At 34.0% G+C, this 70,322-nt stretch overlaps 9 protein-coding genes and 2 long non-coding RNA genes across 17 annotated transcripts; 7 read left to right on the plus strand and 4 right to left on the minus strand.

The window, feature by feature from the left end:
• Positions 1 to 13,044: 13,044 nt before the first annotated feature.
• On the plus strand, positions 13,045 to 18,841 carry LOC132063486 (pentatricopeptide repeat-containing protein At5g27460). Its single transcript, XM_059456043.1, is given in 5 exon segments — positions 13,045 to 13,513; positions 13,608 to 13,818; positions 15,220 to 15,338; positions 15,340 to 16,685; positions 17,927 to 18,841. Coding segments are annotated over 4 exon segments (1,497 nt in total). The 5' UTR covers positions 13,045 to 13,469; the 3' UTR covers positions 16,463 to 16,685; positions 17,927 to 18,841.
• LOC132063489 (glutathione transferase GST 23-like) lies at positions 17,936 to 19,004 on the minus strand. Its single transcript, XM_059456047.1, has 2 exons — positions 18,619 to 19,004; positions 17,936 to 18,526 (listed from the first exon to the last, which is right to left on the minus strand). Exons 1-2 carry the CDS (start codon positions 18,931 to 18,933, stop codon positions 18,164 to 18,166), a joined length of 678 nt encoding a protein of 225 aa, XP_059312030.1. The 5' UTR covers positions 18,934 to 19,004; the 3' UTR covers positions 17,936 to 18,163.
• A 913-nt stretch (positions 19,005 to 19,917) lies between these two features.
• On the minus strand, positions 19,918 to 26,314 carry LOC132063488 (phosphoribosylaminoimidazole-succinocarboxamide synthase, chloroplastic). The gene is made up of 12 exons (XM_059456046.1): positions 25,959 to 26,314; positions 24,823 to 24,924; positions 24,569 to 24,698; positions 23,480 to 23,572; positions 23,275 to 23,363; positions 22,746 to 22,826; positions 21,208 to 21,297; positions 21,033 to 21,122; positions 20,787 to 20,837; positions 20,638 to 20,684; positions 20,407 to 20,464; positions 19,918 to 20,340 (listed from the first exon to the last, which is right to left on the minus strand). The coding sequence occupies exons 1-12, from the start codon at positions 26,265 to 26,267 to the stop codon at positions 20,281 to 20,283; spliced, it is 1,200 nt and encodes a 399-aa protein (XP_059312029.1). The 5' UTR covers positions 26,268 to 26,314; the 3' UTR covers positions 19,918 to 20,280.
• Positions 26,315 to 40,162: 13,848 nt separating this feature from the next.
• On the plus strand, positions 40,163 to 44,819 carry LOC132063487 (serine/threonine-protein kinase PEPKR2). Its single transcript, XM_059456045.1, has 3 exons — positions 40,163 to 41,280; positions 43,495 to 43,791; positions 44,101 to 44,819. The coding sequence occupies exons 1-3, from the start codon at positions 40,500 to 40,502 to the stop codon at positions 44,460 to 44,462; spliced, it is 1,440 nt and encodes a 479-aa protein (XP_059312028.1). The 5' UTR covers positions 40,163 to 40,499; the 3' UTR covers positions 44,463 to 44,819.
• Positions 44,820 to 52,568: 7,749 nt separating this feature from the next.
• LOC132063484 (pentatricopeptide repeat-containing protein At3g03580) lies at positions 52,569 to 56,442 on the plus strand. Of its 5 annotated transcripts, none has more exons than XM_059456039.1 (3): positions 52,569 to 55,489; positions 55,563 to 55,627; positions 55,838 to 56,442. In XM_059456039.1, the coding sequence occupies exon 1, from the start codon at positions 52,722 to 52,724 to the stop codon at positions 55,395 to 55,397; it is 2,676 nt and encodes an 891-aa protein (XP_059312022.1). In that variant the 5' UTR covers positions 52,569 to 52,721; the 3' UTR covers positions 55,398 to 55,489; positions 55,563 to 55,627; positions 55,838 to 56,442. The 5 variants fall into 5 exon arrangements, with proteins under 5 accessions (XP_059312022.1, XP_059312023.1, XP_059312024.1 ...); XM_059456040.1 differs by having other exon boundaries at positions 55,855 to 56,442; XM_059456041.1 differs by having other exon boundaries at positions 55,569 to 55,627.
• A 144-nt stretch (positions 56,443 to 56,586) lies between these two features.
• On the minus strand, positions 56,587 to 57,686 carry LOC132063491 (glutathione transferase GST 23-like). Its single transcript, XM_059456049.1, has 2 exons — positions 57,375 to 57,686; positions 56,587 to 57,175 (listed from the first exon to the last, which is right to left on the minus strand). Exons 1-2 carry the CDS (start codon positions 57,684 to 57,686, stop codon positions 56,834 to 56,836), a joined length of 654 nt encoding a protein of 217 aa, XP_059312032.1. The 3' UTR covers positions 56,587 to 56,833.
• On the plus strand, positions 56,894 to 58,818 carry LOC132063492 (uncharacterized). The gene is made up of 4 exons (XR_009416385.1): positions 56,894 to 57,034; positions 57,173 to 57,226; positions 57,359 to 57,707; positions 57,813 to 58,818. It is a non-coding gene; the product is annotated as an uncharacterized LOC132063492 (long non-coding RNA).
• A 1,251-nt stretch (positions 58,819 to 60,069) lies between these two features.
• LOC132063490 (glutathione transferase GST 23-like) lies at positions 60,070 to 61,074 on the minus strand. The gene is made up of 2 exons (XM_059456048.1): positions 60,763 to 61,074; positions 60,070 to 60,570 (listed from the first exon to the last, which is right to left on the minus strand). The coding sequence occupies exons 1-2, from the start codon at positions 61,072 to 61,074 to the stop codon at positions 60,211 to 60,213; spliced, it is 672 nt and encodes a 223-aa protein (XP_059312031.1). The 3' UTR covers positions 60,070 to 60,210.
• LOC132063493 (uncharacterized) lies at positions 60,477 to 61,232 on the plus strand. The gene is made up of 3 exons (XR_009416386.1): positions 60,477 to 60,615; positions 60,747 to 61,095; positions 61,206 to 61,232. It is a non-coding gene; the product is annotated as an uncharacterized LOC132063493 (long non-coding RNA).
• An 852-nt stretch (positions 61,233 to 62,084) lies between these two features.
• LOC132063496 (pentatricopeptide repeat-containing protein At4g02750-like) lies at positions 62,085 to 66,936 on the plus strand. Of its 3 annotated transcripts, none has more exons than XM_059456051.1 (4): positions 62,085 to 64,578; positions 64,667 to 64,803; positions 64,899 to 64,975; positions 66,801 to 66,935. In XM_059456051.1, the coding sequence occupies exon 1, from the start codon at positions 62,421 to 62,423 to the stop codon at positions 64,440 to 64,442; it is 2,022 nt and encodes a 673-aa protein (XP_059312034.1). In that variant the 5' UTR covers positions 62,085 to 62,420; the 3' UTR covers positions 64,443 to 64,578; positions 64,667 to 64,803; positions 64,899 to 64,975; positions 66,801 to 66,935. The 3 variants fall into 3 exon arrangements, with proteins under 3 accessions (XP_059312034.1, XP_059312036.1, XP_059312035.1); XM_059456053.1 differs by having other exon boundaries at positions 64,690 to 64,803; XM_059456052.1 differs by lacking the exon at positions 64,899 to 64,975 and having other exon boundaries at positions 66,801 to 66,936.
• LOC132063502 (uncharacterized) lies at positions 65,332 to 67,708 on the plus strand. The gene has a single exon (XM_059456058.1). It carries the CDS (start codon positions 66,665 to 66,667, stop codon positions 67,118 to 67,120), a length of 456 nt encoding a protein of 151 aa, XP_059312041.1. The 5' UTR covers positions 65,332 to 66,664; the 3' UTR covers positions 67,121 to 67,708.
• The last annotated feature ends 2,614 nt before the right edge of the window (positions 67,709 to 70,322 follow it).

The following is a 70,322-nucleotide window of genomic DNA, read 5'->3' on the forward strand; positions in this document are numbered from 1 at the left end:
CTTTTAACTATATACTTCTATGTGTATAATTCTTTTCTAAGCACGCACAGGATAAACTTGCAAATGACGAGGTGCAAGAGGCATGGAAAGAACTAATCAGATGTGTAATGTAGAGCCCTAGTACTATGCGCATCAAGTTATTGTGGGGACTCGATAAAAAACCATTCAGTCCTTTTGTAAAAAGATTTACAACTCTAACAATAAAGAAGTAGTAGTGAAAGCAGCGGAAGTGTTCCTTGTGGGAGAATAAGCTGAGGAATGTAAAATGGAATCCATAAGTTTATCCAAAAGGGTAAAACTTTAGAGGAATATGTATATATATATATATATATATATGTGTGTGTGTGTGTGTGTATTGCGCTGCACACACTCTTAACTGTACACTGCTATGTGTATAATTCTTTTCTAAGCACGTATGATTACATTTTCATCTTTATTTTCTACTCCAATTTTTATGTACTTTTGATTCTCAAGAAGTAATTGATAAAGATGATGAAAACTTGAAGGGTCTAAAGACTAACTATGATGATGAATTTTATCCAGCTGTAGTAACTGCCTTAAAAGAGTTGAAGGAGCATAATTCCAATGATGGGTACCCAACTGAACCTTAATCGTGGAATGATAAGGAAAGAAGAATTGCATCAGTGGCAGAAGGAGTTGAGTACATATTGAGACTTTTGAAGAGGCATAAGACTAATATCAAATGCTGAAAAGTAGACCAGAGAAGTAATTATGAACCATAATCAGAGATATCACATTTGCAAACCTAGTACCCACAAAATGAAAAACATTGCCAATCCCAAATCAGAAGTAAATTGCATATATTCGTTATAAAATCGGTTCAAAGTAGAAAAAAAACATCATACTAAGCTTTGATGAAGATGCATACAAGATGCACGCCTTATGCAAACATAAATATGATACTCATCGGAGTCAAATTTTATTCCAACCAATATCATATCTTTGCGTGCATGGCACGTGCATCTTCAAAGCAAATTGTGTTTCAAGGGAAAAGTAATAAACCACAATCATGGGTTGTTTCAATGGAATATAAATCAAGTTTTATGGCATTATTGTTACAACCCAACAATTGATGACACGTATCCATATTTACTTTCAAAAAACTGTCAAGGTAGCTAGTGCACCTATGGTACGAGTTATGTTGATGATACACACTTGTTTGATGATGTAGCTAAGAAAATGTTTACTTTCTGTATCCCCACAACCAATTTGAATCTTTCTTATAACAATTTCACCAAAATATTTATGACATTGAAGAGTTCGCTAAAAAGGCACTGATCACTGAGAAGTTCGGTGTCACTAAAATTTTATTCCAACCACTATCATATTTTTGCGTGCATGACACGTGCATCTTCAAAGCAAATTGTATTTCGAGAAATAAGTAATAAACCATAATCATGGCTTGTTTCAATGGAATATCAGTTGGTGATAAAAAAAAAACTGGACTTAGTTGTTAATTCCTCAACCATTTTCCAAGAGGGAAATATTGCCATCGACTTAAGAACTACAGTGACCAATCTTCCTACACCATTCTACAACAAGCTCAAAACAACGTTTATACAAGCCATCGATGTGGAACCGTTGGTTGACAACTCCACTAACGTGCAAGATATCTGTTACAAAGATTTGAATTCCACTGATGTTCCTTTTGTAAAAATGTGTTTTATTGCAAAGAAATCTTCATTTATCGATGGATAATGTTTCCATGGCCTAGTCACGCTGGACTTCGGTGCCTAGCATTTTGACCTACAAAAGATCAACCTTTCTTCGGGAATGTGGCCCAAACTAACTTCCTAGTCGGTTACCATTTGAAAAAAATGATTGTATCTTTCAAGGCCATCAATTGCACCAAGTTGGCCTGATTTGGTTTTCAAAATTTAGCTACTTTGTGTCTATATTATGAAACTATAATATATGTGGTGATGTAGCTACGGAAATGTTTACTTTCTACTCTGCAGAGGAGGTTTGGTTTTCGTCTATTATTTTTGGATGTGCTTACAGATCCAAAACTATAGTTACTGACCCAAGAATAACTGGCATAATGGGGCTTGGCGTTTCTCTGGTGTCATTAATCTCACAAATTAGTCCTACATTAATTTGGACTAAAATTTTCCTACTACTTTGTACCTTTGGCACAATTAGATGTCCCTAGCACACTTAGCTTTGGTGACAATGCTTGGGGGACTGGGGCACTATTCACCCCGCTGCTTGTTAAGCTTACGGAAGTTTCTTACTTCCTAACCCTCTTGGAAATATTAGTTGGTGATAAAAAAACTAGACTTAGTTGTTAATTCCTCTACAATTTTTGAAGAGGGAAATATTATCATTGACCCAGGAACTACCATGACCGTCCTTCCTAGACCATTCTACAACAAACTCAAAACAGGGGTTAAAGAAGCCATCGATGTGGAACCGTCGAAGTGGAAAAAAAACAAGATGCTAAGCTTCGATGCTGATGCATAAAAGATGCACATCCTATGCAAACATAAATATGATACTCATCGGAGTCAAACTTTATTTCAACTAGTATCATATTTTTGCGTGCATGACATTGCATCTTCAAAGCAAATTGTATTTCAAGAGAGATGTAATGGACCACAATCATGGGTTGTTCCAATGGAAAGGGTTAACTTATGGATCAAGTTTTGACAAGCCAACAATGTTTCAGTACTTTGTTCAAAATATAAAAAATTACAAGTACGCCTCAATGAAAGATTCAAAAAAAAAACTCATTATTACATCTTTCAATTGAAGCCTTGTCCATGAAGATAGATTTTTTTCACCATTGTTGCCACATGAAGATTGAGGCATCTTAAAAGCAAAGAATTTTGTGTTGCAAGAGATAAGAAATGAACCATAATAAGAGATTACATTCGTAAACCTAGTACCCAGAACATGAAAATCATTCCTTAATCACAAAATTTAGGGAAAAACTAAACTTTGATGACGACGCATGAAAGATGCACGTGCTATACAAAACACAAAATAATACTTATCAGAATCAATTAACCCCGGTGAGTATCATATTTATGTGTGCATGACACGTGCATCTTCAAAGAAGGAAAATTCTTTCTTGCAAGAGAAAGTAAAAATACATTTAGAATATTACATTTAATTTTCGAATCTAGTAACCAGAAATAGGAATTATTATAAACTACTAAAAAACAAGGAATTAGTGACGGACAAATTTCCATAGCTAAACAACAAAAATTCCATGCTAATCCCATTTAGCTACAGGTTAGCGACGGATTATAAAAAAATTCAATTAGCTAGGCGCTATTTAGTGACGGATTAGCTGGGGATTATCGAAAAATTAAATTCCATTGCTAATCGCCTGTTCTTGTTGTAGTAATTTCCCCAATCCAAAAAAGTAGGAATTCATAACAACATATATTTTTATTGTACAGTTGGTTCAGAGTGAAAAAAGGAAAAAAAGTAATTAGTAGTAGCTGAAATAACAAAAGAGACGGGGGGTAGGATATGGGGATGTTTAAAATTACTTAACATGTGATGTTTTATTGGAAATTCTTGACAAATAAACCCTAGCTAAACCGGATCGAATAGGAGATAGGCCGAGATATGATTGAAAACCTTCAATCTTCAGCAATAATAACATTTAAGAGTCGTGAAACCTACTAGGGTGTTAATTAGGCAACATGTAACATGCATGTAGATGTATAGATTTGATATAATTGTCACGCTTCGCATGGTTATTAATATCATCAATTATAAAAAGAAATCTAAAATTGAGATATAAGAGATGATCTTTTTCATATATATGCATGCAAAATTTAATTCTATACGTAGATTAAATCACAAAAAAGTTCAGTTATCATTAATAGAGCTATAAAAATGTGAGCTTTCTCAATAACAATAGTAACCTATAATATATATGTATATACATCACTCACGAATCAATTACCCTATTACCTAGCATTTTTTTGGCAATATTTTTTAAATTAAAAAAAAATCGACTAATTATGCAATCCCCTTGAATTTCTGAGCATTAAGCTAAATATGAAATCCCCTTGAATTTCTATGCAATGCTCCACTAAACTTCTGCTCGAGCAAAATATGGCGTTAAGAGTGTATGTATATACGTCAAATTTTTCTCTTATTTTGGTAATACCAGCTTCTCTCCAATTAAGGTCAAAAAATCTATCGGTTTCAACATGACATAAATCAATATTTATTTAATTATAATTGCAAAAAATTGAATTATCATTGTAATAAAATAATAAGAAAATAACTCTAGAGAACAAAATAGGAAAACTGATAATACCTTTTATATACCTATCCTCCATAAAAATCTATGTTGTTTAGTTCCGGCGAATTATTAATTCCCTTGTACTGTATCTCTCTGATAGTTTTACTTGAATTTATCCATGTTATTTATGTTACTATACGTTTATAACCACTTGCAAATTAAAGAAAATGAAGATCAATGGGAGGAAATTATTATGAACAATGAAAGTTAATAATTTCTAAAAACATTTAAATGGTTGAGGAAAAAAGAGGAAGCTAAACGTTGCATAATTATTATGAGCATTTAACCAGGAGGAATAATCTAACATGGGGGAGCTGAAGAGTTTCCACCTCCCTTTGATTAACATGGAATATGTAAAGGATGGAAAGAGAAAAGTATCAAAATAATAAATATCTATGGAATTTTTAGAATAAAGTGAGTTAATTTTTTTTATTTTTTTTTTAAAAAGCCAAAAAAAAGAAGGTGCAAAGTAGTTTTTTTATATCAATATTCATACTTCACAAAAACACTAATAAAAGAAGAGAAACAAATTAGTATTACTGGAGTTTTATGGGATAAAAGAATGAACTTCGCAATGTGAAACAAAAAGGTAAAAAAATTCTAAACATTGTTACTGATCTTCTCTGAAACTCAAATGAAAGAACTAATTTGTCTAAATTTTAAAAATTAAATAAACACTAATTACCTACCATCTAATCTACAATTTTATTTTCTCTTTTCCTTGTACCAAGATGATTCAATGTACACAATAAGAAATCACATAATCAATCCAATCGATCAATTTATGTTGATATCCTTGATACCGTCTTTAACCAGAATCTGATTGTTAAATAAGGTTCATTCTAACTAACCAGAAAATTATGAGTAGCTGATTAATTAAACCAGAATACATCTAGAACAAATTTAGTAAGGTTCATTCTAACTAACCAGAAAATTATGAGTAGCTGATTAATTAAACCAGAATACATCTAGTAGCTGATTAATTAAACCAGAATACATCTAGAACAAATTTAGTAAGGTTCATTCTAACTAACCAGAAAATTATGAGTAGCTGATTAATTAAACCAGAATACATCTAGAACAGATTTAGGGTGCCACAGAAGATGTCATAATAAGTCTAAATAGTTAGCATGAATGCATGATACTAAGAGATATAATAGATCTAAAAAATTAATTGATTTACAGTAAATTATTGACTATGTATATATATATAATTTTCAACATTATACCTGGATTATTGACGGTTTGAGAGTTTTGCTTGGAATGATAGTATTTGCGGGTTCCGTGCTGAACAATATAACAACTTTGATTTGTGCAAGAAAATATGTCAATGAAATTATCCAGTAAAGATAATTTAAAATTACCCGATGGAATGTAATGTCATGAGTTTATCAACAGTTGCTTAGTTGCGCAACCTTTCAGATCCTTTTTTCTTCTTCATTATTTCTGTATCACCAGTCACCACTAATGAAGATACATGAAATACATATATAGTTGGGGAGAAGAAAAGGAAAAATGAAAAGGATGAAATTACAATAAAAAGGAAAGTAAAAAATAAAAAAATGCCACATAACAATACATGGTCGAAAATAAAAAATCAAGAAGTATCAAGAAATGGATACATTGTAAATATGGGAGGAACTAATTAAATTCAAGTAGATTGTATATTTGCAGAATTCATTTGCCAAATCTTGACTGTGGTAGTAATGCTAACACCTGTAGCCTTGTCGAATAAGTAGAGCTTAGCATCTTCATATATTGCTTTTGTTGGATATACTGTTGATGTGATAGCTGCCCTTCCACCTTGTGCAATGCTTTCCACGATTGAATGATCCACCAGTGTTCTTAGAGTAAGCTTCTCTCCTTGTAAGAATGGAACTGTATATAATTGTTTGTGAACATCTGTTTGTGTCTAAGCCTCTAGGATTGGGGAGGAGAACGAACTTACTTTATAAGTGCTTGGATACCTCTCCTTTAGACGCGTTTTAAAACCGTGAGGGCGAAGGCTCCAAAGCGGACAAATTTCTACAAGCGGTGGCTGGGCTATTACGGTCGGTATCGGAAAAATAGTTGGGCCGGTGGTGGGGCAAACCTCGGCGAGGAAAAATATGGATTAAGTCCCGAGGGGGGTAAGTAAAAGCTTGCCTTAGGCGAATCCCACATCGGTTTGGCGAATCCCATATCGGTTGGGGAGGAAACGAAGAGTGCTTTATAAGTTCTTGGATACCTCTCCCTTATAGATATCATTTTAAAACCGATGAGGGGCAAAGGCTCCAAAGCGGACAATTTCTACAAGCGGTGGCTGAAAGTGCGGAAGTTAAGGTTAGTATAGAGCGGTGCGGGCCGGTGGTGGGGCAAACCCGCCGAGGACGCTACTCCCCAAGATAAGGTGAGTTATTTTGCCTTGGCGAACTCCCACATCGGTTAATTAATCTCAAGAGTAAGAAGGATTAAAGAAAAGTGCTAATTATAAGTTCTTGGATACCTCTCCCTTATTATGCGTTTTAAAGCCATGAGGGCGAAGGCTCCAAAGCGGACAATTTCACAACGATTGGCATCATAGTTAAGGCTTGCCATAGCAAGATCCCACATCGAAACATAAATGCTAGGTACACACGTCGGTTGGGGAGGAGAACAAGAAATTGCTTTATAAAATTGGATACCTCACCAAGAAAGTTCGCGTTTTAAAACCGTGAGGGCGAAGATTCAAAGCGGACAATTTAACCCGCAAACGGTGGCACAGGAGCAAAACCAATACGCCTGAAATCGGGTATTTATGGCCGGTGGTGGGGCAAACCTCGGCGATAATAGTCCCCGATTTTGAGTGTAAGGCTGCCTTGGGGGAATCCCAAGTCCAAAAATGACAAATCCACACTCGCTCGGTTGGGGAGGAGAACGAAGACTCTCTTCTTTATAAATGTGGATACCTCTCCCTTTATGACGCGTTTAAAACCGTGAGGGGCAAAGGCTCCGACAAAGAACAATTTCTACAAGCGTGGCTCTGGGACTCATTTTCACTTGGTTTCTTAACCAAATCTGGAATGTATCAATCATAATGCCGGGCCTATAAAATGCAAACCTAAAGACATTAGTTGTCATGAATAATCCGGCTTGCCTCAAAACATAATCAACACATCGGTTGATTAGAACGAAGAGTGCTTTATAAGTGGAAAATACAAATCCTCATAGACGCGTTTTAAAATCGTTTTTCCGAATACCAAAGCGGACAATTTCTACAAACGGTGGCAAAAATGATCTATTATGCTTTCTCCGTATCGAGCCTATACTATCCGAGCCGATGGTTAGGCAAACCCGGTAGGTCGGGAAAACCTCGGCGAGAGCCCGAGTTCCTAACGGTTGAGTATAAGGCTTGCCTTAGGCTAATTAAAATACGAGGCCAATTAGGGAGGAGAACGCAAGAAATTTTATAAATAAAAAAAAAATACCTCTCAAAATATAGACGTGTTAAAATCGCGAGGGGCGAAGGCTCCACTAACTAAAATAGACAATTTCTACAAGCGGTGGCCTGGGCTGTTACAATAACCCTTCCCTCATAACACATCATTAAATTTGAAATACGAAAGTAAAGCCGAAATAACCGAGTCACAATATGTATATATAAGTAACGGAGGTGCGGAAGTAAGGAGATACTACAAACCTAAGGGTCTGGTCTGAACCCGTACAAGAGCTACTATCAATAATACAAAGCTTGAATACTAGAACTAGTTTCATCAATACATGGTACTAATTATCTCAAGAGTAAGGAAAAGGTAAGATAATTAAGAGAAGTCTCCGAGTAAGCGATTAGGAACATGGCTCACCGTGGAGTCTCGATCTAGAAGCCTCGAGTCACTCAAATTTAGGACGAAATCGGAGCCACCAGTAAACTCTGCACTCAAGAAAAAGTGCAACATGTGAAGTATGAGTACAAACACACGTACTCGTAGGTATTATGGGCCGACAACGTTTAGTTCACGCATATACATAGACAGAAATTAATAAATAGAAAAGATAAAAATTCGGTACAAACACACAACAACGACAATCAGGAAAGTCACGCCATAATGGAAGCCACAATGGATCTCAACAACTCAAGTCATAAGCCTAGTGAAGCCTCTAATCCGCAAGTCCGTCAAGTCATTAATAAGCCCTCACAACAACAATAATTCAGTATGTCAACAACCACAAATCAAAATAATGAACCATATGATGATGTGGAATGAATGTAATAATATGCTATGCAATGTCCCCCAGGCCTCCTCTCCTGGGGGTCCCGCGAAGTCCATGTACCACACTCGCTCTGGTATATACCTCGAATCACGAGCACTCTCTTTCGCTCCGGTATGTAACCTCGGATCACGACCACTCTCATCCGCTCCGTTATGTAACATCGGATCACGAGCACTCTCTCACTTTTTGTACGCTCTAAACAAGACCTCCGTACACTTACTTCAGAACCCATAAGGTGGGATGAGTTTTTGCCTCGTACAAGTTTTTAATTCAAGACCGAGGGAAGTCGGAGGCTCCACTCTCTCAATTATCATCATTTCACTGCAATCACGACAAGCCAATAACACATGAAATATGGAATGTATGCTATGCATAATTCAACCTCATCAATAACATAAATATAAGCTATAATAATTGTCATGAATGCAAATCATAATCCGAGTTATCAGTACCACCCTTCCACATTTCATAAGATAAGTGAGATATCAAGAAACAGAGAGAGACATATCAAATATATGGAAATAAAAAATATGGCGACGAGCCCACATAACAGCTGACAATACCAACCTAGTCGGAATACAACTCCATACCATGCCTGAAGGTCTATCATGCTTTTTCTATCAATCACTATTATACATATACAATTCGCTAATCGAAGTCTAGACATGAGTAAACAGTAACCTACCTCGAAGCCGAGCAGGTTCCACGAACTAGTCCGCTAGAGCCTTCCCCTTTCGAAGAGCTTCCGAACGATCAAAGTCTACCAATTTATTATTCTACATTAGATTACGAAGCTAATGACACCCATAATGCCATAAAACCAATAGAAATAAAATAAAAAAAATGGCCTTTAAAGGGGGGCCCTAGGGCCCACAAGGGTAAAATAGGAAATTCATAGGAAAATTAAGCTACCCGAGGTCTAAGGAGTCCAAATACCCATTTCCCTCACAAACTAGTCTCAAAATAGCATTAACTACCTCATTCCGTCGAAACTCCCAATTTATAAGAAACCCTCAAATTTCCATGATCATAATACTAAGTAAAAGAGAAATTCAAGCTTAGCAACAAGTTACTCCAATGATTAAAATATTATAAACAAGGGAATTTCCTAACAAAACATGCTTTAACAAGAAAGATGGTTCAAATTCAACCTAGGGTTAATCATCCCCAAACTCCCAACTTAAACATGGCTTTCTAACATGATATTCCATTTTAATGATAACATAAACAAATAAAAAGGGTAGAAGACTTACCCAAAGGAAGATTTCACAAAAGCCTCCCAAAAACCGCCCCTAAAACCCTTTAAGTCTCCAATTTAGTGAATGGAAAGAATGGTTCAAATTTAGGGATTTAAGATTCGATTTCGAGCATCTCGCATTGCGGATCTCCTCCATCATGCGGTCTCGCATATGCGAAGAAGTGTCCGCGAGATGCGGACTCATTAAACAACGTAACATTTCGCATCGCACCAAGGGGCACCCGCGTAGGCGAGCTTGCGGATGCGGCCCCGACCCGCGTAGGGCACACACGTAAACCGAATTTTTTTATTTTTCACCAACTCCAACTCGAAACCCAACACTCATCTGAGACCTCCCGGATATAAACTATACATGCAACCACTATAAAAACACACTACGAACGCATCCACGCCCTCGAAAATCCCAAATGAGGTCACCTTGACCGGGTCAACCTCAAAACCAAGTTTGCAACCTAATGACCAAAATGCCCCCAAATGCCTCGGGAACCGAACCAAATATCCTACCAAGTTAAAATCGATCCTCTGAAACCAAAGGAACCAATGAAAATCTCAAAAAGACTCGATAACCCAAAAGTCAACTATTGGCCAATTCTTTTTCACTTATTTAACTTAAGGGCTTCTAAAATCCTCAAATTCCATCAAGACTATCCCAACTACCTCGAGAACCGTGCCAATAATCCCCGCGAGTCAAAATCACTCTAACGAAGCTAGGGGAACGGTCAACGAGGGTAAAAGGGTCAAAAGAGCCTAAACGACCAAACAGGTTGTTACAAGGACGGAGGGAGTATGAAGGTTGGTAAAAAAGGTGAGGAGGGTCTATTTAGACCTGTGGGACACATATCAAATTTCAGTGCAAATTTCCTTTTTGTAGGCAGAATTTGGCTAAGGTAATAATTCAGTTGTGAGTCTTTCAAATTCGAGATTCCTTGTAAATATCCGAGAAACAAGAAAAGGTTGGGACTTGTCCTGTAAATGCTTGTGTTTTGTTCATTGTTTATGTTTTAAATTAAGAATAGTCATGGTAGAAATTTTCTGTGTATTGCTTGGATCATCAATGATCATATTTATACAAGTATTTTGTACAAGAAATTAAATCTAAATACAGAAATATAAAAATACTCAGTTGTACACTTGTATTGATCCTACTCATTCTATGCAAAAATATTCTATTTGTGTAACTTAATTTATTCCTTTCTATGTTGAGCATGTGCAAGTCACATGCTCTCTTCACAACTGTCAACTTGTGACTATCGGAGGGTCCAGGTTGTATCTATCATGGAATTTGATGGATGGCTAGATCGATGCCACCTTTCTTATTGAATTAAGTCCTTTATCTGTGGAAAACATGGAAGATATCGAAGTACTTCCACTTTCCCTTTCTTTTGTATGAGAAACCCTAAAATTCAAGTTCCTCATCTTCAATTCTTGCTTCTTCCTTGAGCTGATAGAAGCAGCCATTGTTGATGAAGAAGAAGCTATGACAGGCTTCTCATCTATTCCAACAATTTAATTATCTGAAATAATTCTAAGGGACAAATGAGTGTGTGTGCAAGTAGGTTGAAGTCGGTTGTGTTGTGCGACTACCGTGCAATGGCGATTTCGCATGTTAAAATATTTCAATATAAACATAACAATGTATCTTTAACTGGCTAAAAATTACTATTGTTATGTTTTAGATTAGGTTCACATTTTTACATTGTCGATTAACGAATTCATTAATTAATTTGCCCTTTTCATTGGCTAAGGTCCCGCGTAAAATGAATAGATTCCACATGTTAAAATGTTTCAATCTAAATATATCATTTTATCTTTAACTGACTAGAAATTACATTTTGTTATGTTTTTTATCGGGTTCACTTCTAACCTTGTCGATTAACAAACTCATTTGCCCTTTTCATTGGCTGGCTCCGGCGTAAAATGAATAGATTTTTGTGTTAAAATGTTTCAATCTAAATATACCATTTTATCATTAACTGCTAGAAATTACTCTTTGTTATGTTTTAGTTTGGGTTCACTTTTAACCTTGTCAGTTAACAAATTCATTTCCCCTTTTCATTGGTGAAGCTCCCGCGTAAATTGAATAGATTCCAGGTGTTAAAATGTTTCAATGTAAATATACCATTTTATCTTTAACTTGCTAGAAATTACTCTTTGTAATTTTTTAGTCTGGGTTCACTTCTAACCTTGTCAATTAACAAATTCATTTGCCCTTTCTATTCATTGAGCTCCCGCATAAAATAAATAGATTTCCGTGTTAAAATGTTTCAGTCTAATATCATTTTATCTTTAACTGGCTAGAAATTACTCTTTGTTATGTTTTAGTTTGGGTTCACTTCTAACCTTGTCAATTAACAAATTCATTTGCCCTTTTCATTGGCTGAGCTCCTGCGAAATATACCATTTATCTTTCCTGGCTAAAAATTACTCTTTGTTATATTTTAGATTGAGTACACTTTTGACCTTGTCGATTAACGAATTCATTTGTCTTTTTCATTGACTGAGCTCCCGTGTAAAATGAATAGATTCCACGTATTAAAATGTTTCAATCTAAATACCATTTTATCTTTAACCGGCTCGAAATTATTCTTTGTTATGCTTTACACTAGGCTCACTTCTAAGTTCTAACCTTGTCAATTGACAAATCCATATTTCAATTGATTTATGTATCGGAATTCATTCGCCCCTCGGTTGGAAATTAATAATTGGCTTTATCTATAAGAAAATTGAATTTTTTTGCCATTCTCATTAAATGAGCTCCCGTGTAAAATAAATAGATTCCATGTGTTAAAATATTTCAATCTCTCTCTCTCTCTATCTTTAATTGTGGTTAGAAATTACTCATTGTTGTATTTCAGATTGGAACTTGGGGCTGAAAAAAAAATAATGGAACTTTTTTCTAACGGCGAGTTAAGATAATTTAGACTTAATATGTAACAGAAACAAAATCACTCCAAGTTTTAGGAACAACCAAATCAAAATTCATAATTGCACCTAAGTTGAAAGTTGGTTTGGATCGTGTTTACTACTCTGTTTGAAAATGTCTATTAACAATACATATTGTTACGATTATAGTAATAAAAGAAATAAAGTTAATTAAGTTGTAAAAGACACATGATATTTTGTATTAGAAGCATTTATCTCAATCAAACACTCGTTCTATCGCACTATTATATTTTTTTTTATGTGAAAAAACTTTTTCAGGGTGGGTGTCCACTAACGACATTCATGGCTCAGCCACGATAAGGCAATTCCAGAAGGAATTGGTGGTTGGGCACTAGATATCTATCTGACGCCATCCATCTCCAAATAGTAAATGTGATGCTGAGTTCAGATGTCCGCTCATCTGACAAGTTGGCAGCAAACACTTCCTCCTAATGAATTGACCACAAAGATGGCTGTCAGCTACATCATTACTCAAATCCCTTAATCCTTAATGGAAATCTTTACCAGTTTTGAAATTATATTGAATTGTGTAACAAAATTATCTAAAAGTTAAAATGTGTGTATATGTACTTTTATTTACTTTTTTTATACCTTCACTAACACATTTAATGAAAGGGTTAAATGGGACAAGATTTTAGACATTGGGACTAAACTGGACCTTAAACACAAACATTCCCCAAAAACCCAAACGAACAAACACCAAAGCAAAAGAACACTCTCAGAAGCAAAAGCAGTATTAGCTCTGAAAAAATGGTATTGAAGGCAGTTGGGCTTAATATTTCAAGATTTCAAAGGTATGAAACACCCTTTTCTCTCTTTATTCCATATCTCTGTTGTTGTTTATACTTTCACTCTTATCACTTAAAAATCATTTACATGTTTTGGCAGTTCTTGGACATGGAGATATGTGTTATTAAGATCACACTCTACCAACAAAACGACACCGTTTAATAGCAGTTACCCCAGTTGGGGTGATCTTAAAAAACGAATTTTGAAGGTTCAGAATTGGGTGGATGAAGGCCGTACAGTTTCTATAAACGAGCTCAGGGTCATTATCAGGCAGCTCATTAAACGACGTCGTTTTGGGCCTGCTCTGGAGGTATTGTATTCACTCATCAGTTTTTTTGTTTTTAATTGAAGAAAATTATGGAGTTTTTTTTATCTTTAGGTGCTTGATTGTGTGGTTTAGTAGGGTTACTTGGGTTTATAATGTCAACATTATTAGTGTAGTTTTGTTGGGTTTTTGGAATGCTGGTGGAAGTGTCTTTTTTTGGTTAGAAAATTAAGAATTTATTCTTTTGTGGATGTGTGTGGTTACTTGATTATTATGGTTATTTTGTCCCTGATAGTAGCATTATAGTAATTATTTTCTTCGATTTTTTGTTTTTATTTTGAAAGCTAATACAAATATCTTCCATTGAATTTTGGGTGCTTGATTATATGTTGTAATAAGGTTATTTAAGTCAACAAAATGAGTCAATTGAGATGTTGGTAACTCCAATGCTTGGGTTGAACAAAAAAGGCTCAATCTTTCACTACTCAGGACTTGGGAGTAAGGGAAAGCAAATGTGATCTAACCAAGACGCCCAAGAATTCCATTCTGTAGGGAGGGAGGACCTATTGTATAAGCCAATAATCAGTCGTAGGTGGGTGAGAAAACTGATTTGCTGTGTATTGTCGAATAGAACGCTTAACCCGGCCCCCAACTACGGGGGAAGTCGCACTTTAACAAGCCTTGACTAGGCTTCACATCGATCGTTTTGTCCACTGAACTCATCAATCAACCTTGTTCTTGATCTCACTATGGACTCCAACTCTATCTATTAATGAAGACGCTTTATCTAATGAAGCAGGAAAATGACTACAAAAGCAATCGAACGGACAAGGCTCTGTAAGAGAGAAATATCTTCTTTTGTTGTAAATTTGATGGGACAAAAAGTTGGGTGCTTGTTGCTGGTGGGAGGTAGCAGGTATCTCATGGATTTAGTTGAGGTGCGCGCAAGCTGGGTGCTTGGTTATGTGGTTTATAGCTTTATACTACTATTTTTCTTCTTCTTATGAAGGTAAATTATAATTGATGTGAGGGAACCCCTTAATTCCAGGTGTGAGATAAACTGGAGAATCTACGAGAAGAAATGAGTTTCTCGAAAGAGCATACCAAAAATAACCTTCCGCTAATCTGTAAAAAGAATTTTCTATTTGTTTCCTCAAAATTTTGAAATGTCCGTACATTTATATACTGCTAATATCAGCTTATACAGTTGATAGAGGCATACTGGTGAGGATTTGGCATTATCTTTTAATTATGTCAGCTTTATAATAACTGAGAAATAGGTTAACTAAGGATTTTTACTCAAAACTGGTGGAAATTTTACACAAGGACTATGGAACCTTTTCTTCTGAAATATCTTTTCTCCCTTTGATCTGAGTGTGCATGTAATGAAGAAAGATAAATTAAAACAATATTTTATATCTTTTTTTCTTTCTTTTTTATTTGCAGATACTTAACTGGATGGAAACTCAACATAGTTGTCAGATGTCACCTTATGATTATGCCCGGAGACAGGAATTAACTGTTAAAGAACACGGTAGAATAGAAGCTGAAAGATATTTTGAGAGTTTCAAGCACTGTTTCACTGAAAGCTGCTTCCCTCCCTCTTCTTCGTTGTTATGTTGAAGAAAGGTCCACTGAGAAGGCTGAAGCTTTCATGCTAAAGATGAACAAGTTGGGACTTGTTCTGAGCCCTCATCCGTTTAATGAGATGATGAAGCTTTATAAGGCCACATCTCAGTACCAGAAAGTACCATCTGTCATTCTGCAAATGAAACAAAACCGAATAACCTTAAATGTCCTCTCCTATAATCTCTGGATGGACGCATGTGGGGAGCTCTCTGGGGTTGAATCAGCAGAGATGGTATACAAAGAGATGCTGAGTGACCAAAATGTAGAAGTGGGATGGAGCTCTTTATCTACATTAGCGAATATTTATAAAAAAGCAGGACTGACAGACAAGGCAATTTTGGCCCTCAAAACTGCTGAAAAGAAAATATCTAACAGTAGTCACTATCCTTACTTCTTTCTCATTACGCAGTATGCTTCTTTGAATAACAAAGTTGGAGTACTTCAGGTATGGGAAGCTTCTAAAGCAGTAAACTCCACAATAACTTGTGCCAATTACATGTGTATCTTGTCGTCTTTGGTCAAGCTTGGTGACATGAGAGAAGCCGAGAGAATTTTTGCGGAATGGGAGTCTCAATGCAGGACATATGACATTAGGGTCTCCAACATACTTCTCGGTGGATACATGAGAAATGGATCTGTGGAAAAAGCTGAATCATTACATTTCCGCACATTGGAGAAAGGTGGTTGTCCCAATTCTAAAACCTGGGAGATACTGATGGAGGGCTGGATAAGAAGTCAACAAATGGATAAAGCTATTTATGCCTTGAAAAGTGGTCTTGCTGCTCTAAAACATTATGAATTGAGTCCATCACCAAGTATTGCTGTTGCAATTTCAGAATATTTTGAAGAAACTAGAAATTTTGAGAAGGCTATGGAGTTTCTTAAAACTCTAAGACATTTTGGTAGTGCTAATTTGCAAGTGTACAAGTCATTGCTTAGAATGCAAACGTCAAGAGAAGAAAGTCTGCTGTACATCCTTGAAATGATGCAGAAGGATGGAATTGACGTGGATGATGAGACCTCTGCCGTCTATTCAGGCGTTTTACGTTGTGAGAACTGAACACATATATTGGTACTTTAATTGTTCTTAAAAGCTCGACTTTTAAACCTGGGCAAAAGATAGGTTAGTACATCGAGCATGTTGCCTTGTAAGAGAACATGCCATTTATTTATTTTTTTTCTTCGGTTTGTCACTTGGTGCTAGCTCTGGGTCTGCGGCTTAAAATATGGAGAGCACAGGGGATGTGAATGTGATAGATTGAGACTGCATCCTGTAGCAGTTGGTAAGTTTCTGTTTGATTAAACTACTTTCTTTTCTCATGATTCCCTTTGCACTTGGAAGTTGCAATATCAGTAACTCGGTAAAAGATTATGACTTCTGCATTTTCAATTATCTAGCCAGAGTGTAGATTTATTCTACTAACTGTTGTTGTTTTTATAATACTTGAATTTTTGGGCATTTGATATTCACGTATAAAGTTCCATAAATGATAGCTGGATATCTTACAGATCACAAACGAGCCAGCAAGGACCTTCTAAGTGTGAAAAATTAATTTCCTCTTGAAGTCTTTATCATGATCGATGATTTTCCTGCTTATGCATAGTTCAGGTTTAAGATTATGATGCAACTTTATCAAACATATCGTGCTTAATTTACTTTGTGCATCATCTGAGCTTCTATGTCCACTGTAAGATATAAGCTTTGATCGACATCTCACCTTTCCTGGATATTTCTGTTTCAACAAGTATTTTCTCTAGAATCCTTTTCAACTTTGAAATCCGTTCTTATTATTTACACTTTTAGCATGATTCATAGTCTTGCAAGCTTTTCTTGTGGCTCTGTTCAATCTCTCACTTTCATGTGAAGAATACCAGAGTTTTATCATTTGCAACAGGATGATGAAGCTTCAGTAAAAGCATGTTTTTTACATTTTCTGTTGCACTAGTGAACTTCATGCACATCGTAGACCTATTATGATATTTCTTTCAATTTGAGGCTTTTCTGGTGAACTGGCCAAAGAAAATGGCTCCTAATTATATATATATATATATATATATATATATATATATATATATTTTTATCATTGTATGTTCTTAATGCCTTCCAAACTAATATGAAGTTGTATCATGATAGAGATGATATGGATCAGTTACCTGGTTTGGAGTGGGATAATATACTGGTTCTTTGACTTGCAACATCTCTACGTGTGTGTAACAAACTTGCTTTCTCTCTGGCTCTTTTATTGATTATATTCAAATATATGTATGGCAGTAGTATGGGTGATTTTGAACAAATAGCTGTATGATCATTTATGGATGCGAGCTGAATGTCAATTTTAATGTGTATAGCCTTACTAATGGATGAGGGTTGCTTCCTCGTTAATGGTCGATTAAATTATAGTTCAAGGTCTCGGGTCCTTTGTAGCTAATTATGATCAATGTATCAGTGCTGGGTTTCTTTTAACTTTCACAGCCCTTTTTCCACCTCGCTTTGAACTAAAACGAAATTTGCTTTTACTTGCAGAAAGTTGAAGGAGCTCAAATGCTGCGTGCAATGCTCCCTGACAATTTGACTAGTTGAAGTTTCTTTAATTTTACAGAAAATGACTATGATATCATGGTCCTAGACACTTATGCTCTTATTTCCCTACAAATTGTATTTGATAGGCAAATCTTACATGTCATACAAACTCATGGAAAAGATTACATGTCATATAATCATACAAGTAAAATCTTCCTCCATGGGAACAGATTTTAGATTTCAAGGTGATGCTGAAGCAACCAACATCTTGTAAAATCCTTTGTTATGCTCTAACAATTTGTCCTTGGGTGGTGTACACTCTTTCAGAATGGGAGCAGCTTCAAGGACATTCTGAAACCATGAAACAAGTGAAGGCATTTCCTCTGCATCAATAAGTTTGATATTCACAATCTCCTCAACAATCTGAGCCCAGCAAATGATCCAAGCACATGCAACATCCATGAAGCCTATTTTCGTGTCTCCAAAAAAGCGTTTCCTGCCTAGTTCGTCCTCTAAAATTTTCAAGTTTTCACGAGCTTCTTTTGCTGTCTTCTTCTGCTCCTCTCCGACCTTGGAGAAAGTACCAAATATTCCTGGCACACACTGTAAAGAAAAAAAGAGCATGAACAATCCCAGCGAGTTGCTGCAAGATGATAAACAAGTAACAGGAATGGATTCTTTCATATGGTTATTACCTTTTCATCAACAAATTTTGCCCAAAACCGTGATTTGGCTCTTTCATAAGGATCTTCAGGGAGGAGGGGATTGTGCTTCCATGTCTCTTCAATGTATTCAAGTATGACTAGTGATTCTGCAATGGGTTTACCATTATGAACCAAAACTGGAATCTTTTTATGAACTGGATTATACTGTAAGAGTAGGGAACTTTTGTTTGAGAGATCTTCTTCTTGGTAGTCATATTCAATCCCTTTAATTTTCAGTGCCCAATGAACCCTGAGAGTAAAAGGGCTTGCCCAGTATCCAAGCAATTTCACTTCCTCACCTGCCATTGCTGGTTCTTGTTTTGTAGGCTAAATATCTCTTGTTATATAGAGGTACAATTCTTACTGCGACATGTTGGGATATTACAAGTCTTGAGGTAGTTAAGTGTGAAATAATGAATTGATTTTGACAATTACATGTTTACTACTTTTCTTAAAAGGTACTTCCGTGTCAAGGTAAACCAGCAAGATGATTGATTCTTTTGACTTCTTCTTTTCCCGCCGATTCTTTTGACTTTTCAATGGAGAAATTAATAGTCCTTTCTGTTAATTAATCTCATTGGAAAATGACAACTTCCGCAATCATATTCACATAGTTTTGTGATTATTTCATCTGGCACAAGTTCTCTTAATTTTATCTCCAGTAAGGTCCACGAAAATACATTAGTGTTTTCCAAGAATAAGAAATCCTCTTTCTTACTTTACTCTCTAGTAATAGATGTTTTGGCATTAGCATAAATGAAAGATATAAGTTTGACAAAATTAACGAATGAATAAATTTTAAGGCTGCTTTCTACATAATTTTCTAGTCAAGCGAAACAAGTCAAAATGACTGATCAAAAAAAAAAAAAAGTGAAAAAGGTAAACACAGGTAATCAAACATTATAAAGGACAATGTTCAATGATTGTCTAAATGTTCTCTTAATGATTTTGATTTTTCCATTAACATGAGTAACTTGGTGTTAAAATAAACTGACATGCTAAGAGCAACCATCAAAATTAAACTATTGAAAAGCATTTTTCGAAAGCATTTATCAGTCATAGGTCACACTTGAATAAATACTATCGTCTGTCAACTATTCATAACTTAAAACTCCGGGATAATTGAATTCAGAACTCTATTAAGTTCTTGGCAATTTAAACCAATTTCCGCCATTTGTAGGATTCCTTTATTTACTAGAAGCATAGGACTTAAGCACTCTTCTCAGTGATGATTTCCTTTTTCTACCTTTTGGGATTGAGGAGATGGATTTCATTTCATGCAAAACAAGCTTATACAAATGAACGATATCCACTAAATAAGGTCATTAACATACAGTTGTTTAGACAATCACTCATAGAAGTGCTCAGATATAAATTAGCGAGCAGATATTCGCTCGCACCACATAACTGCGTGAGCTTGCTCACTTTTCCGATCATAAGCCTGAGTAGAGCAAGAGGGTTACAAATAAAACTAGTCACTTTATGGACCCCAACTTACTCAGGGTTGATGCATAATTGCTGATATGTGAGTTACATAGCATTACAACATTGACTAACTTCCTGTCAAGCTTAAAATACAATTCATCAGAGATCACCGCAGAAAATATTTATTCCACCTCAAAAAACTTATACAAGATGCTCTCCTACTTGATGTTACTGCAATGATGATAAAGCCTGTGAAACATTTCTCGAGATTCGATCATGGACTGGCTCCTGCAGGAAGAACAAGTTTCAGTAACTGCTGTAGTCATCCAATAATGGTTCCCTACATAGCTTTACCTTTGTCCCAGGCATCTCGAATCTTGAATTTGTTATTGTCTCGAATAAGAAAATATACCTGTTTAATGAAGTGGATATCAGCACTAATAATGGAAAAAGTGAACAAAGACAATCGTAGGCAACTTAGATGTAAGTAGATCACAATCAAGTGAAGTTTCAAGGCGTTGTTAGTTAAAAATGAGTGGAGGCTTTGCCTCGACAATGGTAACATGGGAAGACATGGACACATACCGCCAAGCTAATTCAGAAACAAGTTCTTCTGGAGCGTCAGGCAAGACCTAAGCAGGAAAATTGATTTCTTTGATTAATGCAGTTCGAAAATGAGTTATCTAATTACAAGGAAGTGAGCGGAAATAAAATGCCTATTTCCTACAGATTACCTCATCCTCGTATGGGTTGCAATGATTTTTGAACCACAGCCTCAAAAATTCCTAGGCAAATATTAGTAGTGGTAAGTGTCAACGTATTGCAAGAGACAACATACTCAACACTGTATAATCTAAGATAACCGGAAACATCAAAGAAGAAAATAATTTTTTTTCTTTGCTAATCAAGTAGAGTTTAATGCTTGAGCATGTATGTAAGGCCTGAGGGATACAGATTAAGCTTTATATAATGTAAGAAACCTTGTCGATGTTTTCAGGCTCAAGACCATTCTGAAAGCGCTCCTGGTAAGAATGAGCAATCCAGTATCTGCTTGAGTCGGGCGTATGCACCTAAAAGGAGGAGGCAGAAGATGAGGTCTGTAGTGAGAAAAAGTAGAATCACTGTCAAAGAGAAACAAGGCTATCTAATGCTTACCTCATCAATCAGATAAATCTGACCATCAGGTCCCTTCCCAAATTCATATTTGGTGTCCACCAATATCAGACCATGATCCAGTGCTACGCGCTGCAATATGAAAGTTTTTTTGATAAGTACACACTGCAATATGAAAGTTAGTGAAGACAAGTTTAAAACCATGGAAAAGACTCAAGGCTATAAGCCACTGACAGTTAGATTTGTGCTCCAACTAAAAAGGTTAACAAACACTTTGATTTTAGAGAACAGTTGTCCAAAAGCATCTGCGTTCCTCTCTGTCCACGGCTAAGACAGAATATACATCAAAAACTTTAGCCGTTAGTCTTTTAAAAGATTTGAGACGCAGGACAGGGTATTTTTTCCTATCATGGAGGCATTAGCCCAACAAACATTTTTAAGTTTTAATAGTTTTTTTTTTTTTAAAGGACTAATATTTTAAAATAGATTAAGATATAAAACTTACAGAATACGCAATATACGTATGACAATTGACTTAACTATCTAGCATAATAATAACAATGAATGTACATACCTTATGTACATATAATGTATTCTAACTCGCCAAGTAGTTAATTATAGAGCAACAACAATTATATAAATTTAAGTTAAGTACTTAAAGAAAATGATCTGGGATCAAAGTACTGTATGGGCATTCTTGGGGAGTAAAAGATGGATAGCATAAAGGAGTAAAGCATTCATGTGGCAAATGCTCCTCCTATTGAGGCACTAACCCATGATATTTAAAGGCCAACTCGCTGAGTGGATCACAACTTTGCGTTTAAAAGATTGGCCATTATTACTTTGAATAACTTCCACACCGAAGTGTATAACCTTCAAGATTCATCACTGAATCTAGTTGTTGAGATCAGTATGATGACACTTGCTAAAACAAGCACAAGATACAGAAATTTTCTACAGCAAGCAACACTTCCAGCAACTACTCATTAAGGGCATGCTGTTCATGGAAGAGCAAATTGAAAATATGAACACCATGTATTTCCGAGGAAGGATTGAAAACTACTTCACCTCTTGACTATAAGTCAGCAACTCATATGTAGGTAAAAAGATCTGAGAACTGGAACGAAATTTAGAGACAAACAGAAGGAATTTTTCACCAATAAATCGCTATAACTGACAACACGCACTCATTAAGGCCACATATCTTAGTGCAAGTTTGCTATTAGCAGAAGTGTCTACACATATTTGCTCAAGGATAGCAACGTGTCATACTTTATATAACTAATTAAATTCATCATTTGGGGAGCAATAACTTTTTTTGTCTATACAGAATACCTCTCTTGACTTATCCACACTTATCAATGAACAAGGAATAAAAGACTATTGCACAGCATTAATTAAAGCAATTTGTTAAAAAACATCATGAAGAGCTTGAAATTTAGAAATAGCGGTGATATTGAAGTGAGAGCAGGACATTATTGGTTCAGTCAGCAGATTTGAGTTAAAGAGACCGGCATTAGCAGCTAATGGAAGAAAGGCATGATAAGAATCAATCAAAATAACAGGATAAGACTGATTACCTGGCCAAACTCAAATAAGCTCATTGCCTTCCTACTCACTTCATCATAATCAGCTTGAGTCATAAGACCACGTTGAACTATCTGCAGTATATTTATTGCAGATAAGCTTCATTCTCAGCTTAAACCAACATTGATTCAATACTACAACATATGTCTAAAGCCCCAGCCTTTGGCATGCAAATACTCGAAAAGCTAAAAAACTTGACTCTAATACCAGGAAGTAGACCAACCAGACCATACATTGTTACAAACAGCATCAAAATACCCAGATGCAAAACAGAAAGACGGCAATGTGACCTTCCAAGAGCAGGACCATTAGCACCTTTAGCGACTTTTCATATTTCACATAACTATATCTTACACTACCTTTTTTTTTTTTTTTTTTTTTTTGGGTTGAACTATATCGTACACTATTTCCCATCAACATGTAAGAAATTAGCGTATTCTGTTGCAGTGTTGCAAATAGAAAGAAAAGATAGACTGCTAGGAAAGTAAGAAGAAAAAGAAAAACAAGAAGAAAGATACAGACCTCATCTGGTGTTACAGGAACATCATGATCTGCTGCTTTAGTTGTCGGAGTAAGTATATTTTCTGTAAGCTTTTGATTTTTCATCAAGCCTGTAAAACACATTCATCTTCTTTACTCTAAGAACAAAAATCTAGGGGAAAAAATAAAAAGAGAAAGACAAAAGCTAAATAAAAACAGTGGCATTCATGCATTATACAAACCACACCATCTGGAAGGCTGTTGCCACAATAATTCCGAACCCCTTTATTGTAGACTGTCCAGAGTGATGTATCAGTGCTTCCAGTAACATATCCTCTTACTAGAAAAGGAAGATATCGTTAATATCTTAAGTCATGGCTTTATTGATTTATAATAAGTAACAAAATACTCACCAACAAACATAAACTACAATGAGAACTAGATTCAAGTATGACCGAGTAACTTCATGCAAAAAGCTTTTAGAAGTTTCTTTCTTTTTATTTGATAAGTAAAGTTTTTAAATTATAATAATGGCATTAAAAGACTCTTGAAAACTTAGAAGCATAAATAACAGACACTTATTAGGAGGTTTTCAGCTTACACCCTTTATGACACCCATTATGAATTTCAATTGCATAATTACAAAGACACACTATTGGTTAGCTCCCTTCATCCCCAAAAGAGAGGGAGCATTAAGGATGCTTCAAAGTGACATCTAAAAAGACTTTCATTTGCATAATTGCAAGGACTTGCCTTCAAATGGCCCCCTTCCTCCCAAAAAAGAGAAAGGAAACGCTGGGGATGCTATGATAGCCATAGTAGTGACTAGTGACTCATATTTGTTCCAAAGGAAGATTCAAACATATAGATAGACTCTTTCAGCATTTCCCTCACAGTAAGAAGTCGCATGATAGTCCACAATTTATGCGCTTTAAGTTATGTTAAATTTTCCCTTTTATTTTATCTTGTTTTTCTTTTCTCCGTCCTTTTTTTCCCTGGTGGGTTGGGTGGATAGGATCAGTAACCATGTTGAACTTTTTTTTCGATTGGTTAACCATGTTAAACTTGTAAAGTTGATAAATGAGAATTTTGACTAAATATATAAGCACCATAGACCAAGACGAGCCCCAGATTAAGAATAACATCCAGCTAACTTCTATTGTTTCTAAACATGCAGGTGGTGGAATATAACCAAAACTGATAATTTGGCTTACTTCAACAATTACCTCACTATATACATATATAAAAGAACCTAACACACACACATATAGCTCATTATATGTCGGTCAAGAAGTGATACAATTCTGAAGATTACCACTACAAAGTAGAAACTCACCAACAAATTCAACAGGAAAAACCAAACATTTCCTCGCAATAGTTACATTTCTATCAGGCACCGATACCACTGCATTAGGGGTAATATGTTGAGTTTTATTAAACCACCATAAACTTGTCTCATTAAGGACCTGTATACCCGCAATGCAACTAGGTTAAAGCTTGAAGACAGTGATCATGTTATACTTATTACTAATTGAATACATACTATCAATGTATTCTTTGTATAATTTCGGGAATAATAAATAACTTTACCTGGCCTTTGAAGGGGATGGAAGCAAGAATTCTGTCAAATGCACTTTGCCTATCTGTTGTCACCAATACAAGATAATCCCCTCCATCATATATATCTCTAACCTTCAGAACACATGGAATTTGTCATATATACATTCGACAACAAATCATATTTCAAAACTATGCATATAAATTTTGGATAAAGTTATCAACTTTCCATCAAGAAAAATAAAATCCCTTTATCAAAACTAAGCATTTAAACTTTTGGACAAAGTTCAAGCATCCCACATATATATCTGTCACTAGGGGTGTTCATGGTTCGGTTTGGGTCGGTTATTGGTTAAAACCATAACCAAACCAATTTAGTCGGTTTTTAAATGTCTAAAACCATAACCAAACCAAGTAAAATAATAACACACACTTGGTTATTGTCGGTTTGATTCGGTTTGGTTCGGTTTGGTTCGGTTTTTCAATTTATTACTAGCCGTGACAATTCAAATATTCTCTCTCTACATTCTTCAAATTTCTTATTGAAGGCTCTTTTTTCTGCTGGTTTGACACAAGTAGATGAACTTTGTTGGGTATATTCTTGAAAGACATCTTTGATGGCAATGTAAAATGAAAAGAGATAGTAGGATTTTAGTAGTTTTTTACCCTTATGCTTACGACTTATTAGAGTTGAGCCATTGTTTTTCAACTTGGACATATTCTTTTAAGACATGGGCCTTAAAAATAAGTAGACCAAAATTAAATTAATAATTAAAAGGTATAAAATATCTTTAATTATTTATGAAAAGTTAATATTATACATATAAATAATTATAAATTTTATGTATATAATTATCGGTTTGGGGTTATTTATTCGGTTATTTTTTACTATAACCATAACCAAACCAAATATTATCGGTTTTTTTTATCAAATTTAAAACCAAACCAAACCAAATGTCGGTTTTTTTTATTCGGCATTTAAAAATTTTCGATTTGGTTTTGGTTTTAACCAAAACTGTGAACAGCCCTATCTGTCACACTCACTAGCTAAAAGAGAAAAAAAAAAGTAAACCAAAACACCAAATACAGAATTACAAAAAAGCTTATGTATGCACTAAAAAAAAATTAAAACAAAAAAGAGAACACAAGTCTTATTATGTATGTATTACCTTGCCTCTAATTTTGGACTTGAGTGCAGGTACAGTTAAATCAAGATGAGTTTCAGATAAGCAATTAGATATAGAACTTTTGATAGAGCTCATTACTTCTTCCTTGTGGTCATTATTGGTTAAGGCTACAAGGGGTACTGGATTTTGCTGCTGGTTTGACATAGTAGATGAAGTGATGGTTGGGTATTTCTTGAATTTTGTAATCTTTGAGGATGTTGTTTGTGAGATTGAAAATCTTGGTTGGTTGATAGATTGAAGGTTTGTGTTTAGGGTTTTTGGAGGGTTTAAGGTTGGCAAACGATGAGCCATTGTTTTCCGATTCTTTCTCCTTTTTGAGTTTTGTGAAGGTCTAAAAAGAGTTTACTTTGTGAGCTACGGCATATTTATAAAGAAACGGGACTGGGAAAGAAGAGAAGAAATAAGACAACCATTGAACTATTTATTGGGGTTATTTCGTTGGGATAATTATCTCATTATAATTCAGTATGAAATATACAATATTAGTTTTTTTTAATTTTTAAATTACAATCAAACCTCTCTATAATGGCAGCAGCATTTATCCGAGAATTTCATGACTGCTATAGTGAGATATTGTTATATATGTATACTAGCATTTTATGTTTATATCTCATTCAGTTGTTATAAATAAAAGTGCGCAAATAATTATTATTCTGTACTTTTTATGTTACATATAAACGAATACAATATACTTGTTAAGTTTTAAATCTCAATTGATTTTCATATTTCAATAATTAAAAATCAAAAAGAGTAATAAATTACTAATAAATCCATAACTAATTGTACCATACCGATAAAGAATTAAACATATGTGTTTAAAATTAATTTAGAATTTAAATATTTCAAATATTTCAAATTTGATGTAATAATTCTACAATTGTAGGTTGTTTCGTAAATTACAGTCTCTATTTTGTCCAAACTTTCAATAAAAGCGAAGTCAATAGCTTTACCTTGAAGGCTGTTTAAGAGCTTAACAACTGACTTTTCTATCTCAACCCAAGTAACAATTGACTCTTAACAAGAGTTTTTTTATTTTTATACATAATTTATTTCTTCTAAAATATTATTACATAATATTTGAGTGACTGTTATAGCGAAAATTTTACAAAAAACTCACTAAAATGAATGATATTATTTTATAAATCAGAATCAACTGTTATAAGAAATATAAATATCAGGAAAAACGGACCAAAAATCTAGATTATAGTGAAATTTTATTATAAAGAGGTTTGACTGTAGTAATTTTGGAATTGTTTATATTGTAATAATTATGGTATTAATTTTTATACTATATTTTATGTCGGAAATAATGTTGGGATTATTAATTTAGGAACAAAGCAACAAAATGATATATTTTTCCCTTCTTCTAAAGTTTGTCCGTTAGGGCTTGTTTGATCGGGGAACAAGTTATCTCGATATTAATCATCCCGTGATTAGTTATCCAGACATTGTTATTCCACCCTCATTATGGAATAAATAACACTATAATTTCAAGATAACTAATCCCGAATTAATTATCTTGGGACTTTATCTCAACGAAACGTGAGATACGACGGTACTAATATTTTATTTCAGGAATATTTTTGCTTATCCATCGAACCAAACGACCCCTTAAAATTTTATAGTAAAAAGCAAGGTCAAATTGAAAATAGAAATTTATCTCAATTTTTCCAACTTAATCAAACTGCATTCTATAATACCTCACAGTTCAAGTTTTAGTCCAATAAACCAAACATCATCAATAAAGGTATCTAAATAATTTCATTATTATTTAATCTCAATATTATTATTCCATCATTGTAATTCCGGATAACTAAGTGGATAAAATAAAAAGTTTTACTCTTCTTTCTTCTTTAGAAAAAATTATATATCATGAGAGTATTATATAGCACCAAGAATTCTTAATAACGTTGAATTTATTTCTTTCTAGCAAAACTTTTACACTGATTATAAAGCCAATTGTTTGTTAGGTATCACACAATTTTAATTTAAAGAAAATTACACTAGCTCCAGGGTACAAATTTAGTTTCATTTGGAAGACAGATGAAATTAATAATATGTTAAACGAGAATTTTTTTATATAGGTCTTATTGAACAAGATTTTTATCCAGTCATAAGTCTTCAAAGATGACAAAGGAGTAACGCATAAGCCAGATGTGTAATTGGAAGCAAACTTTTATTTAATTTTAAACTAAACACGTGTTTTAATTTATATATGGCCAAATACATAGGTGGCCCCCTAAATTTTCCATTTTGGCACTTCAACTGAGAGTTGTTCCATTAAGTACAAGATATAAAGTCTTTTTACCTTAGCAAAATGGTGATATATATCTATGATGGAGAACTAAGTGGGCGTTTGGCCATAAAAATTATTCACTTTTTTCCGGAAATTTTTTTCACTTTTTTTTTACTTTTAGCTTTTGGCCATAAAAATTATTCACTTTTTTCCGGAGTTGCATTCCGGAATACCAAAAACAAGTTTTACTTGTTTTTCAAAAAAAATTCACTTTTTTACACTACATTTCACCAAAAACTACAATTTCAAAAACTATGGCCAAACACAACTTCAACTCCAACTCCAACTTCAAAAATTCCAAAAAAAGTGAAAAAGTTTTTGGTATTTATGGCCAAACGGCACCTAAGTTGTTGAATAAATTTTCACTTCCATTGCCGAACTCTGTGCCACTCTTTTCAGATTTAGGTGAACATGAAAGGAATAAAGAAATGGTGAGTTTTCCCCTTAAAAGGATTGTTTTTTATTTTTAATCCAGATTGACATTACGTGGAGGTAAAAAAAAAAAAAGGTGGCAGCTTTTATTTGTTTGCTTTTACAGAAAGGAAGCACTTGTGACTAGGAGCGTGAGTTTTCTTGTAGATGGTGTATTTTGTGTTTAATTGGTACACTTTTGTTGAAGTTGAAGCGTTTAATTGGAACAATTTTCAGTGTCAAAATAGAAAATCAAGACAAGTTTAGGAGGCTACATATGTATTTGGCCTTTATATACTGTGTATTCATTTTAGATACAATGTATGGAAAAGTCGATGATAAATACATATGTATGTTTTTGTTATTTTTTTCCATCTATAATGCACTGTTATAAAGCACCCCTTTAATCAGAATCGTCTCTTAGTTTGTTCACTGTTTTTTCACCGTTTACTTGAAAAATAATTGTTTGGGTTCTCTGATTTTTTTTTTTTTTAGGAAGTTGTGCAGTTGCTGCAAAGAAACGAGATATGCTAAATCCTTTTTTCACTAATGTGTTTGTATCAATTGAACCATGCCACGTGCCACATGTAATAATTTGCAGAAGGTGGAGACACCAGAGAGATGTCATGTTGCATTAAAATTTACAACTAACAAAAAAGCCAAGTTAATTAAGAAATGCTAATTAAATCTCATCGTGTTTGAGATAAGATCAAGGACTCCATCACTGTAATACTTACTGATACAAGAAGCATAATCAGGAGGATTAATCCGACGAAATAATAACAAGTGGTAAAGGCCCGGATTAGTGTAAGATAACTGTAAGGAATGATGAAGAAGTTAACATTAAGAAGCACTATCATTGGTGTCTGTGACAATTGCTAATGGTACAATTTGTTACCCCAAAAAACTGAAATTGGATCCCAATCAAAGTAATTAGTTCTAGATTCTTGTGTTTAGTTAGTGTAGTCTCAGATAGGCAGGTGCAATTAGTTTTGTGAAGTGGCAATTATAATATGTGTACTGAGCTGGCCTTTTAATCTGATAATAGATTTACTCATTTGTGACTGAAAATTTTGTTTCTTTCATTTTCCTTCCTTCTTCATATTTGAATATTTTGTATTCAGAAAAAGGCCAAAAATAACCTAACGTATGAAAAATAGCTCACATATACTCTCATTCCATCTTTTTGTCTAAAAATACTTCTAATATTTATTTTTGGCTCAAAAATATCCTTATGATTAACAACCTAAACATGACGTTTTGTTGCAAGTTAAAATAGTCACGTGGCCTATTATAATTACCCACACATATTACCTAATTTAAAAATTAAACTCACTCATTTCTTTCAAGGGAGGAAAGGGACAAAGAGATTTGGTGGAAGAAGGTAACACGGGGGATGGGTTTGGAGAAGAAGATGTGAGCGGAAATGTGTGTAATTTTTCCTTTGTTTTGGGATTAGTTTTGACTAAAATCCACGTGGCGTTGCTTCATTAGTTGTTTTTGCCACGTCATCGCGCATGGGGTTCACGCCTATAATATTTTCTACCAGCCAGCATTGAAGGGTTCAATAAGCACATTTTGAACCTATTTGAGGTGCTTAATAGGTATCAATTTTAGTTGAGGTGCCTAAACGAAAATTTGTGATAACTTTAAAGGATTTTCAATGTATTTGGCCTAAAGTTTAAATAAAAATAGAGGAACAAGTCAATTTGTCCAAGAACTACTTGAAATGGAATACTTTTGTCTTTCTTTTCGTTTTTGACCCAAAAATACATTTAAAAAATTTCCCTTCTCAATAACAGTTATTCCAACTCAGATGAAAAATGAATAATTTTATTTTTGAACTATTTGAAATGATATAATTTTGTCCTCTATGAACAGGTCAGTCAATACCATGCCCATTGTTTTGCTGAACGATGAGCCATTGTTTTTCAACCTCTTTTTTGCTTTCTCCTATAAGAGTTTTGTGAAGGTCTAAAAAGAGTTTTATAGCCTCTTTGACCAAGTTTATTTTTCCCCAAAAGTAATTATTTTTTCAATAAGTGCTTATTTGAAAAAAAGTGAGGTGCTTGGCCAAGCTTTTGGGAGAAAATAAGTGCTTTTGGGGAGTAGCGGCAGCTTTTTAAAAGCCTACAAAAATAAATTTTTGCCCAAAAGCTTTTAGAAAAAAAATAGCTTTTTTCTTTGCACTTTTTTAAAAAGTACTTTTGAGAAAATACAAATAGAAATACTTTTTAAAAGTTTGGTCAAACACTAATGATCTCAAAAGTGTTTTTTTAATTAATTGGCCAAACACAAACGTTACTTTTAAGCTAAAAGTGTTTTTTTGAAAAGTACTTTTAAAAAAAAGTACTTTTTAAAATAAGCTGATTTTAGAAGCTTGGCTAAACAGGCTATTAAACCTTGTGAGCTACAATATACGAAAAAGAAAGGAGACCGGAAAAGAAGAGAAGAAATAAGACGACCATTGAACTATTTATTGGGGTTATCTCGTTGGGATAATTATCTCATTATAATTCGGCATGAAATATACAATATTAGTTTTTTTTTTTTATATAATTTTGGAATTGTTTATATTGTAATAAGTATCATATTTATTTTTATACTATATTTTATGTCGGAAATAATGTTAGGATTACTAATCTAGGAATAAAAAAGCAAAATGATATATTTTCCCTTCTTCTAAAAATTTGTCTGTTAGGGCTCGTTTGGTGGGGGAACAAGTTATCTCGAATAATCATCCTGTGATTAGTTATGCAGACATTGTTATCGCACACTCATTATGGGATAAAATTGTTAGTAAAAATCGAGAACAATTAGATCAATAACAAGTAAAATTGGAAAACAAATTATAAAACCACTGTTGCGTCCTGGCAAGCCACTGCCTTGAAAGCGATTTTCGGACCGACTCCGGTACAAATCGTTTAGCCCGGCACACTTCTCAAGGTTCCACAACAACTCCCCAACACCTGCACTGGTGGATGGAAGTATGGAGCTTGCACAAAATATTGCCTTTTTCTGTGTATCTCACCAAAGGCAGACCTCAAAATACATAGGTATAGAAAATGACCGTTCAGATAAAAGAAAATAAATCAGCCAACGGTTACGACCATAATGTGCAAATCTGAATAATCAATTCCCTAGGATGAATCTGGACACATTAAGGTAAGGATTTTGCCTACTGAGCCCAATTCTCAGTCCGAGGCCATCTCTTCTTCTAGCACATTTACTAACCCAACAATCCACAATTCAATATAAGGAGGAAAGAGGCCCATCTCTTGTTCTAGCACATTTACTAACCCAACAATCCACAATTCAATATAAGGAGGAAAGAAAGACTTTCCTCCAATTCCCTAGGATGAATCTGGACACATTAAGGTAAGGATTTTGCCTACTGAGCCCAATTCTCATGTGCGCGAGGCCCATCTCTTGTTCTAACACATTTACTAACCCAACAATCCACAATTCAATATAAGGAGGAAAGAAAGACTTTCCTCCACCTATGTGGGACATTTGCACTTTATAGAGGAGAAAAGATGAGTAAGGAAAAGAAAAACCATAGAGAAACTTTGGCTTTGCATTATCAACAAAGAATTGACTAGAATAACAATACATAACTCTCACAAAAAATAACACTATAATTCCGGGATAACTAATCCCTAATTAATTATTTTGGGATTTTATCTCAACCAAACGTGGGATACGACGATACTAATATTTTATTTCAGGACTATTTTTGCTTATCCATCGTACCAAACAAACCCCTTAAATTTTTCTCGTAAAAAGCAAGGTCAAATTGAAAATAGAAATTATCTTAACTTTTCCAACTTAATCAAACTGTATTCTATAATACCTCATAGTTCAAGTTTTAGTCTAATAAACCAAACATCATCAATAAATTGAAAATAGAAATTATCTCAACTTTTCCAACTTAATCAAACTGTATTCTATAATACCTCATAGTTAAAGTTTTAGTCTAATAAACCAAATATCATCAATAAAGTTATCTAAATAATCTCATTATTTTTTAATCTCAATAGTATTATTCCGTCATTGTAATTCCGGATAACTAATTGTTGGGATATATACCATTAACCATGTGTTTGGATATAGTATTTATTATAGAACAATTATTTATTCGTTGTTTAATAAAGAGTTAAATAGATCATGTACTAGTATGTGTGTCCTTTACTTATATAATAGATGATTTAGTATATAGAGTTTAGCTCATAAGGGAAGATTAAATCATCGGTTCTTATAAGTATAAAATTTATGTTCACAATCTAAGATGAAAATTGGACAAAGCCATCGGTATGATTGTAGCACAAGATTAATATAATGTATCTTCATTATGGGAACGGTAGTTCCGTCTTCTTGTGCTAGTACATTTTGTATGTATTGAACGGACCAAGTAGAGATAAGTGTTTGTGTACTGAATATATAAAACAAACTCTCTAGTTCATTAAATGTACTTATACTCTTAATCTTGATATAATTATTATGATCAATGTGATTTTTTCATTATTTTGATTTATTAAAAGGTATAACTCAATTGCGGGTTTATGTATTCCTGGTAAATTGGATAATGGCAAATTACATTTGTGAAATAATAATCAATTGATAGAATTCATGTCTCAACTTTGAGATTGATGATACCCCTTTATGGATGCTCATAAGTCTCATGTGAAAACCCTATAGGTGGATTTTGTTTCCGTCACATGATGTGAGTTAAGCAGAAATATAACGGATTCAATTAGTCAATGAATTAAATTGTCAGTAATTTAATTTAATTGATTGGTATCTATAATCTTAACATGGGAGTTAAATAAGTTTTAATATATGATTTCGAAATTGAACTGAGGAGTGCAGTTACGATTTTTTAGTGGAATAATTCGTAATTTATTATGGTAGGATTAATTCAGAATTTTTGAATTAATTCCATAATAGGAAGCCTCGTTAATTAAATTATGTGGTCCCTGCTGTGCCCGAACAATAAAGAATTAAATGGAATATTATTTCTTTGTGGAAAATAAAGACCCAACGGGTTTTGAAAAAGGGTGAAAATCCTAAACCTGTAGTTATAAAATAGGGATCTTATTCCATAAGGAGGAAAAGGGGTTTTATAAGTTTCTACAATTTTTCCATAGAAATTTGCCCACACGAATTTCATAAATTCTGGTATTATTCGGGTTACACAGGAGAAGACTGTGGAACTGAAGGATGACGATCTCGTGGATGGTGTGTGTTCGTGGTTGAAGATTTAATTCTTGGTCACGGTCACGCTTCAAGAGATAAGTATCAATTTTATATTTGATTAATATCTTGATTATGCGTTGTCTGTATTACGTGCAAGTTCGATCCTGGCTATTTGCTTCCGCTGCGTATGCCTGTATTCCATCACTAAGTGGATAAAATAATTTTTTTTACTCTTTTTCCTTCTTTAGAAAAAAATATATATCATGAGAGTATTATATAGCACCAAGAATTCTTAATAACGTTGAATTTATTTCTTTCTAGCAAAACTTTTACACTGATTATAAAGCTAATTGTTTGTTAAGTATCACACAATTTAATTTACATATATTAAAAACATGAATACTTTTCGCTAAATGTTGAATGACGAAAATATCCCCTAAATGTTGATCGACTTTTATGCCCTTTAAAATTAAATCATTCATTCTTGAATTAACTTGATATTGGATAAAATTGGTATTTTATGATTTTCAAATCAACTCAAATTCTATTTTTTTAGATTCTTTTTCATGGAAGGACTCTAAAATTGACTAGGATAGGATTCTCTATGCAAACATAAATATGATACTCATCAGAGTCAAAGTTTATTCCAACCAATATCATACTTTTTCGTGCATGGCACGTGCATCTTCAAAGCAAATTGTATTCCAAGAAAGAAGTAATGAACCACAATCATGGGTTGTTTCAATGGAATGTAAGTCAAGTTTTACTGCGTTATTTTCACAACCCAACAATTGATGACACGTGTCCATATTTACTACCGAAATAATTGTTAGGGTAGCCAGCGCACCTATGGGATGAGTTATGTTGACGATACTCATTTGATGATGTAGCTATGACAATATTTACTTTCTACTTTGCACAAGAAGAGGAAGTTTGCTTTCCGTCTATTATTTTTGGAGGTGCTTACAGATCCAAAACAATAGTTACTAACCCAAGGATAACTGACATAATGGGGCTTAGTTTCTCCGGCGTCATTAATTTCACAAATTAGTCCTGCATTATTTGGACTAAAAATTTTCTACTGCTTTGTGCCTTTGGCACAGTTAGATGTCTCAAGCACACTTACCTTTGGTGACAAAGCTTGGGGAACTGGGGCACTATTCACCCCGCTGCTTGTTAAGCTTAAAAAAGTTTCTTACTTTCTAACCCTCTTTAAAATATCAGTCAGTGATTAAAAAAACTGAACTTAGTTGTTCATTCCTCAACTATTTTCCAAGAGGGAAATATTACCATCGACTCAAGAACTACCGTGACCAATCTTCCTACACCATTCTACAACAAACTCAAAACAACGTTTATACAAGCTATAGATGTGGAACCGTTGGTTGATAACTCAAATAACGTGCAAGATCTCTGTTACAAGGATTTGAACTCCACTGATGTTTCTCTTGTAACAATGCATTTTATTGTAGCAAATCTTCATTTATCGATTGATAATCTAATGTTTCCAAGGCCGGGTCAAGCTGGACTTCGGTGCCTAGCATTTTGACCTACAGAAGATCAACCTTTCTTCAGGAATGTGGCCCAAACTAACTTCCTAGTCGGTTATGATTTGGAAAAAATGATCGTATATTTTAAGGCCATCGATTGCACCAAGTTGGCCTGATTTAGTTCCCAAAATTTAGCTACTTTCTGTCCATATTATGAAACAGTGTTGTACGTGGACTTCAGTCCAAATCTATTTGTGGAATGGACAAAATATCTACTCTTTTATAATCTCTTTAATTGTATTTGCTCATTCAATTTTTAAGTGTTCATGGTCATCATTTAATAACAAAAAAAAATTAACAAAATAAATAACATAATTAATTTTATCTGAAGCACATTTAAGTTTAATGATTTTGGAACTTAGTAAATTATGTATATTTTCCTAAAGGCGCAAGCTAGTGTAGCCCCATAACCAATTGGAATCTTTCTTAGAGCAATTTCGCCAGAGATATTTATGACATTAAAGAGTTTGCTAAAAAGACACTAATCACTAAGAACTTCAGTGTCACTAGAATTTGAAGGAAGACCAGTATCAAAATTTTGCGTGCACGACACATGCATCTTCAAAGAAAATTTTGTTTCAAGAAAGAAATAACCACAATCATGGGGTGTTTTAATGGAATGTAAGTCAAGTTACAGCGTTATTGTCACAACCCAACAATTGATGACACGTTTCCATATTGACTTCCGAAATAATTGTCAGGGTAGCTAGTGTACCTATGGTATGAGTTATGTGACGTTACGTACTCGTTTGATGATGTAGCTATGGAAATGTATACTTTCTGTAGCCCCATAATCAATTTGAATCTTTCTTATAGCAATTTCACCAGAGATATTTATGACATTGAAGAGTTCGCTAAAAAGGCACTAATCACTGAGAAGTTCAGTTGTCTCTAAAATTTTATTCCAACCAGTATCATATTTTTGGGTGCATGACACGTGCATCTTGAAAGCAAATTGTGTTTCAAGAAAGAGGTAATAAACCACAGTCATGGATTGTTTCTATGGAATATCAGTTGGTGATAAAAAAAAAATGGACTTAGTTGTTAATTACTCAACTATTTTCCAAGAGGGAAATATTGCTATCGACTCAGGAACTACTGTGACCAATCTTCCTATGCCATTCTACAACAAACTCAAAACAACGTTTATACAAGCCATTGATGTGGAATCGTTGGTTGCCAACTCTACTAACGTGCAAGATCTTTGTTACAAGGATTTGAACTCCATTGATGTTCCTCTTGTAACAATGCATTTTATTACAGCAGATCTTCATTTATCGATGGATAATCTAATGTTTACAAGGCCGGGTCAAGCTGGACTTTGGTGCCTAGCATTTCAACCTACAGAAGATTAATCTTTCTTCAGGAATGTGGCCCAAACTAACTTCCTAATCGGTTACGATTTGGAAAAAATGATTGTATCTTTCAAGGGCATCGATTGCACCAAGTTGGCCTGATTTAGCTCCCAAAATTTAGCTACTTTCTGTCCATATTATGAAATTGCATTGTATGTGGACTCCAGTCCAGATCTATTTATGGAACAGAAAAAGTACCTACTCGTTTATAATCTCTTTAATTCAATTTGCTCATTCCATTTTTAAGTGTTTACGGTCATCATTTAATAACAAACAAAATTAACAAAATAAATAACATAATTAATTTTATCTGGAGCACATTTAAGTTCAATGATTTCAGAACTTAGTATATTATGTGTATTTTCCTAAAGGCGCCGGCTAGTTGTAGCCCCATAACCAATTTGAATCTTTCTTATAGCAATTTCGCCAGAGATATTTATGACATTAAAGAGTTTGCTAAAAAATCACTGATCATTGAGAAGTTCAGTGTCACTAGAATTTGAAGGAAGACCATTATCACATTTTTGCGTGCACGACACGTGCATCTTCAAAACAAATTGTTTTTCAATAAAGAAGTAATAAACTACAATCATGCGGTGTTTCAATGGAATGTAAGTCAAGTTTACGGCATTATTGTCACAACCCAACAATTGATGACACTTGTCCATTGTGACTTCCAATAATTGTCAGGGTAGCGGTGTACCTATGGTTTGAGTTATGTTGACGATACATACTCGTTTGATGATATAGCTACAGAAAAGTTTACTTTTTTTAGCCCCATAACCAATTTGGATCTTTCTTATAGCAATTTCACCAGAGATATTTATGACATTGAAGAGTTCGTTAAAAAGGCACTGATCACTGAGAAGTTCAGTGTCACTGGAATTTTATTCCAACCAGTATCATATTTTTGCGTGCATGACACGTGCATTTTCAAAGCAAATTGTGTTTCAAGACGGAAGTAATAAACCACAATCAAGGGTTGTTTCAATGGAATGTAAGTCAAGTTTATGACGTTATTGTCACAACACAATAATTGATGACACGTGTCCATATTTACTTTCGAAATAATTGTCAGGCTAGCCAGTGCACCTATGCTATGAGTTATGTTGGCAAAATAATAATAATTTTGCAAGACAGAATTTCATAATAAATTTTGGTTATTCGGGCAAAAGTTATGCCTCTGTAGTATCCCAGCAGAGTAAAACAAAATCCGTAAGGCAAGGTTTCATAGCAAACTATGCCTATTCGGGGTAAAGTTATATCTTAAGGCATAATTATGTAGAAATTAAGTTATCGTACACAACTATGCTAGTATCTACATAGAAGTTATGCCTCAAGGCATAGTTTCTATACAAAAGTTATGCCTCAAGGCATAACTTAAAACTATAGACTTTTGCCTTAAGGCATAACTAAGTTCTACCTTAAGCCATAACTAAATTCTGCCTTATAAGTCAGAGCTTTCGCGAAACCTTGCCTTATAATTTTTTTTGACTGAGCTGGGGTTCGAACCCAGAACTTGGGGATATTTTTTGGCACTTTTTTAAACGAAGGACAAAAATTAAAGACCAACAATTTGAGGGGCAAAATTTAAAGACTAACCTTTGAAGGGTCCTCCCTACATGAACCAACATCTCATTTTTTCTTGTTTTGCATTTTGAAAAAAATAATAATATAAAAGAGGACGTATTTTCCTTTTACAATATTAGATTAAATTCTTTATAATTGTAAAAGAATTCCTGTTAAATTTTTCTTTGTACATTTGGGGTTAGAGTTATATTTTGACGCATCAGACTACACTATTTAAATTCATTTTGACATGTTAATTTGATGAATTATTTCAAAATTTATCTGTTGGACCAAATTGACAAACGAATTGTAATTCATTCAATTGCACTTAGATATATTAGACGGAATACAGAAACATGGTTGATTTGGCCACCCCAGATTATTTCAGAAAAAAAAAAACTTTTAATTCATTTCTTAATTTGCAAGTTTCCTACGTTAGGTTCTAGATGGTTATTCTCCTTTCCATTCTTCTTTTTCAGATTTTGGTCTATGAATAATTGTTTTTCCTTCTCTTTTTAGCTTTTTTAATTTCTTCATCACCTTCCTTTTCCCTTTGCTCTCTCGGCTATCCCTTTAACAAGTAACATAAAATATAAGTAGAAGTAAATAATAACCTTCATTAGTATGTGATTTAAGGTATGATTGACACGTCTTTTATCTTTTCAGCTGATCTAAGCTTAGAATGTGAATCATTAGGGCTTCAAGTTCAAAGGTTTTGTTTTTTTAAATATCAATGACTAATGATTTTATAATGACCAGATTAGGTGGCTTAATACACTTAATTAAGTTGATGATTCTATTAATTAGCGAATATAAGCTAAAACTCATTTTCAACATACCCATATTATCGTGCTTTTGAGTTTTGACCCTTTCTTTTCTTTTCATAGGCATGAATTATGATAATAGAACGGATAATTATGACAAACAAGACGATTTAAATATTCTAAAAAACTAAAATCAAGTGAAATAATTTAAACTAATTGTACACTATGCCCAAAAAAAAGTTTTCCAAAAACTTGTTGAGTTACTAATTAGATAGTTCTAAACTTAGTATCTTCCTCCGATAAAGGAAGCATATCCACAACAAATTCTAGTACAATACTTTTTAATATGATTCTTGATTCCATAAACCTTGTTGCAAAATAATTTTAAAAGAAAACATATACAGAAAAAAGTGTAGAAGCTTTTATTCTCAAAAAAATAATACAATTAAGTTAGGAGTACTATTTATAAGAGAAGAAATCTTTGTTCTTAAGAAAAGGGGCTAAAGTTTAGAAAAAGAATTCAAGCTATGCTATAATACTTTCATCATAAGAAACTTCCCTTTATTATATCCTAACTAAACAACATCTACAAATATATTATTATCGTAACAAATCATACTTTCCAATATTTTATTATCAAATATTAAAAATGACGTTATAAACTCGCTGTTGTAACAAAAATAATACTTTTCTCAAAACGTTAACTCTTATCTATGTTTTGATACATTGTTAATAAAAACAATAAAACTTCAACATAATAAAATGAAAACATTTAATTATGACAGTAATATTATCAATATCTAATTACTACTAATTCTGTGATCATCTTTTAGTTAATAGATAAGACATACTCTATAGTCTCTATACGCTTAATAAAGACGCTAAATCGGTCAAAATCAAAATTATTAGAGGTATTAAATTAAATATCGGTTACTACACTTCATTAATTTTAAATTAATTACTACTCCATTTTTTTTATCAAGAAAATTATTAAAAATTATGCTGTTTATTAAGCTCTTATAAATAGGCCTCAAAATTATTTTCTTTTCTCTCTCCTCGTGTCGTTTTGCAAACACTCTCAAGAACCTCTTTCACCCCTTTAACCAAAGCAAACCTAATTAATCAAATTGATCCCAAAATGCAGATTTCTTTGATTTCTGCTTAACTTAAAATAATTATACAAGTTTCTGACCCTTTATCATACCCATTGATCCCTCAATTTTTCTTACATTTTCTTGATTTTTCTGTCGTACAAGGTTTGTTTGCTTAATTCTGTGTTTTATTTTTTTAGGTTGAAAGATTATCTGAGTTAACTGTATAGGGTATAGGTGAATTGGGTTTAGATTAGTTTTGATTAATTTGGCTTATACTGTGATTAATTGATGAGGAATAAGAGAAAAGGATGTGAGATTTTGTGCCCTAACCAGAGAGAAAAATGGAATTCGACCCATGATTTGGGATCTTCGATATCGAATTTAAAAACCCATTTTTCATTGGAGGAATGTTGTACAAGGTTGAAAAAAAGATGTAAAGAAGATGATGAAAATGGGTTGTTGTGTTGTGAGGTTATTGTTGGTTCTTGTACTAGTAGAAAAAATAGGCTTGCTGCAACTGCCCCGCCGAGTGGTAGTTCTTCGATTAGTTTATGTGGTAGAGGTTTGAAGAGGAAGATAGGATGTATAGATGCAGCTACTCAAATGGGTAGGAAGAATAAGATTGAAGATGATTATGTAATGGGGGAAGCTTTAGGGAAAGGTAAATTTGGGTCGGTTTTTATGTGTAGGAGTAAGGTTACCGGGGTTGAATTCGCGTGTAAGACGTTGCCTAAAGGGGAAGAGACAGTGCATAAGGAAGTAGAGATAATGCAGCATTTGTCGGGGCATCCTGGTGTGGTGACATTGCATTCGGTGTATGAGGACGCGGAAAGTTTTCATTTGGTGATGGAGTTGTGTCCTGGTGGGAGATTGATTGACGAGATGACGAAGGAAGGGAGGTATTCGGAGCATAAGGCTGCTAATATATTTAAGGATTTGATGTTGGTGATCCAATATTGCCATGATATGGGAGTTGTACATAGGGATATTAAGCCCGAGAATATCCTTTTAACTGCTTCCGGGAAGATAAAGCTTGCTGATTTCGGCTTGGCCATGAGGATTGCTAAAGGTAAGCACTTGCACTGGAACCCATTTATATGTGTTACACTTACTTCTTTTTGTGTTACTTATTGCACTGTCATGTTTACCAGGTGTTGGAAGTTTGCTTCATTTTTATGGGAACTTTTGCTCGTATAGTCTTAGTGGCAGTGCTTCTGCCTAGCATTTGGTTTCATATCTCTTCCAACTGTTATTTGTTTCTAATAGTGTATGTTCTAGTTTTTTTCTCAATTATGAGTTCTGTAGTTGGTATAGTCTTGTACTGGTTTGTTGTTCTGATGCTGAATCTTGGGATATTTCTTGTGATCATTTTTTCTTCACAAAATGTTTTCTCTATATAAGTTGGGAACTCTAATTGTTAGAAACTTAATTTGAGAGGACTTATTTCGAGATGACCTATAAGTGAGTCTTGCCTTAACAATTCGATTAATTGGTGCACATGCTTGGATGATTACCCCACTATAATTTTCTGCAGTTGCGGATTTGAAATTTGGACATTTTCTCTTGATAGCAGTTTCAGTCCAAAAGGTCAAGAATGAACTTTAGCAGATAAGCTTTCTGCGCATGCCTCTTTTCATGATCTGAAATCTGCACTGCATTCCATTTTTTCACCCTTGTCTCGTTATAGCAATGGAATTATCGGTGCTGGCCACCTCATTTTCAGGTGAAAGAGAAAAGATGAATGGTGGAAAGAGAGAATATCACTGATCTCATAGTGGATTCATATGTTTTTTCATACTCTTTTTCTTTTTTTTTTTCTTTCCCGATTTAATTGGAAGTCAGGCAAAGTTGAGGGAATTGTTAAATCTTGAAAAACAACTTAGCTTTGCAGGTGTATTTCTTGTTGGTTTTTGCTGAGTGATAATAAGTTGAGGGGAAATTATTACTGAACACCTTAAGGCGGCTGGTTCTACAATTCCAGTCCCATCTTTCCGTAGCTCCTCATGTGTTTTAATGTAAAACTCAATGGATGGTTGGTAAGTTATATTTTCAGATGTATAGCTCTACAGTCTACACATTGTGATCATCAGAACCTTCTTTGTGGTTTTCCAAAATAATACTTACAGATCCATCCATCCTAAAAAAAGTACTTCTAGATTACAATTCATTTGTTCATTTGAGTGTGATATTTGTATTTACCCCAATTTCATGACCATGCAAACCTCTAATGTTTTGTGAGGTCAAAGGCTGCAAGGGTTCCTTCCTATGCTTTATGTTGTTTGTGTTTGCTACAATTCACAAAGTCCTTGGTACTTTTACCAGGTTTGACTACTATTGGAGTGGGTAGACGTACTTCATCAAGGCATGAGGAGAATCTTGGAACTTATTTTTCTTAAAATATAATAAAACATAAATACCATTTAATATACAGAAAATATAAGGAGTAATCGGGAAAAGGGAAAAAACTTGGATAGGCTAACAAAGTCAAACAGTGATATTCTCCTGAAGCTTCAACCAGGATACAAAGTAATTTAATTTCAGAGCAGCAAAAACCAAGCTATGTAGGAAGACTACCAAGGTGGAATCATGGAATCGGGAATAGAGAGGAAGGGAGGGAAGCAAAGCTAAACAAGTTGGGGCTTCACACAATTTCTCTCTTTTACTTATTTTTAGTGAACCCACGCAAATTATATGGGTAATTATGTTGACTAAATTAACCCACATCAGTAAATAATTTGAAGTTGAAATTATAAAAGTTAACTTCCTAAAGAGTTCTCCCTTCGGAAAAAGAAGAACGGTAAATGTGAATATTCTATGGAGAAATGCATACACTTCTCAGCTTTTTTGCCTGCCCCTTGTTGTTGATGGTGATTTTCTAGCACCTACCTTCAAGGAACACCTTAAGTAAACTTTCTAAAGCTATGATTGTGAATAATCATCATTTAAGTTGAATTACTTCTCCATGCTTGAAGTTTTTGAGCAATTCAAATATTTACTTGCGGATTGACTGCTGAATCTCTTAGTGGATTCCCAGAAGCTTTGTGTTATTTTTATTTTTTGTGTAAACCTGGAACAACCCAATGACATCTGAAATAATGTCAAAATGTGGCATTTTCTCTTGCGTTAGTCAAAAAGTGTTTAGGTTTCTTTTCCTTCTATTTTATTCGTTGCTCTTTTTCTGAAGGATGAGGAATATTCTGTTACTTTGCAAAGTATAGGGCAAGATATTTTCATCTTAACTCTCCTTTCCACCTTGTTTATGGATGTAGTTTCTATGATGCAGGTCAGAGCTTAAGTGGTTTGGCTGGAAGTCCTGCGTATGTGGCCCCTGAAGTTCTTATAGGGGAGTATGGTCAAAAGGCAGATATTTGGAGTGCTGGTGTTCTTTTACATGCTCTACTAGTTGGTGTTCTTCCGTTTCAAGGGGACTCTTTGGAAGCTCTTTTTGAGGCAATTAAAAGCATGGAACTTGATTTTCACTCTGAAAAATGGCAATCTGTGTCTAAACCTGCACGTAATCTTCTTGAGCGGATTCTCACAAGGGATGTTGCTGCAAGGATAACTACAGAAGAAGTATTAAGTAAGCATTTTACCTTGTAGCTGACTGATCTCTTTGCTAATTGCTTCGATAAGTAGGTAACTGGATTGACAATATGCGACTCCTATTTAGTTTTGATCAAACATGATTTCGCTATCTGAATAATGAAAGCCATTGACCTATAAGCAATTTTCTGTTGGCTTTGCACTGGCTGACACACACAGATGAACCACCTATACGTTTTCTATATTGGTCTTTTCCTTAGTTAAATTTTTTCTTCATCTGGTTTATCAAACAATAATGGATGTTTGGTTATTTTATTTTCCAATTAATGATTAAGATGCATTTCAGGTCATCCGTGGATACTATTTTACACAGAGCGCACTTTGAAAACAGTGTCCGTCAGGTTGAAGCCGAAGCATCTCTCTGGAACACCGAGCCAAGTACCAGGCATGACCTCTAGACTAGAATCAGATGGAAAGAAAAAGAGATGTAGTGAATCTCTCACTGGGGAATTCAAAGATTTGCGGTGTGGAGGTTTGAATAGAGAATCTGAAGAATCCGATGACTCTGGTTTAGTTGATGTGCTTGCAGCAGCGATATTGCATTGCAGGATATCTGAACCAAAAAGAAGCAGATTGTGTGTTAACAATAGTCCAATAAGGGAACAGTGTTCGTCTAACGTGAATTCTAACCTTTGCAAGGCTTTCTGATTCCACCCGTAATCCATGTACAGGTGTCTTGACATTACGATGCTGATGCTCCCTTTTCTTAGAGGAGACTGATTAATTATAAGTTACAAGCTTGCAATTTTCGACTGTACAAAAAAGCTTGGATGCAGATTAACTCGAAGGTCTGTCAAAGAATTAGATGAAAGTTGAGGCATTTATTTACCTGACAGTCAGAAGAAAAGCACTGATTGCTGTACAGACATGTAAATAGTTGATGGCAGCATAGAATAACTCTTGTGATTACTATACAATGAGAAACTAACTGGTTTGACATCTCATATTATTTGATTCCCTTGCACTTCATGACTTACTAATCAATTTGAAATGTTTTAACCTGTGGATACTCTGAGTCAGTGGCACTTGTTACTTGTACACATGAAGCATTTTGCTGTAGTTTGCAATTAGCTTCCTTGTTGCATTGTATTCTGTTGATGATGTCAAAATTTTGTTTCATATGGTTAATCAAAGCAATTATTATATCCAGAAAATGTATATGCCAAGTTGCATCAGGTGAATCCCGTCGGTTAGTTCTTGGAAGTAGTTTCTAACTTTCTATCGTTGTTGGCTGTAACACTATGTCAATATCCACATTTCTATATATAATAAATAAGTGTCAAGGATCGGTTGGCTGTAACACTATGTCAATATCCACATTTCTATATATAATAAATAAGTGTCAAGGAGGGACGAACACAGCAGTCCCTCCTTGTACCCACTGCTTCACGAATTATACCCGCATTAAATTTTTGTACCATGAGCTATATAATTTGTACACTTTATCCAATTATTTTTATATCCCATGTAGACATGTGTCATAGTACTTAATATTTATTCCCTTCTCATGTATAGATATATACACTTTAAATTTAATTTTCTGACACATTTACTTCCTCTGTGTACTTTTATTTGTTCACTTTTGACTTTTCGTGTTCTAGCTGAATATTTATTCTCTTCTCATGTATAGACATATGCAGTTCAATTTTAATTCTCCTACACAAATTTATTTTCTCCATGCACTTTAATTTGTTCACTTTTGACTTTTCACATTATTTGAGAATTAATAAATCCCATGTGAATATATGCCATAGTACTGAAAAATAATAAGTGCCATGGAGGGACGAACACAGCAGTCCCTCCTTGTACCCACTGCTTCACGAATTGTGCTCGCATAAAATTCTTGTACCATGAGCTATATAATTTGTACACTTTATCCAACTATTTTTATATCCCATACAGACATGTATCATACTACTTAATATTTAGTATCTACATAGAAGTTATGCCTTAAGGCATAACTTAAAACTGTTGACTTTTGCCTTAAGGCATAATTAAGTTCTGCCTTATAAGGCATAATTTGCCTTAAGCCATAACTAAATTCTGCCTTATAAGCCAGAGCTTTCGCCAAACCTTACCTTTTGATTTTTTTTGACTGAACTAGGGTTCGAACCTAGAACTTTGAGATATTTTCGAAAGACTTTTTTAGACGAAGGTCAAAAATTAAAGACCAGGGCAAAATTTACTTTGAAGGGAAATCCGCGCAAAACAAATGCAATGTGTCCTCCCTACATGAACCAACATCTCATTTTTTCTTGTTTTGCTTTTTGAAAAAGAAAAAATATAAAAGATGACGTATTTTCCTTTTACAATATTAGATTAAATTCTTTAAAATTGAAAAAGAATTCCTGTTAAATTTTTCTTTGTACATTTGGGGTTAGAGTTATATTTTGACGCATCCGACTACACTATTTAAATTCATTTTGACATGTTAATTTGATGAATTATTTCAAATTTATCTGTTGGATCAAATTGACAAACGAATTGTAATTCATTCAATTGCACTTAGATACATTAGACGGAATGCAGAAACATGGTTGATTTGGCCACCCCAGATTATTTCAGAAAAAAAAAAAAACTTTTAATTCATTTCTTAATTTGCAAGTTCCCTATGTTAGGTTCTAGATGGTTATTCTCCTTTCCATTCTTCTTTTTCAGATTTTGGTCTATGAATAATTGTTTTTCCTTCTCTTTTTAGCTTTTTTAATTTCTTCATTACCTTCCTTTTCCCTTTGCTCTCTCGGCTATCCTTTTAACAAGTAACATAAAATATAAGTAGAAGTAAATAATAACCTTCATTAGTATGTGATTTAAGGTGTGATTGACACGTCTTTTATCTTTTCAGCTGATCTAAGCTTAGATTGTGAATCATTAGGGCTTAAGTTCAAAGGTTTTGTTTTTTTAAATTTCAATGACTAATGGTTTTATAATGACCAGATTAGGTGGCTTAATACACTTAATTAAGTTGATGATTCTGTTAATTAGCGAATCTAAATTAAAACTCATTTTCAACATACCTATATTATCGTGCTTTTGAGTTTTGACCCTTTCTTTTCTTTTCATAGGCATGAATTATGATAATAGAACGGATAATTATGACAAACAAGACGATTTAAATATTCTAAAAAACTAAAATCAAGTGAAATAATTTAAACTAATTGTACACTAAAATAATTTAAACAAGACGATTCAAATAATTTTTTACTCACTAAAATAACTCAATCCGACCCGATTTTTTTTTTTTCAGCAAAAATAATACGGAATTATTTTTATATTTTTTTTGGAAAAATTATCCGTATTATTTTTGCTGGAAAAAAAAAATTCGGTCGGATTGAGTTATTTTAGTGAGTAAAAAATTATTTGAGGGTAAAATAATTTTGAAGGGCTAGGATGATGCCACGTGGCAACAGTTAGACAGAAGGGTATAATTGACCCCATAGTATAACTGTAAGGGTATAATTGGCCCTAAAGTATAACGAAGGGTATGAATGAACTATTTTTCAAAGTTCAAGGGTAATTTTGGCCCTTTTCCGTTCTATATATTACTATTATATATAAGAGGGAATGTGAGGACTTTTGTAGTCCTCACAATAATTTCCCAAATTTTTAAAAACTTTTTCATTAATTACTTTTATGTCCTAATTTTATTTATTTAAGTCATTTTTTTTGTTTTTTGTTTTTAAAGTCTACTTTTCAAAAGCTTATCGAGCTTGGGGACTTTTGTAGTCCTTACAATAATTTTCAAATTTTTTAAAACTTTTTAATTAATTACTTTTAGGTCCTAATCTTATTTATTTATGTCAATTTTTTTGTTTTTGTTTTTAAAGTCTCCTTTTCAAAAGCTATCGAACCTCCTACCTCATTTTTCACGTTCTTTGATTTTCGATTGGTGCTCGATATCCGCATTTGAGCCCAATTAATCCAGATAATTCGCACTGCATCGCGCCTATTCGGGGGGAGCGCTTCCTTCAATGATTTTTTTTCATAACCATGTTCGAACCCCTAATTAAGAGAGGAGCAGCTCCATCTGCTGCACAAGTTAAATTATGTATTTGTCTTAAAAGTTCATTAACTATGTATAGATTATTTATTTAGAATTAAATAACTTGAAGAAAATTAGGATACATAAGTTATAATGTCAAATTAAGTTCCAAATTTGATTTGAATTAAATAATATCATCAAAATGGAAGTTAAAATATTAAAGGAGTGGAATGAAAATTTTGCTTTTATATAACTACCCACTTGTGGGACTACAATGGGTATATGGTTGTTGTTGTTGTTATTGTACACTTGTACTAACAGAAATTATATTTCTTTAGTTAAAATATTTGCTTTTATATCTTGAGTTAAGCCCGGGCCTCACATAACTAGTATAATAAATAAGTGTCAAGGAGGGACGAACACAACAGTCCCTCCTTGTACCCACTGCTTCACGAATTGTGCTCGCATAAAATTTTTGTACCATGAGCTATATAATTTGTACACTTTATCCAACTATTTTTATATCCCATGTAGACATGTGTCATACTACTTAATATTTATTCCCTTCTCATGTATAGACGTATGCACTTTAAATTTAATTCTCCGACACATTTATTTTCTCCGTGCACTTTTACTTGTTCACTTTTGACTTTTCGTGTTCTAGCTGAATATTTATTCTCTTCTCATGTATAGACATATGCAGTTCAATTTTAATTCTCCTACACAAATTTATTTCCTCCATGCATTTTAATTTGTTCACTTTTGGCATTTCATATTCTTTGAGAATTAATAAATCCCACGTGGATATATGCCATAGTACTGAATATTTATTCTCTTCTCATGTATACACGTGTGCACTTCTATTTTAATTCTCAGACACATTTATTTTCTCCGTGCACGTTTACTTGTTCATTTTTGACTTTTCACGTTATTTAAGAATTAATAAATGAAGTACTCCTTTCGTCCCATATTACTTAGTCACATTACTATACTTGACTTTTCACATTCTTTAAGAATTAATAAAAATGAAGTACTCCCTTCGTCCATATTAACGTAGACATGTGTCATAGTACTTAATATTTAATTCCCTTCTCATGTATAGACGTATGCACTTTAAATTTAATTCTCCGACACATTTATTTCCTTCGTGCATTTTTACTTGTTCACTTTTGATTTTCGTGTTCTAGCTAAATATTTATCCTCTTCTCATGTATAGACATATGCAATTCAATTTTAATTCTCCTATACAAATTTATTTCCTCCGTACACTTTAATTTGTTCATTTTTGACTTTTCACATTCTTTGACAATTAATAAATCTCACGTGGATATATGCCATAGTACTGAATATTTATTCTCTTCTCATGTATACACGTGTGCACTTCTATTTTAATTCTCAGACATATTTATTTCTTCCGTGCACTTTTGCTTGTTCATTTTTGACTTTTCACGTTATTTAAGAATTAATAAATGAAGTACTCCTTCCGTCCCATATTACTTGGCCACGTTACTATACTTGACTTTTTACGTTCTTTAAGAATTAATAAAGATGAAGTACTCCCTTCGTCCATATTACTTGGCCACATTACTAAAAATATATGTCTATTTTTCTATTCTATATTTATCTTCTTTTCTGTTTCTATTATCCCCGTTTTTCTTCTTTGTCAATACTTTAAATGTGAAGAGAGGACGAACAATAGCAATGCAAATTTGCACCAAAAGTTATTTTAATGCTCCTACGCATTACTTGTTCACTTTTGACTTTTCACGTTATTTGAAAATTAATAAATGAAGTATATATTTTATCATAATATCCATATTTATTGGTATATAATCTCAATAGCCTTAGAAAATGAATAATTAATGTAAAGGGTAAAATAAGAAGAAGAATTTTTTTTTCCTTGATATGTTAACATCGATAAGTAAAAGTAAAGGGAGGGAGTGACATTTATCCCCATTTTCCTTCATTGTCAATACTTTACTTATTTATTCTCCTTTCGATGTCTCGATTATTGTTTCTTTACATTTATAAAATGTATTACTTTATATTTCATTTCAGAATTAAAATTTGGCAATTAGTGATATAACATATATCTTCCTAATTTTGATTTCTTTGTAACAATTAATATAAAAAATTATAATATATTTTTAATTAATTTAATAAAAATATTTTAATCCAATATATACAACAAAATGGTTTTTATGGTTGGATCTGAATAGTTACTTAACTGAAATGGATATAAACCTGTCGGTATACATATAAAATATTAAAGAATTTAAAAGAAAAAATTTAGAATCAAGATATTAATTTTCCCTCATATTCTTATTAATTTTCTTTTACATCAATGAACAACTTTCATTGTCATGATAATGATAAAAAAAGTCCGACTCTTTCCATCTCAAAGACTTTTAATTACAACTAAAGTGATGGTACATAAAATACATTTTGTATATATAATAACACTTAGAATATTTTTGAAAGTTATTTTCAAAATACAAACCTTAAAGACTGACTAATTAAAGTGAATAGACATGTTCGGCCCGTGCATCGCACGGGCATGTATTGCTAGTTATAATTATACTGATCCTTGTGCCGCATTCGTTGTTTCACCTCTGCGGTCACTTTGGCCTTCTCTGACATGTTATTTTGAACTAAAACTTTCACCATATTTGGTGTAATACTAGAACAACACAAAAAAACATGGATTAAGCAATTCGTCTTTGGAATAGTAAGCCAACATCAGAATATGGCTAACAAAATATGCAACAACAGTTGCATCTCTTTTTTTTTTAATGCGCTGCTGGGGAACAATTACACCTCAGTTTTGAATTTGTTAGAATTAGCTATACGAATCATTTGAAAATGCTTTTCTTGAGCTTAGGGTCTATCGGGGAAAGCCTCAGTAAGGTTTGCGTACATTCCAGCCTCCCCAAACTCCACTTATGAGATTATATTGGTTATGTTGTTGTTGTAGCTATACGAATCATTTGAAAATCCTTTTCTTGAGCTTAGGGTCTATCGGGGAAAGCCTCCGGGTAGGGTTTGCGTACAACCCATCCTCCCCCAAAAGCCACTTCTGGGATTGATTATATTGGTTATGTTGTTATTGTTGTTGTTGTCGTAGCTATACGAGCCGAGAGTTTATCGGAAAAAGCCTCTTGATAAGGTCTGTGTACATCTCAACTCCCCAGACCCCACCTGTAGTATCACATTGGGTATATTGTTGTTGTTGTAACAGCTATACGAATCATTACTTAAATAAAATTTCATTAATTTTTCACAGCTATTCCAACATGACCAAATCATAATGTCAACTAATCGATACAATCTATATGAATCTTTTGCTTTCATTTTGTTACAAAAAATCTTCACATAAGAGCACAAAAATCTAATTGCTCCTGCATGACTACCAAAGCCTATAATCTGGTGGTAGGGCTGTTCACGGTTTTGATTAAAATCAAAACCAAACCGAAAATTTAACCAAACCGAATAAAAAAACTGACATTTGGTTTGATTTGGTTTTAAATTTTAAAACCGATAATATTTGGTTTGGTTATGGTTCTATAAAAAAATAACCGAATAAATAACCGAACCAAACCGATAAATTAAATACATAAATTTTATAATAATTTATATGTTTAATATTAGTTTTTCATAAATAATTATAAATATTTTATACCTTTTAATCATTATTTTGATTTTTGGTCTACTTATTTCACATGATTGTTTAAGGCCCATGTTTTTAAGAATATGTACAAGCCCATGTCTTTAAGTCTTTTTAACTCTTTAAGTGTTAAGTGTAAACTTACTACAGAAGCTCACGTTAGAGTTTAATGTCTTTAACTTAAATTTTTAGCCTTTTTTTGTCAGCCATTTGATTTTAGGTTGTTTTTTTTTCTTTTCGAATTTATACCTTTCTTTTTTCTTGTCTGAACTAAACTTCTAATATTTTTCATATGAAAAGGATAGAGGTTGTAGATTTGGAGGTTCCTATATAAGATACTTCAAGAATATCAAGATTTCTTCGCAACTCCACACATGGTAATGCCCTAATACTTCTTCCGTGGGTAATCCTCCTAAAAGCGAGAAAAAACAACTCCTTGAAGTCGAGACCCTAGCCTTGGGGATAATGATAGAAAAACATCTGAAGTTTGGGATCATTACACAAAGTTTAAATATCCGAAGTTTGGGATCATTACAAAGTTTTTTTTAATAAAATGGGAGAATTGAGGGCAAAATGCAAGTAGTGTCCTAAAGTTTGGGATCATTACACAGAGTTTTTTTATTTCATATATTTTCATTTTAATTTTAGGTATTCTTTATTTTTAATTAATATGTATGTTTGTAATAACAACTAAAAACTCCTATGCTCTACTTTATTTTCCGGTATGTGTATTAAGATGACAAAAATGGTGCAACTACTACTAAGTTAGTTTTTAGCTCTATATGTAATAGTTTAGCAACTTTGGGTAACTTGAGTATTACACTATCACTAATAGTGAAAATATTTCTGTATGTTCCACCTTAAATTATACATAAAAGTTATCGTTTGAACCAAAAAAAAGATATGTCTTTTTCAACTTTTTAATGTTTTATTGATAAGTCTCATAACTGCTAGTCATACACCGAAAAATCAAACCAAACCGACAATAACCAAACCGGTGGTTACTATTTTATTTGGTTTGGTTATGATTTTGGACATTTAAAAACCGACTAAATTGATTTGGTTATAATTTTAATCAATAACCGATTCAAACCGAACCATGAACACCCCTGTCTGGTGGTATTGGTTAAAAAAAAAAAAAAAAAAAAGTGTTCCAGAGTGAGTGGGATTGGGGGATGTTACATTGACAGTCAACTCACCCAGAATACTATAAAAGCTGTCTGTTTCAAAAATTCCAAAGATCTTGTTTTTTTCCTCATCCATGAAGTCCATAAAGCTTGGCAATGTATGCCAAAGAACCGAATATTACTTCCATTCTTTGATCTTAAAAGCATTATCTTCTGTTAATAACCCAATTGATCTGCATAAAGTTCATTCCCTGATAATAGTTTCAGGCCAACACCAATCAACATTCTTCTCTGGAAAACTCATTTCAAAATACTCCCAATTCAAAGACCCTGTTTCTTCATTAACCATTTTTCGGGTAAACTCACCTACAAATAATGTTTATTTATGGAATACTATCATTAGAGCTATGACACATAATGGGTTATTTACTAAAGCATTAGACTTTTATACCCAAATGAGAAAATTAAATGTAAAGCCTGATAATTATACTTTTCCTTCTATTATTAACTCGTGTGGGAATTTATTGGATCTTGAAATGGGAAAAATTGTGTATAATGATGTTTTGGAGATGGGTTTTGGATCAGATTTGTATATATGTAATGCTTTGATTGATATGTACGCGAGGATGAACGAATTAGGGAATGCGCGTGAGGTGTTTGATAAAATGCCTCAAAGAGATGTGGTTTCTTGGAATAGTTTGATTTCGGGGTATAGTGCGAATGGGTATTGGGAAGAGGTGTTAGAAGCTTTTCGGGAGGGTAGGTCATTGGGTGTTGCTAGTGATGCTTTTACAGTGTCTAGTGTTTTACCTGCATTTGGGGGTTTGATGGAGGTTGTACAGGGCCAGATAGTTCATGGGTTTGTGGAGAAGAGTGGTATTAAGGGAGATATGAATGTAAGTAATGGAATTCTTTCGATGTACTTTAAGTTTGAGAGGTTGTTGGACTGTCAGAAAATCTTTGATGAGATGATAGTTAGAGATATTGTCACTTGGAATATCATAATCTGTGGGTTTTCTCACTCGGGGTTATATCAGGAGTCTATCAGACTGTTTCGAGAAATGGTTTATGAGTATGAGCCGGATCTGCTTACAATTACTTCTGTTCTGCAAGCTTGTGAACATATGGGGGATTTAAGATTTGGCAGATATGTTCATGACTATATATTGGAAAACAGATACGAATGTGACACGACCGCGTGCAATATTATTATTAACATGTATGCAAAATGTGGTGATTTGGCAGCTGCGAGGCAAGTTTTTGACAACATGAGAAGATGGGATTTGGTCTCATGGAACTCAATGATTAGCGGTTATGTTGAAAACGGGTTTAATAAAGAAGCAGTAGATCTGTTTAAGATAATGAGGATAGACTTGCAACCTGATTCTATCAGTTTTGTGACGCTTCTCTCTACCTGTACAAAGTTGATGGATGTGGATTTTGCAAGAGAGCTCCACTGTGATATAATTAAGACAGGATATGATTCCGCTCTCATTGTGGGCAATGCTCTTCTAGATGTGTATGCCAAATGTGGTGAAATGGAGCATTCAGTGTGGCAATTTGAAATCATGAATACTAGAGATATTGTAACGTGGAATACTATTATTGCTGCATGTTGCCATTATGAGGAAAGTTACGTAGGTTTAAAGATGCTCAGTAGGATGAGAATGGAAGGAATCATGCCAGATGTGGCTACCATTTTAGGTTTGCTGCCTTTGTGTTCCTTGCTTGCTGCCAAAAGACAGGGGAAAGAGCTGCATGGATTCATTATTAGGCTCAGTTATGAGTCACACGTCCCTGTTGGAAATGCACTGATCGAGATGTACTCCAAAACTGGGAGTTTAAAGAATGCAATCTTGGTCTTTGGGCACATGAGGATTAAAGATGTGGTGACATGGACAGCAATGATCTCTGCATATGGAATGTATGGTGAAGGAAAGAAGGCTCTCAGATCTTTTCAGCAGATGAAGGAGATGGGTACTGTTCCCGATCATATTGTTTTTGTTGCCGTTATATATGCATGTAGCCATTCTGGTTTGGTGAAAGATGGTCGTACGTGCTTTAACCAAATGAGAGAAGAATACAACATTGAGCCTAGGATCGAACATTATGCTTGCATGGTTGATCTTTTTTCACGTTCTGGGCTACTGGCTGAAGCAGAGGACTTTATCCTTTCTATGCCGCTGCAGCCTGATGCAAGTATATGGGGATCTCTACTTAGTGCTTGTCGAGCTAGTGGAGATACCGAAACTGCTGAACGTGTCGTAGAGCGTCTTGTTGAATTGAACCCTGACGATCCTGGGTATAATGTTCTAGCTTCCAATGTATATGCCACCTTAGGGAAGTGGGACCAAGTGAGAACAATACGAAAATCTTTGAAAACTAGAGGACTTAGGAAAGACCCAGGATGTAGCTGGATTGAGATTTGTCACAGAGTTTTTATTTTTGGCACTGGTGATAGGTCCTTTCAACAATTCAAGCAAGTCAGTGAGCTCATAGAGGACCTCAATAGAACAATGGATAAGGAAGGTTATGTTGCTGACTTAAAATTTGTTTTGCATGATGTCGGTGAAGATGAGAAGATAAATTTGCTCCATGGGCATAGTGAAAGACTTGCTATAGCATTTGGATTATTGAACACAAAAGAAGGTTCACCTTTGCAAGTGATGAAGAATCTCCGGGTTTGTGGGGATTGCCACACTTGGACCAAGTATGTGTCAAAAATTGTTCAGAGGGAAATACTAGTTAGAGATGCAAATCGCTTTCACTTGTTCAAGGATGGGACATGTAGCTGCAGAGACCGCTGGTGATAAAAGTCTGTTGTCGTTGCTCATACTCAGAAGATGGAAAGATCCCTGCAATTGAGGAAATTAAGGATTTGTCATTTGAAAACAATCTGGAGGTGAGATATCTTTCTGCATATTAGATTTGTGAGATTCCAAGCTATATCTCCTGTATTACGTTTCTACCTTTAGTTGCAGGATTGTTGCAGTAGTCGACTTCAAAAAGAGATGCAAAAGTATTAAGGACCTCAGATCTGGTAAAATCTTCACTTTTTAAAGATGAAATTGCTGTAATAGAATTTATGAGCCATCTCAAGTGTGCTGTATACTTATGTGTATTCCTGTTGACTCATTGTTAGGGTATTTCATTAGAAACTCCTTATGCTATGACAAAAGTTCAAATAAATGGTTGCACTTTTATCTTCTCTTTCTTTATTTTGTTTTAATTTTGACCATTGTCGTTGAAGGGCCTGTTTCTTTCTAGTGGAATAGCTTGCCAACTTGGTCATTTGGCAGTCGAAAAAAAGGTATATTACTATATTTCCTTTTTGGTAGGTCAAGGGTACATTTTATTTCTTGCTGTGATACACCTGGTACTGGATGTTTAATTCAATAGTCCAACCATTTAAACCTCACATATCAGTCCACTTTATCATGTATGGGTTTTTACATACATCAAGGAAAAGAAATATACCTGGTAGATCCATGAGCATGATCTTCTTTTCTGTTTATCTTTTCATCTGTCAATCATATCTTTTTGTTGCTCCTATTAGTCGGATCATGATTCCAGAAAAACAAAAAGGCGACATGACAAATTAAACACCATGAATAGCTAAGGACCTCACGAGGTTGTGGGACTATTATCCAGCAATCAAAAGCTTGAGTATAGCCCACCTGAATTCAAGACATTAGTGGCAGAAGAAAAATGAAAGTTGTCGTTAAGATTGATATTTCACGTGAACTTGTGTCACTAATTTATTCTTTTTTTTTTAAAAAAAAATCCTTGTTCATTCATTGAATATTTTTTTTGGTGGTATGAAGAATATGGAATAGAGGTTTGAACCAGTTCATACTCCTAAAGGTAATGAACACAAAATGTTAGGTACTTTGTTTTCAACTATGGCTACTTCTGCACTGCCTTTGCCAAGATAGTTCTGCTGCAAGCTGAGCACAGACTGATTTCTGTCATTCTGTGGGTATTAGAAAATAGAAACTATAAGAAATCTAGGACATCTTCAATTTAAAATCAGCAATATTTCATTGCTCTAACAGGATTTGAAATAAAATTACAATATCTTAATGGACGCTTGAAAATTACATCTACAGTGTAAATTTAGCCAACAAGCAAAGATAGATAAGTAAGAATCTCATAACTTATAGTCCATAAAACATCCAAAACTTGACATAAGCGGTTCAGCCATAGCTGATGGTGTTTGTTGTTATTTCCATGATCACAAACTAGTTCATTTGGGAGCATTTGCTGTCTGGTATTTGGTTACTAGTTTGTCTCGAGGTGGACAGTGTTCTTTGATTACTGGAGCATCATAAAAGTTTTTCATCCATGCTGACAAGTGAGGAAATTTGCCTGCATCAAACAACTTCAGGTCGATTGCCTCCTCGAACACATCAAGAAGATACGCCAACCAACCAAGTACAAGGTCCAGGTATCCTATTTCCTCTCCACCAAAAAACTTCTTTTCTTTCAGTTGCTCTTCAAGGAGTTCTAGGTTTTTCATCGCTGGACCAAGAGCTTCCTTTTTCTCCTCTCCTTGTCCTGTGAAAACACTCCATATTGATGGCAGAAGCTGCAGATGAAAGACAAGTATCAATGAAAATTCAGCTCATTCTTGAAAAAGGTAAGCTTATTGTTATAACTGGAAATATATACTGTCTGAGTAATACCCACTAATATCTTGTCACTCTCTTCACACATTAATATAGAAAGATAGTTGACTGGAATTCATTTCTTTTTGTTCTGAAAATAATAGATCAATGGTTTCTTACCTTCTCGTCCCCGAATTTTGCCCAAAAACGTGCCATGGCTTTCTCGTAAGGATCTTGAGGTAGCAAAGGAGCTTCCTTCCATGTCTCGTCTATATACTCAAGAATTACCAGCGATTCACAGATTGGTTTGCCTTTGTGCACAAGCACAGGAACCTTTTTGTGAATAGGATTATACTGGAGGAGTTCAGGGCTCTTCTGGCTTAAATCTTCAAAAATGGCATCATATTCAATCCCTTTGATATGTAGCGCCCAAACAATCCTCAAACCAAATCGGCTTGACCATGTAGTGTGAAGCTTGAGTTCTTCTGCCATGTTGTTTTGCAAGTGATATCTGTAAGCTAATGTCTATTTATATACTCACGTTGCTCTTTACTTTGACAAAGGTGTTGTATAATACACTAATATATGTCTAGATATTGACATGTTTTTCTTTCTTAGCAATATTAAAACAAGCTCTGATGTCAGCCATTGCGTTTCAAAGCGTGGAAATTTCTCAATTAGAAGACAAATATGAACCACTCTGCTTTGTTTGAATCTTCGGAGGGGATCATGAATTTCTTACATTTATATGATTTGGACTTTGCTTATCACAACATTATGAGTGGAGGTGACAACCCAAAAAAATTGTTTCACTTCTTTTGTATTGACTTTTCTTCAGACGTCTGGTAGTCCATGTTGATAGGAGCTTTATTCCCCAAAAATACTCAAGCATATTACTAATGTTTTTCAAGTCGGTTCCACATTTCTTTAGTTTCAACACTTAGCACCTCTAATTATTCTCTATCAGTTTCTCAGAATTTATCTTGTACCCAAAGAGCAGAAGGTTAACATCTTTGGATTTCATTTTTATAAAATTTCTTTCAGTTATCAAAAGTTTAGAAACTGAAAAGGATGTAATTATGAATGGAAAAAATGTGAATAACTCAAGAAAAAGTAAGTAATTTTTAAGAGAAATGAGATCAATTGCCCTCTTACCATTTGAATAAAAGAAAATGGTCTTTAAGATCTTGTGGGAGTCTTCTTGTGTGTTATAATCTTTACGGGAATGAATCGTACATGTTGGTTGAGAATCGCTCGGGAATTCATTGATAATGACTTTGCCATGTTCTAGGGAGGCTACTCTTCTTTTTTGTTGATCGAGGCGCTTTCCCTCATTCCACTCGTCCAGCCCTCTTCACGAACTTGTACAATTGATGCCACAAAGATAGCAAACTCTATTATCAAAGAAATAAGGAAAGAGGCGACAATTTGGCACCAAATATCTGGAGGTGTGGAAAGAGCAACTGTGATAAGCGGAAAAAATCATTAAAAAAAAAAAAAGACAATTGTTTGTGGAGATTTCTATAGAAAGATCCCTTGGTTCTGGCAAACGGATCACACTTGTGAAAAGGCCATAAAATCAAAAACATTTTGTGAATGGCCTACAAATCCAATTTAGGCTGCTCTTTTATATTTACTTGTTATTTGTATCTAATTTTTCAAGAATTCAAGAAAAAGTAAGAATTTATCTTTGTCGCGTGGTTAGTTATTTTTAATTCTTTTGATCAGTTTTGATAAGATTAATCATTATTTTTTTAAAAGTAAAAATAAAAAGTGTCTCTTGAAAAATGGAAATGAAACGAAATTTTCTGAATTTTGCACAAATAGCCACTTTGTGGTCTGAAATTTAAAATTCAACGAGTCTAGTCTAAGTGTAATTCTCAGAAAATGATCAATCCCTTCCAAATTGAGTTGGATTTTAAAATTGTCCGGATTCTTAATTAGTGTTTTAACTATTTTTATTCCCTTAAAACTAAACTTGCTACATCATTAAATCTCACGAAAATTACAAATCCCCGTGAAGATGACCATTGAAGTCAATTAAAGTGACTTTTGAAAGATGAAAAAATATACATGACTTCAATAACCATTTTATCCTAAATTGAGCGATCATATGAGCAATTAACTTCAAAAATGGTCACCTTGTCTGAATAATTTCCGCGGGAATACTACTTTGTCTTTTATAAGTGATATAACAAATTTCAAAATCTACTAGCATAATTTTTTTTTGTCTTACTGATTTCTACAATTGAAGCAAACATTTCTTTGTAGGATTTCCATAATATTACTCTTTCCTTTTCTTTCCCTCATTGAAAGTGAACACTAGGATTTTCATCTTGGATGATAATTGAATTAAATCCAAAAATTAGAAAAAGAAAAAACTTTTGTTAAGTATAATGTATAGACAGCTCAAATGGGCTTCATACATTTACTTTAGGAACCCAAAGCCTTATTTTTGGATTCGTTATGTGAGTTCAAGTGAAAACTCGTTGTTCAATTGGAACTCAAGAATTACTAGCTATTTTAAGAAAGGTGATATTGAGGCAGCACACAATCTGTTTGATGAAATGCCCCAAAAAGGAACCAGTGGATACTCCTAAAGGGAATGAACACAAAATGTTAGGTACTTTGATTTCAACTGTGTTAGCTACTTCCGCACTGCCTTTGCCAAGATAGTTCTGCTGCAAGCTGAGCACAGACTGATTTATGTAGGTATTATAAAATAGAAACTATAAGAAATCTAGGACATCTTTAAAATCAGTAATATTTCAGTGCTCTAACAGTAACAATTTGATCTTTTGAAAATAAAATTACAATATCTTAATGGACGCTTGAAAATTACATCTACAGTGTAAATTTAACCAACAAGTAAAGATAGATAAGTAAGAATCTCATAACTTTTATTACTGATAGTCCATAAAACATCGAAAACTAGACATAAGCAGTTCAGCCATAGCTGATGGAGTTTGTTGTTATTTCGACGAACTATAATATATTAGGGACTTCACAAACTTGTTCATTTAGGAGGATTTGCTGTCTGGTATTTTTCATGAAGCACCTGGAATTTGGTTACTAGTTTGTCTCGAGGTGGCCAGTGTTCTTTGATTTCTGGAGCATCATAAAAGTTTTTCATCCATGCTGACAAGAGAGGAAATTTGCCTGCATCAAACAACTTCAGGTCGATTACCTCCTCGAACACATCAAGAAGATAAGCCAACCAACCAAATACAAGGTCCAGGTATCCTATTTTCTCTCCACCAAAGAACTTTTCTTTCAGTTGCTCTTCAAGGAGTTCTAGGTTTTGCACCGCTAGCCCAAGGGCTTCCTTTTTCTCCTCTCCTTGTCCCGTGAAAACACTCCATATTGATGGCAGAAGCTGCAGATGAAAGACAAGTATCAATGTAATTCATTCTTGAAAAAGGTAAGCTTATTCTTATAGCTGGAAATATCTACTGTCTGAGTAATACTCACTATTATGTTGTCATTCTCTTTACACATTAATATAGAAAGATAGTTGACTGGAATTCTTTCTTTTTGTGCTGAAAATAACAGATCAATGGTTTCTTACCTTCTCTTCCCCGAATTTTGCCCAAAAACGTGCCATGGCTTTCTCGTAAGGATCCTGAGGTAGCAAAGGAGCTTCCTTCCATGTCTCGTCGATATACTCAAGAATAACCAGCGATTCACAGATTGGTTTGCCTTTGTGTACAAGCACAGGAATCTTTTTGTGAATAGGATTATACTGGAGGAGTTCAGGGCTCTTCTGGCTTAAATCTTCAAAAATGGCGTCATATTCAATCCCTTTGATATGTAGCGCCCAAACGATCCTCAAACCAAATGGGCTTGACCATGTCCTGTGAAGCTTTAGTTCTTCTGCCATGTTGTTTTGCAAGTGATATTTGTAAGCTAAATGTCTATTTATATACACACGTTGCTCTTTACTTTGACAAAGGAGTTGTATAATACACTAATATATGTCTAGATATTGACATGTTTTGTATTTTTTCTTAGCATATTTTAAAACCAACTCTGATGTCAGCCATTGCGTTGCAAAGCGTGGAAATTTCTCAATTAGAAGACAAATATGAACCACTTTGCTTTGTTTGAATCTTTCGAGGGGACCATGAATTTCTTGCATTAAAAAAATATGATTTTGACTTGCCTTATCACAAAATTATGAGTCGACCAATTGACAACTCCAATGAATTGTTTCACTTTGTCTTTTGTATTGACTTTTCTTCAGATGGACATTCTCGTTCATACCGGTAGTCCATATTGATAGAAGCTTTATTCCTTAAAAATTTAAGGCGTATTAAAATTTTCAAGTTGATTCCATTTCGTTGTACCCAAAGAGATGTTTTGATTTCATTTTTATTAAAATTTCTTTCAGTTATCAAAAGTTTAAATAACTGAAAATGATGGAATTATGAATGGAAAAAATGTGAATTCAATAAAAAGTAAGTAATTTAGGCTGTTCCTTTTACATTTTGTTGTTATTTATACCCAATTTTCCAAGAATTCAAGAAAAAGAAAGAATTTATTGTGAAAGCAGAGGCTATATATATGATAAGTTTTCCTTAAAAAGTACAAAATAAAGTGTCTCTTGAAAAATACAATGAAATTTTCTGAATTTCTCTGAGGAAATGGACATTTTGCTCAATAGCCACTTTTGTGGTCTGAAACCACCTGGTCTGAAATTTAAAATTCAAAGAGTAGTTTAATTCTCAACAAATGATCATGTATCGGGTTGGGTTGGATTTTAAATTGATCCAAATTTTTAATTAGTGTTTTAATTATATTTTTCTTAAAACAAAACTTGCTATGTCATTAGTTCTCACCGAAAAAGTCAAGTGACTCTTGAAAGACAAAAAAATAAAAATATATTAATTCCTTAAATTGAGTGATCAAATGAGCAATTAACTCCAAAATTGGGTCACCTTGTGTAAATAATTTCCGCGGGAATACCACCTTGCACTGGTAGTCTTTTATAAGTGATCTTACAAATTTTAGTGGAAAAAGAATCATCACAAATATCAAAATCTACTAGCATAACTTCTTTTAGTTTTACTAGCATATAATTGAAGCAAACATTTTTATATAGGATTTTCCAAATTATTAATCTCATTACTCTTGCCTATTCTTTGCCCTCATTGAAAGTGATCAAGATATTCATCTTGGATGATAATTGAATATTAAACCCAAAATTTAGAAAAAATATTAAGTATAATGTATAAACGGCTCAAATGGGCTTCACATATTTACTTTAGGAACACAAAGCCTTATTTTTGGATTCGTTGTTTGAGTTCAAATGCAAACTCATTGTTCAATTGGAACTCAAGAATTACTAGCTATTTTAAGAAAGGTGATATTGAGGCAGCACACAATCTGTTTGATGAAATGCCCCAAAAGAATATAGTAACTTGGAACTGTATGATATCTGGGTATGTCAGAAATGGGATGCTTGATGATGCTCAACTAATGTTTGACAAAATGCCGAGCAGAAATGTCGTTTCTTGGACAGCTTTGTTAAGTGGTTATGCGAAGAATGGGAATTTAGAAGTGGCGCGTCGTATGTTTGATGGAATGGATGATAAGAATGTGGTTTGTTGGAATTCAATGATCTCGGGGTATGTGAGCAATGGGAGAATAGAGGAAGGTAGAGCGTTGTTTGATGCAATGTCGATTAAGAATGATGTATCGTGGGCGATTATGATTGAAGGTTACTTACAGTATGGGGATGTGAGTGAAGCTGAGAGGTTGTTTAGTACAGCACCAGTGAAAAGTGTGCCGATTTGTAATGTTATGTTAGCAGGTTATGCTGCAATGGGGCGGACTGAGGATTCGTATAAGTTATTTGTGAGAATGGCTACGCGTGATGTGGCATCTTGGACTAGTATGATCACGTGTTTCTTAAGAGCCAGGGAGGTGGAGAAAGCTAGAAGTTTGTTTGACGACATGCCTGATAAGGATGTCGTGGCTTGGACTACCATGATTAAAGGATATTGTGAAAATAACAACGTGGAGGAGGCAAGAAAACTTTTTGCTGCAATGCCTCAAAAGGATATTATTGCATGGAATTCAATGCTAAGTGGTTATCTGCAGAATGGAAGACTGCTAGATGCTCTACACCTGTTTCAGACGATGCCATGGCGGAACACAGTATCATGGAATCTGATGTTGTCGGGTTTCATTCAACAAGATGATATAACTAGTGCTCGAGAGTTGTTTGAGCAGATGCCTAGAAAAGATCAAACCTCGTGGAACACTATCATTTCTGGATATCAAAATGAGGAAGCTTTGGTTTTATATGTCCATATGTTGCAAAATAATTACAAGCCAGATCAAATCACATTTTCCAATGTGGTCTCCTTATGTGGAGTTCTTGCTTTGTATGGTTGGGGAAGAGCTTTGCATGCTTGTGTAACAAAGAGTGGCTTTGAAAATGATACAATGATTATGAGTACATTCATATCCATGTATTCTAGGTGTGGATTTATAAATGAAGCTTCCTCACTTTTCAGAAATATGAAAAGACTAGACACAATAGCATGGAATGCCATGATTGTAGCACAAGCATGTCATGGTTCCGCTAAAGAAGCCCTCGATCTTTTTCCTTGTATGATTCAAGCTGGACATGAACCAGACCATGTAACTTTTCTTGGTGTCCTAACTGCTTGTGCTCATTCTGGATTAGCGGACGAGGGTTGGAGCTACTTTATATCAATGGAGAAAAGGTGGAAAATAATTCCTAAGGCTGAGCACTATAATTGCATGGTTGATCTCCTTGGGAGATCAGGGATGCTAGCTGAAGCCTTCGAGCTTGTCAAACAAATTCCTCATGATTTCCCTGCTCATACTCGGGAGACATTACTTAGTTGTTGTAGAGTCCACGAAAATTTTGATTTAAGTGATCTTGTAGCGCAGAAGCTTCTAACCCTTCAGCCTTCTAATACTGGAATATGTGTACAATTATCAAATATGTATTCTGCAAGAGGAATGTGGAAAGATGCAGCTCGTGTGAGAGCACTACTTAAAAAGCATGATTTGAAGAAAGAATTGGCATGTAGTTGGATTGAGATAAATGGTTGTATTTCACAGTTTGTTTCAAATGACAGATGTAATCCTAGAGGAACAGACATGTACAAAGCACTAGAAAGTCTTTCTGCACTAATTGAAGATAGTGGCATAGTAGCGCATTGGGGATGTTATTCAAAATTCGGTTCTTCTGAAGAATTTAATCTTCCCTAACATGTTTTTCCCTTCATTCCAGTCTATAAAAGTTTCAGAGTAGAATTTCTGGTTCCTTCTCGGTGAATCCCTCTGGGATTGAAAAATTATTCGCTAAAAAGCCCTTCAAAAAGGTTTTATGAAGTCTCATTGAGGGGTGGGTTCTTCAAACATCTCTAAATTGAATAGCTACGCGTGTGAATTTGTGCGCATGCATCAACTTATAGCTTCCCTTTCTTTGACAGATGTTGCTTGATATCTCTCACAGATGCCAGCCCAGTATGTGCTTCTATGAAGACCTGAAACCTAATGCTTGACGAAAGTACTCCTGTGATAGCCAGACTTGGGTGCAATTATTGGTGATAGCTCCGTGTCTTGGAAGGTAAGGTCAAAATTAAGCTCACTTACGAGAGCTAGATGAGAATATTGGATATAGTTGTGCCTGACAGAAGTGAAAATTGATTTAAGCTCTTGCAGATTATAGGGATAAAATTTCCAAGACCCTGGTTTAGAGGAACTTTTGAACGGGATACTAGTCAGTTTTCACATACAAGGTAGGAGATGTAGGGTAGGATACATATATATCTTTTGACTTATGAACTTGGTAAATTAAGCATAAAAAAAATACAGAAAACATATGTATATGTATATGTATATGTGTGTATGTGCATATATTGACGCGCGCCCACACACACATAATACGTTTACATGAACAAATATACACATATACTACATACACGTGTACACAGACTGAGAGCATATATTTATATACGCACATATACATGTTTATGTAGGAAAAATACATACTTTCCTCCTTTAACTGTCCAAAACTTCTTACACACCTAAACTTTGCAGGCAACCCTTTACCTCCCTGACTTTGCGGGCAACCCTTTACCTCCCTGATCTTGTTTGAAGTGAATCAATTACTCCCTTGAGTGATGACATGGCAGAAAAAGCGTAATAACTTTCTTGGAAGTGCATGAGAGGCCAAAAAAGTTTAATACTAGCGTCTTTTTTAAATAAGACACTACACAATTAATAATTGTTACTCTTAACTCTTTCCCGTCTTTTTCATCTTGAGGACTTAGCCATGGCAGGCTGGAAAACGCACCACCGCCATACATCCTCTTCGGCAAAAGAGATTTTCTCTCTTTCATACTTACTTTTGCCTACCTATCCTATATAATTCAATGTTTTGAAGTATCTCCACATAGAAATGAACAAGAGGACACGGGGTGGGGTAGAATGGAGTTTTCCGGATCGTCTTTTAAGGAAAAAATGGCAGAACTGATTTCTTTCAACCGAAATTTATGGGTTTCTGGGGAATTAAGATGATATGGCACCCGATAATGGAACATCAAAACATTGCTTAGCCTTATTAAAGCTGGAACAATGCCGTTCAATTTAACCTCATTAAGGCCCCATTTATTTTTATTAAGATTAAGATGTTTGAATCTGAATACATATCTGATTATTAAGATATTGTTTCCAAATCTGAACACTGAACAATTAAGACCGTTTGTTTTTTCAACGGAGGAATATGTGTAATTTATCTTTGTTTAAAAACTAGTAAATATAATATTCCAATATCTAATAATTAAATGTTATATCCGCAGATTTTTGGAGAAACTATTAATATATGGTGCTGTAAAAACTATTTGTTTGACGAAGCAAACTCTAAAATGTATGATTACCATTTATTTACCTTGTTTTTTTCCATAAATGAAAGTGACCAATTATTTAGGTGAATCAAATAACATAGATTGAAAAAGATATGAAGAAGAAGTATCACGATATTAAAAGTATGCACATAGATAGAGGTTGATAATTTACCCTATATTTCGTACTATTAGTTTTGTTATTTTTCTGTATTTTGTATTAATTTGGTTAAAACAAGTTGACCATTTCATTTTTCATAGACAACCTTCCGGTTTAAACGCTTTTCTTCTTTCCTGTTTGAAATTGTCCATCCTATTGTTTCTTTTTTGAATAGGTAACCAAAAAAAGGAAAAAAAGAAAAGAAAAAAGAGAGACCTTGATTGCATGATCTCCATTAGAGGAGGAGGAGGAGGAGGAAGAAATGAAGAATCTGAATGAGAGAAAAATGACGACAATGAAAAAAAAATAGAGAACATATTAGAGTAATTAGGGAGGGAGAAGGGAAACGAAAAGAAACGACGGAAAGGAAATATAGGCGGATTGTTTTTTAGAGATATAAAAGGGAAAAGATTTGAAGAGGGACAATGGAGGAGAGGGAGGGGGATTTGAGGGTTCCTCTGATCTCTTCCTTGTTCTGTCTTTGTGTATTAACTGGTGGTGTCCTCCTTGTTCTTTACCTTTTCGTGCCAGATCACTCTCAGCCATGGTTTCCTGCTGCAGGATTGATCTTGGTTGGTTCTCCCTACATATTTTGGCTCCTGACTTACTTCTACACCTGCTTGAAACGCTGCTGTTTTGGCGATGACAGCAGTGTTGACAACCGCCAGATTTCTAGGCGGACCTCAAGGGCTTCTACGCTGGGGAAATCTGGGGTGGCCAGAACTGATTCCAAGGCAAATTCTGTTACTTCTAATAACAGTAACATCAATGATGGTAAACAAGCAAGTGGCCACAGCCAACAAGATGGAGGAGATGCATCGTCCACCAATTCTGCAAAGGAAATTGAGATGCCTTTAGCCGTATCAGTTGCTTCTTCATGAAGTGAATACTAATCGAGTATATGAAGAAATGATCAGGCGAGATGGATTGATAAATGGCTGTATTATGCATGAGCCTAAAGCATGAAAGAGATATTTGGATTGCAGATATTATATATAATTGAAGGATCATGTCATCATTCAGGAGCTGTTTAAGGATGGTGAAGATTGCGTGTGAATGGTGAATGTAAGTAGAAATAGCACAAAGAGACGTTTAACTTGTCTTAGCATTTACGAAAATTTAACCCCCAAAAAAAAAAAAAAATTGCTCTTCTTGTTTCCTAGGCATTCTCTCTCTTATTTCCTATTATTTCTTCCTCTCCTCCCCCAACTTTTCTTAATTTGTGTTGAAACTTCAATTTCAGCCCAATACAGCATTCTTCCTTGAAGAGATAACGAAGAATGAACGAGAAATTTGACATATAGTACACCCTTCTTGTTTTATATATCTCAGAATCTTTATTTGGTCGGTCAGTCTATGTGGTCAATTGGTGCGAAGAATTAGAATTTGACTTATGAATTAAAGAGATTTTGTAGCAAGGCAGTAGTTTGCACAATCTTTTGAATAATTTGTTAAGATTGGGAGGCATACAAGGAACAGCTGAAAAAAAAAAAAAAACAGAATTAAATGTCAGTAAGTGAGCCCTTATATTCCAAGTGTTTGTCCTACCTGCATTGTTTGCATGAGAAGTAAAACACAACTAGGGTAAAAATTATAATTTAAATCCAAAGAGTTTATTATGGGGAAAAATACAAATAGTTTTAACTTTTATAAATTGACAGTGTATAGATATTTTATACAACGAGGTCACCTAAAAGATAAATACACGATTGTCTATAAAAAGTGAGGCAGGTAACCCTACTATAACAATTTAAACTCAAATGAGTATAAAAGAGGTTAAATTCCTTTTATTTCTTAGAATAACTTCCTTTTTATTCTTCATGAAAAGATGCTCATATTTGGTATTTTCACGCTCCTTAAGCTAACAGTCCATAACGTTTTTCTGTCTTATCACTTTCAGAGCTATCAACAAACTTTATTGACTATTGGCTCTACTAAAATCTGTAAAATATGTAATAGCCTTTTCATTAGCAAGTGGACTGCTTATTTTACCGCCAACATTCGATATCTTACGATCTCTTGTCAATGTTTCTGCACTGTGACGGAGGTATTTCACCTAAGGAATTTAACATCTATTAAATATAACCTTATATATACCATGTGATTTTTCGGTGAAGGGGTTCGGATAACTTCTACACCACCTAGCTCCGCCCCTGTTTCTTTATGATAGAATATATATCAAAGCATCTTTAACAACAGTGATATGTACAAGAGATGGAAGATTATTTCACTAAACTACAAAGACGGTTTCCTTCTTTTACCATATTTATCACCTAATGGTGGAATGTAGTGTTAAAAAAAGTAATTATAATATCTCAAAAAGAAGTATTCATATTAATGTGCAAATTCATTTCTTAATACCCTGTTACCTTACAATCCTAAAAGTACTATTGAAATCATAACAGTCCCTTTACTATTCTTTAACCATCAGTTTTTAGTCTTGAATATGGCTTTTACTATATCATAATGTTTGATACGTTTGAGGTCCAATACTTACTGCCATTAACTTTTTATTAACGTTGGGACATTAATTCTTATTAACGTTGGAGGCTATTCAGCCATCTTTAATCCTCCTAACCGTTGCTTTGGCTATGAGACTCTATCCTCATTTTGAGTTCTCTTCACCTATATATACTTATCCTATATTTTTGGTGAAAGATACATCTAGAGAAATTCTTCTTCCCAAATTATGTTGTGCTGGGTTTTCTTTTGTTAATCTTTGTTAGATTCTGGCTCCTAGTTTTATACTAGAAGAGCTTGTTGAATCCTGGGGATACACCCATACCGGGTGAAATATCAGACAGTGTCTTAATTGAAACGCCTCAAGCTATGTGAATTCGTTAAAGTGGTCGTGATCGAGTATTTTCCGTAAGATTTCCAACAATCTTAAGGATATTTCGTTCTCTAATCTTACGGAGAATCTAGTTGACGATATCCAAATCACTGTTCTAATTGGCCATCCAAAGGTATAGAGGTTTTTCACTCATTTTGATTCTTCACAGAAGTTAAAGGTATGTTTCGATTACATTTTTCGAAAATCTTTAGAAGCCCGAGATAATGAATTTAAATTGTTTTCAATTATAAACTAGTTTGAGTGTATGGATTTGTGTATCACCACTGTATGTGATCGTTGATGCTTTGAACATGAAAGAGTGAATAATTTACCATGAAAGAGTGAATAATTTACTATGGTCTTTGATTCTATTTTCATGTGTGTCATTATTTTTTTATTTTTTTTTTTAAAAAACAGTTATATGAGTTAGTATACTGCTTATAGCCAACTTTTTGTGTTATGAATACCATTCTACTTAAAGACTATTATATCTAGTTTTACTTTCTTGGTGGATATGTAAAATTCGCTTTTCGTGGATACAAGACAAAGTTATCCCCCAACCTTAAAGTTTTTAAAAATGTGGGGGTCACAATGTTTTATTAAAATTATGTCGAGAGATTATTTAGAAGTGATAATATTTCACATGGTCTTACTACTCAAAATATTTTTGAAATAAATTTGATTCATTATCCATTCATAGAGTAAACGAATTGTATGTTTGACGAGTGGTAACTAACACCATATGATTTTGTGAACTACTGAGTGCAAATGTTGAACGAATGCATAACAAACGCATGCATGTTGATTATCTATTTTGTGAACTACTGAGTGCAAATGTTGAACGAATGCATAACAAATGCATGCATGTTGATTATCCTAAAAGTAAACTGGAAAAATCATCTTGTGAATTGTGAAAAAAAGTTATTCTCATAGACTGAAATATTTAAAAGTGTGCAGGTCTCGTGCTAATGTTATGCTGCTCAATTTTGAAAAGAAAAAGAATATCTGAGAGGTACCAAAATTATGGTATTAAACATAGTGAATTTTTGGAGTTGGTTGGTGATGAGGCTAAGTGGTTAAGAGACCTCTTAGTGAGTATTTCAATGGGAATAAAGCCAACATATATCGTGTCTATACATTGTGGTTGCCAAGCAACAATAGTTGTAGTGAGAAAATAAATATTTCATGGGCAAAACTAGACACACTCGGTTGAGAAATAAAGTGATAAGACAGCTGTTGTGAGATAGAAT

Source organism: Lycium ferocissimum, chromosome 7 (genome assembly GCF_029784015.1).
Source record: "Lycium ferocissimum isolate CSIRO_LF1 chromosome 7, AGI_CSIRO_Lferr_CH_V1, whole genome shotgun sequence".
NCBI classification, from domain to species: Eukaryota; Viridiplantae; Streptophyta; class Magnoliopsida; order Solanales; family Solanaceae; genus Lycium; species Lycium ferocissimum.

Excerpts from the sequence above, each read along its gene's own strand:
- LOC132063490 (XM_059456048.1), bottom strand. The coding sequence starts at position 61,074 with ATGGCAGAAGAACTAAAGCTTCACAGGACATGGTCAAGCCCATTTGGT. Across the intron at positions 60,571-60,762 it reads CAAAATTCGGGGAAGAGAAG|CTTCTGCCATCAATATGGAG; the intron begins GTAAGAAACCAT and ends TTTCATCTGCAG.
- LOC132063502 (XM_059456058.1), top strand. The coding sequence starts at position 66,665 with ATGGAGGAGAGGGAGGGGGATTTGAGGGTTCCTCTGATCTCTTCCTTG.
- LOC132063489 (XM_059456047.1), bottom strand. The coding sequence starts at position 18,933 with ATGGCAGGTGAGGAAGTGAAATTGCTTGGATACTGGGCAAGCCCTTTT. Across the intron at positions 18,527-18,618 it reads CAAAATTTGTTGATGAAAAG|TGTGTGCCAGGAATATTTGG; the intron begins GTAATAACCATA and ends TTTTCTTTACAG.
- LOC132063488 (XM_059456046.1), bottom strand. The coding sequence starts at position 26,267 with ATGGCTCATCGTTTGCCAACCTTAAACCCTCCAAAAACCCTAAACACA. Across the intron at positions 20,685-20,786 it reads GCAACCCATACGAGGATGAG|GTCTTGCCTGACGCTCCAGA; the intron begins GTAATCTGTAGG and ends TTTCCTGCTTAG. Across the intron at positions 20,465-20,637 it reads GTTTCTGAATTAGCTTGGCG|GTATATTTTCTTATTCGAGA; the intron begins GTATGTGTCCAT and ends TTCATTAAACAG.
- LOC132063496 (XM_059456052.1), top strand. The coding sequence starts at position 62,421 with ATGTATAAACGGCTCAAATGGGCTTCACATATTTACTTTAGGAACACA.
- LOC132063484 (XM_059456038.1), top strand. The coding sequence starts at position 52,722 with ATGAAGTCCATAAAGCTTGGCAATGTATGCCAAAGAACCGAATATTAC.
- LOC132063491 (XM_059456049.1), bottom strand. The coding sequence starts at position 57,686 with ATGGCAGAAGAACTCAAGCTTCACACTACATGGTCAAGCCGATTTGGT. Across the intron at positions 57,176-57,374 it reads CAAAATTCGGGGACGAGAAG|CTTCTGCCATCAATATGGAG; the intron begins GTAAGAAACCAT and ends TTTCATCTGCAG.
- LOC132063487 (XM_059456045.1), top strand. The coding sequence starts at position 40,500 with ATGAGGAATAAGAGAAAAGGATGTGAGATTTTGTGCCCTAACCAGAGA. Across the intron at positions 41,281-43,494 it reads GGCCATGAGGATTGCTAAAG|GTCAGAGCTTAAGTGGTTTG; the intron begins GTAAGCACTTGC and ends TCTATGATGCAG. Across the intron at positions 43,792-44,100 it reads AACTACAGAAGAAGTATTAA|GTCATCCGTGGATACTATTT; the intron begins GTAAGCATTTTA and ends GATGCATTTCAG.